This window comes from Sesamum indicum, linkage group LG6 (genome assembly GCF_000512975.1).
Source record: "Sesamum indicum cultivar Zhongzhi No. 13 linkage group LG6, S_indicum_v1.0, whole genome shotgun sequence".
In the NCBI taxonomy this organism is placed as follows: Eukaryota; Viridiplantae; Streptophyta; class Magnoliopsida; order Lamiales; family Pedaliaceae; genus Sesamum; species Sesamum indicum.
The window spans coordinates 10329131-10401219 of NC_026150.1; the positions used below are offsets into that span (position 1 = coordinate 10329131).

Below are 72089 nucleotides of genomic sequence, written 5' to 3' on the forward strand. Positions count from 1 at the left end.
AATAAATTAGCAAACTACCATCTAAGAGTCAAAATTTGCTTCATTTTTCAAAAGACTGAGAATGATTTACGATTTTATTGTTTATAAGAATTTTTTGTTGATTTATCCTATTACGTGAATAAATTGTATTTTTGTCCTATTTCTCATATTCGGACGCTCACCGCTTCCACGTTTTTGTGTTTCCAATTTCCTTTATGATCAGAAGAAGTTATCTTCCAAATCAGAGCAATAAGTTCACGTGATGACTTCGTGAAACGAAGGGATTGAACTTCTGCAAGAAAGCAGACAAAGAAGAAGCAGATGTGGTGTTCTCTCTCCGCTCCAGAACAGTACTGCAACAGGACAAACGAGTACTCATAATTCGCTGTAATTTCAGTATATTTTCTCAAAACTTACAAAATAAGATTTTTCCATTTCAGTTCACTGATTCCACTGACTTTTGCATGAATTTGGAAGCACCTGCAAAATTAGCCACGTACAAGATGAAGTGGAGAGAGAGATTCTAATTAGAGAGGTTGTTTTTTTATTTTTAAATGCTAATTATTGTGCTACGTAATTTCTGCATGTATATAAAAAATAATTTTTCATACTTTAAAATATTATAAATAAGAGTAAAAAATATAATCAATACATTACATTAATAAAATGAAAGAAAAAATATGTATGAGTTCTAGCATGGTCTATCCTAAGTGGTTATGTTTCCCCCCCTATGTTATCTCTTTACCTCATTATGTTAGAAGAAGACAAAGAAAGTTTACTTGAGATTCTAAGGCTTAAGTTCATTCTTGGTCTGTGATTATTTAGTTCTTTTGATGTTTTTGTTCTTTTTAACTTTTTAAATTAATACTTTATTCTATATCTTTTAAATTTTCGTGAAGGTCTAGAAAGAAAAAGATTAAAATTATAAAAATTAAAAATATAAATGACCAGAATGCTATCCTATAATGTTAAAGGACAAAAACTAGGCAAAATCTGCTAATAGGGATAGTAGTCTCAATTTTAAAACATCACGTGAAATTCATATGTATTTTTTCGGTGAGAAGAGAGAATTCCACAAAAAAATGACCGAAATCGCAAGAATTAAAAAGACAGGACCAAAACTACTATCTTAAAAAGTTAAAGGACAAAAAATAATAAGAACGTAGTTGACAATAACATACCTTCACCCAAAAATTACATAATTTCATCTAATATTAAAAGGTATTTATAATTTTCAAACAATGAAGGGTATTCATAATTATACTAAATCTCAGCAAAGATAGTTATAATTTACCTTTTTAACTTATAAATACATTTTATTACAATTTTAACCAACCCTTTCTGTAAAAGAGACTTCTATATCCACCACCTCCTCTCCTCCCAAAAAGAAAGAAAAAAAAAGTGCAAGTCTTTTGTTTCTTTATGCTACTATTTTTTCTCTTTCTTTTAAGGATCTTATATACATAACTATTTTAATATCTTCATAAATTGAATAATAATTTGATCAATAAATTTTATAATTTAAAAAAATAAAATAAATTACAATAAATAATATAAAATAAAACAAATATTCATACATTTAATATATATATATATATATATATATATATATATATATATCAACTTCATTGCATAATAAGGACGCGCAAAAGCACGTAAAATTTTAGGAAATCTTATGAACGTGGATAACGTTGGAACTTTAAGAAATCAACATCTCAATTGCTGGGTGCAAATTATAAGAAAATATTATAATATTAATGACTGAATATTAAATAAAAAAACTTTAAAGCATATTAGTAAATATATGACAATATATATTTCTTTTTGTCACAATATAATTATCGGTAACAAAATTTTTACATAAATTTGTCAATTAGGGATAATGAATATAGTAATTGTCACTATAAATATTATATATATATATATATTGCTAATTATTTTAATTGATCACTTTATGCATAACTTATATCATTAAGTTTTACTGATGATAAGTTAATAAGGTCTAACAAATTGGCGAATTGAGGCCCCATAATATTAAAAGTCATGAATTTAAACCCCTGCTATATACGTAAGATGTTATTCTACTGTATAATAGGTGTTATTTATATATCAAATTTATTTATATAATATTATTAATCAGCTATGATTATTACAATTATATTTGTTAGGTATCACAAAACAGTTTTTTATTCATGTAGATAAATAATAACAACATAAAAATTCCCACTTGAATTTTTTCTCATCTCTAATTTCTACTTTCTACTCTCTCTCTCTCTCTCTCTCTTACTTAATATACACCTCTCGAATAATGGATGAAAAGGTTTAGAAAAAATAGAAAAAGGAATAATTGCGCTCCCCTCTATTGAGGTTTAATATAATTATATGTAGATTCTTTGTAGTTTGGAAAATTTCAACTATCATATCTAAAATTTACTTCCGTCTAACAAACAAGATCCTCCATTAGTTAAAATTCACAAAATTTATTGATACTGACAAAAAAAATCGAAAAATAAAATTATGTTTACCCTTGATTGATTTACTACTAATTTATTGTAGGTTAAATAAAAATTTTTATGATCAATACTCCCATAGGTTTTCATGCGTTAATGCATATGAGAAGGTATATCTTCACTGTTATAATGATAGTTTAATTCAAAAAAAATTATTTAACATGCAATAAGTCAGTAATAAGTCAATTGATAAATAAAAATTTTCATTCAATCTTTTTATTAATATCAGTAAATTTAATGAATTTTGATCAACGATGGGACTTATTTGTTAAACGAAAGTGAATCTCAAAAGTGATAGATGTAATTTTCTAAATCACCAAAAATTTACATATAATTATACTAAATTTGAGGAAGAAAAGTATAATTATAAGTGATGGACAGATAATGAAAAACAAACATATATAATGTTGAAAGAAAGCATGAAAATTTTCACCCAAAAAAAAGAAAGAAAGCATGAAAATCCGTGCAAGCTGAAATTGTTCTGGGAATCGAAGACACAGAGAGAGAGAGAGTCATCACGGATTGAGAATTGGCAGTCACGGAGTCATATTGAAGTTTGCAAAGGCCCAACATCCTTACAAAATTCCCAGTTCAATTTCCCAGTTCACTGCCTTTGGTCTCTTCACAAATTCACGTTCTGTCCTTTTCTCGATTATCAGAGTTTCATTGCCTTCACTGAGTGACTAGGTTTTAGGTTATATGATTATACACCACAAGAAAATGATTTAATAATTACAAAAAAGAATTGATAATAAAAATTATAATCGTATTAATTCACAAATTAATTTTTATTGAATTAGTTGCTAATTTATTTAAGCAAAGAATTTTATTATTTTGTAAGGAATATATACAATTGCTTCAACGTTATTTTTCGTAACGAGACAAATTAATATAAGACTATAGTTTCAAATCCGGTTAAATATTTGGACGTTTTGTATTATTTTATGTAAGTTCGTTATAGTTTTTAATATATGAGTCATCTATATATTGATGATGATGTGAAATTATTTTTATGAAAAAGAATCTAGCTATCAAAAGTCCTGAATTTGGAATTTATATATTCAAGTATTCCTTTAATTTTTTTAATAATAATAATAATTTCTTTGATAATTTAATCAGTATGAGAAATGAAATTTAATTGATATTTTCTAGTCCTACTGATCATAGTGAAATTATTTCTGTTCTCTGTTTTTAATAATAATTATAATAATTTCTGGCCTGGAAAATCCTGATCATAGGGTTAAAATTAATTGTAATTAAGATTTGTGATAATTTTAATGGGTCTATATATAATTATGTAGAATTAAAAAATGGTACGCATAATTTTACCGTATTTTAAGAAATGTCAGTGTAATTATTTCTAAAATTTATGTATAGATCTTCTAACCAAAATCCGGCCTAGCAGTTATTAGTCTATTATTATTGAATAGTTATGCATATTTTATATTGGTAATTGATGTATATATATTAATTATTGAATTTCATTATATAGTTGATAATCGATTTACTAAAAAAACAATTATAATTACTTGTACTTGATTCATTTTTATCATCATATTCTAAAAAGAAGAATTTTTTCCATTAATTTGAAGCACATCATTCACGGGCCATCCGTAGAATTCTGCTATAAAAACTTGTACATAGAACCCTTGTCACCAAACTCAAGAAATAGTAGGAAAAATACGCCTTCTTTTCTGAACCCTAAGCCATGGGTTCAAAGACAATAGCAATGTTCTTTGTGTGCATGTTCTGGATGTTAATAACATTGCCACCAGCTTACGCTTGGCAACGGAACTGCCCACCACCTTATCCACCCTACCGACGCCCCTCCCCGCCCTCGACTCCCCGGTCCCCCCCCCCCCCCCCTCCCCCTGCCTCCCCGAACCCCCCGACCTTATCCACCTTCTCCACCACACCACGGCGGTAGGCCACCACATCACGGAGGTAGGCCACCACACCATGGCGGCGGACCGCCACCCAAGGTGTTGCCACCTATAAACAATCCACCAGTGATCGTGCCACCAATAATAATGCCACCGCCAGTAATTATCACACCGCCGATTACAAATCCTCCGGGCATCATCCCACCTATAATCAACCCGCCAGGGATAGTCCCCCCAATTATCAACCCTCCGGTGACAAGACCACCGCCGTCTTCTTCGTACCCACCTTACACCCCTCCAGGGGGCGGCGGTGGCGGACCGGGCATCATCAGCCCGCCTCCGAGAGTGACCTGCCCGATAGATGCGCTGAAACTGGGGCTTTGCCTGGACGTGCTGGGAGGATTAGTTCATGTTGGGATAGGAAACCCGATTGAAAATATATGCTGCCCGGTGATTCAAGGGCTGCTGGAGCTGGAAGCAGCCATTTGCTTGTGCACAACAATAAGGCTGAAACTTCTTAATCTCAATGTATTTCTTCCTCTGGCCCTTCAGGTACTGGCGACCTGTGGGTTAACACCTCCACCTGGTTTCGTCTGCCCGCCTCTTTAAATCTACTTACTTTGCTTGACGAAGACGAAACAGCAGCGCAGTAAATTCTATTTCTTCGTTTTTTAAGGTAGAGTTCTTGTTGTTTTCCGATCGTCCCTGTAATTTTGCTTTGTCTTAGTACAGATTCAGGTTCGTGCATGCATGGCTGTCGCGACTTCAATAATTAATGTGAAAATGAATATGAATTGTGCATTTTGTGTGCAACTTCTACTATTCTCATAAGAAATTTGATGGAATTAAGATTTAAAACAAAAGTGGCGAATTTGTTGGAAGTATGGGATGTAATATTGTGAATTAAAAAAATAATAGTATCATAATCGCAAAAAATTTAATTTATAGAATGTAAAATGTAATTTCTCGGTTTTATTAATACTCAAAGCAAACTCAAACCAGCGTTAGTTAAACGGACTCGAGTTGAGCTCTAGTAATTTGATGTTTTTTAAATATATTATTATTATTATTTATCATTATTATAATTGTGGTAGTTGAATAGATTTAAATTAAAATTAATCAAATGAAGATCTCAATAAATTTCTTGAAATTAATTAAAAATTTATCATTACCAACATCTTATAAGCTTATATTTTATTTTATTCAAACACTTTATTAACTTATTTTTAAATTAAGATATCTAATATTATATAAGCTTTTAAAACATTTTTTAGGGTGTTTGGCTAAGCTTATCTAGAAGATGTTATAAGCTCATATATCGATCTTATAAATTTTTTTTAGAGCTTATAAGATGTTAGATCTTATTTTAAAAATAAGTTTATTAAGTGGTCAGATAAAATAAAATTATGGAACTTATAACATGTTAGTAATGACAAAATTATAACAAATTCGAAGGTAACCTTCACCAACAAGGTGAACTTCGAGAAAAATACTGGCAAAAAATGAGTCAATAGAAATAACAGTCCAAATTTTGAAAGATCACATGAAATGCACATGTATCTTTCTGGAGAAAAGGTTAAACTCCAGCGAAAAAGAAATTTGAAAATATAAAAATTAAAAAGATATAAAATCAAAATACTGTTTTAAAAATTTTAAAAATAAAAATGCTAAAAAACCTAAATTACCATATCAAAAATACATTTAACCTTTACCTGTTCCATATTATGTTGTCCGTTCTCTTTTGTCATCCCTCTTGTGAATTGTCATAATCAATCCCATCTTTGACTACTGTAAGAGTTATTCATATTTGTTTCCTAAAGGTTAATGGATTGAATGAAAAAGCTGGATTTTTTCTTAAATTTGTGCAAGTAAACATAAATGGAAATATATGATTAAGTAAACAAACTGCATATCTCTACAACGCTGGATGTATATTCGTCTCATAATTTTTGTCTTAGTATTATTTCTCATTTTTCTTACTACATTAAATTATCACATGCTTTTATTTTCTTGTAGATCTAGACCCAATTAATTATATTTTTCAATATATTAAATATCAAAGACGAATAAGCTGTATCAATAACAAAAATATGTATACACAACAAACAAACAAAAAAATATAAATCATCAAAATACTTCAACACATCAAATATGGGGTTTAATGTAATTTACCCTTTTTGATATTATAAATTAGCAAATTACTTCCCATAAAAAAATATAGTAATTCAACTCCCAATATTTTTTAAAATGAAGCTATTAATCTTCCTCTCTAAAGAGGTAAATCGTTTTATTTTAAAAAAAATATGAGAAGATAAATTACTATTTGGATAACTTGATCAATTACAATATTACAGACAAGTTGCTTGCATTTTAAAAATATTATAATTTTTAGTCCTGTAACTTAGTGAGTGTGACCATTTTTGTCTTATATAAATTATTTTTCTAGAGGGTGCCTGCTCGGAGCAGAGCTTATGTGCCTCTACAAAAGAGGGCTTAGGTTCCTACTCAGAGGTAGGGAATATTTGCTTCTGCATATGAGGGCTTATTATGGGTGCATGAAGTAGAGCTTATGTGCCTGGACAGAGGATGGCTTTTGGCAAGAGGCTTAGAAAAGTTCCCATCTTCATAAAAAAAGGCATATATTAGCACATTAAAGGTAGCAAAGAGACCTCTAGGACCCCTAATTTAAATATTGGAGACATTCCTTGAGGAAGCTGAGTTAATTAATTTTTTATTATTAAAAAAAATTATATTATTATATTTTTTTTAAAATATATAATAAAAGTATGACGAGTCGCGATTTGTCAATAAAATATAGGGGAAAAATGCAAAACTGATGAAGTCGGGATTTTAAATCCCGACTTGGGTATTTTTGGTTTTTTTTTTTCGTTTAAATAAATTTATATAATTTAATTTATATATAATTAATTTTAACAACATACTAAAATCCAAAAAATAATAAAATTAATATTGCATTAACTTAAAAAATTACAATTAAGGGTACAAATGTAATAGTTATTTCTTTTGTACAATTATAAAAAATTACATTAAATATATAAATGTAAAAGTGTATAGTTTTGTACAATTGTAAAAAATACAAAAAGTATACATTTAATCCTGGCTACCCGGTACTGACACATCTGATTGTGTTGAAAAATTTCTTTGTTGTGCTTGTTGTCGTGCACGCGTTTGCGCCCAATCCATCTCGTTGTGAATACGTGTTGTTTGATTTCGACCAGGCCAATCCATCTCGTTGTGAATACGTGTTGTTTGATTTCGACCAGGGCGCGAAGAGATGCGAATAGTAGGATGGTGGACCAACTCAAATTCCGGTACATCCCAATAATCTTCAGAATGCACAGGTTCAAATGACTTAGAATATGTATTCTTATAAGCCATTATATCGTAATAATCCTTCACCATATTCTTATAAGCCATTATATCGTAATAATCCTTCACCATTGATGCAGCATTAATCATGTATGCAGCGCATATCTTTTCAGTGTGACTGCAAGGAACACCAAATTGAGTCCATTTGCCGCAAGAACATTCTCGGTTCGCAATTTTGACAACATGGGTGTTGACTCCATGTCCACTGTGACGTCTTGTAACAACCGAGGCGGACTGTTGGAACTGATGGTATTTGGTGACGGTATGTTCAATAGAATTTTGATGCCAACGTGTGAACATCTTATGTGCAAAATCCGTCCACAATTGGTTGTTGGCCAATATTACAGTACTTCTTGCTAACCTCTCACGGAAATAATGGACACTTCGCTGAAACGTTATCTCAGCAATTGCTGTCAACGGTAGGCGACGAGCCCTTTTCAATACTCCATTTATGCATTCCGACATATTTGTCGTCAGAATTTCGCATCGCCATCCACCGTCATGTGATGCTGTCCATTTTTCCTTGTCGATCCTATCTAACCACTGAAACGCCTCTAGTGACTGGCTCTTTATCTCCTCCATAATGTGATTGAATTTTCTGATCTGATATTCAGAGCCAGCTCTCCAACGAAGATCCTTCAATACAACATTTTTTTGTTTACTGTTGAAATTGGAACATACATGCCGCAAGCAATATCGGTGCACGCCGTTAGGTGGCACGAAATCCGGACATTCACGTACAACTCTTGTGATACCAGCATGGCGGTCAGAAATAAGGCAGATACCCTGCCGCCCCCGTATAATGTGTCTGCTCAATTGTCTAAGAAACCACTTTCAAGATAAATGTGATTATTCATCGACAGTTGCAAAAGCAAGAGGGAATACCTGTTGATTTCCATCCATGGCAGCAGCAATCAACATCTTGTGCTTGTACTTTGTATATAGATGGGTCCCATCTACACTGATAAGGTTGCGATAGTGTTGGAACCCTTCAATACACGGCTTGAACGCCCAGAATATGTACCATATCACATATGCACTGGTTGATGTGTCGCGGGCTTTGTGTTGCCATTCAACAAACGTTCTTGGATTATATTTTTTGGAGAGCTCCCAAGTATTTGGGTAGCTTTTGAACGGAGCTCTCCCATGTGCCATAAACCATCTCACGTGCCATCTTCAAACTGTACCATGCCTTTTGATATGGTATATCGTATCCGATATGGTCTTTCACAGTCTGGATGACATGCTTTATTCCGTACGACGGGTTGCATTTTACATGTCCTAACAATAAAGAAGCAACATATACTCTATCTAAATTACCATGTTCGAGGGACATTTGATTCAATATACATGTATGGTCCCCTCCGTATTTTGTTATTGTCCACCTTCCCATTTTTTGTTTGAAAATGCCTCGCAGCTCCCATCTACACCACATAGCTGAAAAAAATAAATACGAATCAGTCAAATAATTTTGTATGCTTATACATATACGATAAATATATATATATACCTTTGGTGCTATGCTTACACAATACTTTCCACTTGACCTTTGAACTCTCAGCTACCCAATACTCGTGTCGGGCATATCGTATTGAGTGATCTTTCACCGCCTCGATTAAAGCTTCTTTATTTTTGAAAAGCATTCCCACATCAAGTCTGCCTTCGTTTTTGTCATAAAATTTTGCATATCTTAAGTTCGGTATATCAATGGAATCCACTGGTACCTCCAGGAATGTTTACTCGAAAAATGGTATAGAGCGGTAAAATGTTTGCTGAGTAGTTCGAGTGGCGTAACCGGTTGAGAGGATGTTGACGTACCTTGTGCAAAATTTTCGGCCACAACATTTATGTCAACATCTTGTATTCCATCCTTCGGTGGAATTGGATAATCCACTTCATCCGGTTTGAAGCTGCATCTGATTCATTAGCCAAACTGTCTGCAATAGGGTCTTCTGGCTCGGCAGTGTCTTGTGCAGAACTTGGTATAAAATAGGAGGTGGATGGAGTATGTGAGTGGGTGGGCTCTGTGTAATTGAGTTTAATATTATCGAGCCCTTGCGTAACAGACACCACGTTGGGAGTATAACACTCTGTATCATAATTCGATCTGCCTGCACCAAAATCGGGGTTAGAAGCACCTGCATCGAAATTAGTGTTATACGTACCTGTGAAATTTTCGTAGTTGGAAGATGACGAAAATCCTTGGCTCGATAACATCGCCATGTATTCCCCCCACTATTGACTCATCTGTGAGTTGTCATCCACCCACTCTTGAGTCATATTTTGGGAATTGAAAGCTCCCCAACCTTGGCCAATTTGTGGAGCATCGCCGTGGTGGATTTGCACAGTTTCGACGAAAATTTCCATGAATGGAAATCCAGCTGTAGAATCAGTGAAAAATGACAACGTACTGTCATCCTTTATTGGTATGAGTGTTTTCTTAATTCGCCCGAGGTATTGGCATAAATGTTTTGCAGATACGTTTAACGAAAATTGGGAGCTATTAACACCAATTTTTTTGTAGATTTTTGATAGAAATTGATCGTAAGTGAATGAACGAGAGATCCTCATCGCTGCAATGGGCGTCTGATCATATGTAACAGACCATCCATCGCTCGATAATTCACTACCAAAATACAAAAAAATCTCAATGCGAGAAGATGAAGTAGACATTTTTGTGCAAATTTGTACGTAAAAATGAGGAATGTATTTGATATGGGAAGAACAAGGGATTCTGCTACTTGAAACACGTCGATTGAAACAAGCTTTTACTCATATTTATACATGTCGAAATGTATTTAATAAGGTAGGTCGCCTACCAGCCTTTATTAAAGGCTGGTACGTGCCAGCCGTCTCAATTAATATATATATTAAATGTATACATATGTATAATATATATATACATATACATATATATAATATATGTATATATATATACACAAAGGGCTGGCAGCGTGCCAGCCCTTGACCACGGTTGGGGCTGGCCGCCTTAATTTTTAGGCTGGCAAAATCTAATTTTTTTTAAATTTAAAAAAAAAATCACCCACCCCCATCAACCATTATAAATTTGACGGAGGAGGGGTGGTGAACATTCAATTCATTCAAAACTCTCGACTTTCAATTTTTCACTACATTCAAAATCATTTCTGTGATGTTATTTTCAATTTATTTTTCGTACAAATGGATAGACGTTCTGTGTATGGACCACGTGATGGGACTGTGTTATCTCAACAAGTCCAACATAGGTCCGACGATATTCCGGAAGGTGACCTAGATGCCGTACTAATTCCACGGCGTGTAGATGGTAGCTTTTGGAGTCATTTTCACCAAAATAATATGTCCGAACGTGTACAAGAAATCCTACACCAAATAGAATTTTATGGAATTTACAGGTGCGGACGCCTTCAATTAAATCAACACCTCATCACTGCATTAGTGGAGAGGTGGCGATCGGAGATGCATGTAGGGGAAGCAACAATTACCCTACAAGATATTCAAATAATATGAGCACTCCCAATAGACGGCGAGCCGATGACTGGAATTGATCTCGACCGCACAACACAACAATGGCAAGAATATTGTCTTACTTACATAGGTTTTCGCTTGGATGCAAATGTGTTGAAGGGCTCGAGACTATAGACATCCGCAATTACATCTCATTTGGCGGCGGTCGAAATCACTTATAAAACTCCCCAGGCTGTCGTCATCCAGTACGCACGTACCGTTGCATTACTTTTATTTAGGAGATTGATGTACCCAGATTTCTCAGATAAATGTCTCATTACTATATCTCTCAAAATTAGAAGATATAGAAACCGCGAGAAACTATAGTTGGGGGAGTGCTGTGCTAGCATTTTTATATCGCGAATTATGCAATGCCAGCATGAAAGGCAAAGCGGCAATTGGTGGGGCGCTGCAATTGCTACAGGTAAAATTGACTTAAAAACTCTTACACAGTTTTTTTGCTATTATATTCATTAATAACACATATTTGTATTGTTCGTGCAGATTTGGGCATGGTCACGGATTACGCCACTTTGTCATGAACTTGGTGCCCAACGGCTATTTATGTGCCAAGTCCAAATAGACAACAATCACTGGCTCCCAGCAGTTTGGAATTGTCAGCACACTTTCACCACTATAGTACGGAGAAATGTCCGAGTCACACGAGAAATATTGGATGAGATGCAGGCGGATCAGATATCTTATTTTTCATATTATTCATATATTTATACCGTGAATTAAATTCATATTAATTTACATCTTTGTATTTATTACAGTTCATATGGCAGCCGTATGACATCGTCCCAAATAGGTTGTTCGCCAATTCGGGATGAGACAGAATGTACCAGAATCGACGGATACCCGAGATATGAGCCTCCATCAGATTTCCCGTAAAAATCACGCGGGCGCAGATTGGTACCTACAACACATATAATATATCACTAGATGGCAAAGACGATATGACACGGTTGTACATAGGCCACTCATTTTCAATAGAAGGGAAACAGAACGAGGTTATTGGGAATGGTACTATAACATAACAAGAAATTTCGTGTCGTCATCTACTGATAGACGTGTGGAAAGCGGGTACCAACCTGGAGAAGCATGTATGTTGTAAGTTGTGGTACGTTGTTATATAATATTACATATTTTATTTTATATTTTTTTTTAACAACACAAGGCTCATTATTTTTCTACACTTTTCAAGCAAATGAGGTGAATGCCCTTGAAACTTTATGTCGATCTAGACCACCAAATATTGAAGGATATAGTCAATTGGTGGATAGATTTGAACATGAGTTACATATTATCAAGGAAGCTATAGCCCAACAGCCACAACAAATTGCTTCTCCATCCGATGATGCTCCCACAACATCCCACAGGCAAAGAAGAAGTTCTAGCCGAATGTCAACTGGTTCAGTTGAACGTCATGATATTGGGGTGGATATAGCTGGTCCTTCTACAGTATATACACCTCAAGATTATTACGTGCCTCAACTGCCTCAAGATTAATACATGCCTCAACCGTCTCAAGGTGATTGGTTTCAATCGACTCCATATATGTTAAACCAAACACAAGATTATTCTCTTGACCTTGGTCTTGGTATTAATCAATCATATACACAAGGATATAATATTTCACCAATTTCATTTCCATCATTTGGTGCATATTGTGATAATGTGGAGTCTAGTTCCGCAACAACATCAAGTCGGTTCGGTGGTGATGAAAATGAGGCGCAAAATGAGCCAGTTCAAAATATGGGCAAGGAAATAAGAAGACCTCGGTGTCAACGCCACAGACGGAATTGTGGAACGGGTGGACATTTTTTATATTTGTAATTGTATAGTTCATTGTAATTTTTTATAATTGTACAAAATACATAACTATTACATTTGTACCCTTAATTCTAATTTTTTAAGTTAATGCAATATTAATTTTATTATTTTTTAGATTTTAGTATGTTGTTAAAATTAATTATATAAATTTATTTAAACGAAAAAAAATTAAAAATACCCAAGTCGGGATTTTAAATCCCAACTTTATCAGTTTTGCATTTTTCCCCTATTATACTTTTATTATATATTTTAAAAAAATTATAATAATATAATTTTTTTTAATAATAAAAAATTAATTAACTCTGAGGAAGCTTGTATGTCAAAACTTCTTTAGTGAAAGGGCTGCTTTTTTGCTCTCAAAGGAGACCCTTATGACACGGCTCTGCAGGTCTAAGAGCCCCTACTGAAGCCTATTCATGTGCGTCCGCCATTCTTTGGGGGCGCCTTCTTGTAGGTCCGATGCTCTAGCCTTCCCCTAGGGGGATGTTTTTTCACAAGCTTCCTGCACATAAAAAGAAAAAATTATTTGTTTAGTTCTTTAAATTTGCTTGTTATTAATTTTACTTTTTTAAGTTCACATGTTTGGTTTTAGTCTTGTAATTTTAAGAAATGTGTAATTCTAGTCATTTTGACCCAATTTGGATAATTATACCCTTGCACAGTTTTTTAAAGAGCAAATCTAGTCCATCTTCATTCATTTTGCATTTCATAACTAATGTTCACATAAAAGGTATGAATTTATGCACGCTTAGTTTTATTTCAAAAGTATGTTGGGCCTTTAAGAGCATTAGGATGTACTATTAAGCTTTATCAGCAAACGGGCAAAAGAGTCCTTAATTAGACTAAAGAACCGAATCTATACAAAATTAATATATAAAGGACTAAATCTAATCAGGTTAAAGTTATAGAATGAAAATTTTCTTTTTTCTAATTAAAAAATTGAATTAATAGGGACACAACATTACGGAATGATACCGATGGTGCCTTAAAGTTTGGCCCTGAACAGCGACAGTGATCAACCCATAGAGGTCGTCCAACGAGAGGTGGACCATCCTCTTGGAAGACATATTCAAGGACCTGCCAGTCCTCATATTGGTAACTTCCATCATTTTCACGTCTTAGCTCTATGAACTCACAGACGACGCCAATTGATGGGAGCAAAATATGGTCCTTAGGTCCAGTTGAGGTACAAAGTAATGAGTTAAAGCAATAAGAATTAAGAGAGTTTAAATCGATCAATTTGAGAATGGAATTATTCTTTTCTTGTGTACAAATGAGAATTAACTTGAAGTTCAAATTGTGAAATTCCAAGTAAGACATTAAAGCTGTAATTCTAGCTAAAATTAGCTTTTCATGCAGGGGTAGCTCTAAATTTGTATGCAACACTCAGCTAGTTATAAAGTGAAACCCCCATTGATTCATTGGAGGGTTTCCATATATTTGGTGAAGGATTATCCCACACTATCGAAACAGATGGTTCATAGGTACTTGATTCTTTCAACAACAAATAATAATAAATGGGTGAAACATCTATAGTGCTTCGAGATTCGGGTAGAATACCAGCAATAAGAGATCTCGTCTATCTTTTGATTCAAGAATTCTATATGAATATATGGATTAACCTAATCTATAGTTTTGAACTATGTTTTGAATCTCCCTTAGATCTTGAGGAGAACTTTGAGATATGCGACTCGTGTTCTTTTCAATAGGTTCCTTTTATAATAATAATAAAAGTTGTAGTCTTTCATAAATTTACCCGATCAATATCTTTTTATTGGTATTCTATCCCCGAATCTTGGTGTATTATAAACATCTTACCGCATTTATTCTTGAAGGAGCCAAATACAAGCGGACTATCTATGTGGTTGGAAGAATTTCTAAAATCAAGGGCTTGGAACCAGTGGCAAGGTGGTCAAATCAATGTATGAAGTTTATAGAGTTTATTTTATTTTGGAAGTATGTTGGGTCTAATTAAGAGCATGTGATAGGACTATTAATTTTTATCATAAAAGGTCAAAATAGTCACTAATTGGGTTTAAGAATATAAATATTTACTATTTTGAAAGATAGAGGACTATAACCGCTACATCCAAAATTAGAGGACCAAAATTACCAATTCTTTACAGATATTGGACAAATATTGCAATAAAAAATTACAATTTAGACTGCTACATAATCAAATTCACGGAAAACCCCAATTTAGGTGTTGACATAATTGATCACATGGAATTTTTTGACCAAATTGGCTAAAAATGACTAAAATTGCCATAATTTTTAAAGTTACGGGACCAAAATTCCACTATTACTTTGAATATGATGTTGTTGGAATTGTTGTGTTTGTTGTTAGAATTGCTGTGTATTCTGTTGAAATTGTTGAGTATTAACGACAAGTGCTTTCATCATATCTTCGAGAGACGTACCTGGCTTGGAGTCGGATTGAGGTGATGGCCAGTTTTGAAATTGGGAAATATAGCTAAAACTGGGATAATCTGTTCATCTTGGATCTTACACATTGGAATGGGGATCATATTCTCTTTGTGGTGGTCCAAAAAGTCCTCTTACAACATTGGCATGCTCGATGGTTTCTTCTTGAAGCATAGGGCACATATCGGTGGGATGTGCCATGGAATTGCATATTCCACAAGCCTTCACTCGTTAGTATTCATCTTCGGCGACTCTTTCAACAAGAGATAAAAGTTTATCAAAACGATCATAAATAGAAGATACATTTACCTCATTCACCGGAGGATTGTCGTATCTAGTTTCAAACTGTTGAGTATTGGCCCACATGATTGCAATTGGGTTGTGTGCTATGGTTTACTCCAAGTGTCCAATATCTCTTGTGCTAACTATGGCTCGGAAGAAGTGGGCATCCTTTCAACTTGTTGCTTGGTTTCCTTTCGAAATCTCCATCCAGTCTTCTCAATCTAGAAATCAGATTCAAGTTCACCTGTATGAGAAGATTATAATATCAAACCAAGTAACAAAAAAAATCAAGTAACAAGAAAAGAAATCTTCTTAAAAACGTCAGTCTCGGCAACGGAGCCAAAATTTGGTGGGTGTCGAGATCACCAAAAATAATTCTTACAACACTTGTGAAAGGGGGAGTATGGTCGATTCAACAGAGACTGGTTTTAAGTTGATTTCTTTAAGAAAAAAAAATAATGGGGGGAGATTTGATGATAAAAAGAAATAATTAAAAACTAAATAAGCTAAAAAACAATTGAAATTACCTGATGAAGATATGAGAGAGAGATTTTTCGGTTAAGGCTAGGATCATGCTTGATTCTTGTGAGTTCATCATTGATGCAAAAATAACACATGTATAAACAAATAAATTAGTTATAGTGTTGGTACGACCTAACACCTTACCTTTTCGTCAGCCAAGGTACGACCGTTGGCTAGATCCCTAATTAACAGACAACCCTCGAAACGTCCACAAGATTTAATCTATTAACAATATTAAGATTAGAAAAGCCTAATTCTAATCAACAAATTTCTACGAGGATAATTCTTTTAAACTAGATCATGCGTTCCCCATAACATAACTAACTACTTTGACATAATTAATTATGCTATATTGCTACTAAGCATTGAACTAAACAAATAATTACACGGATTTGTAAAGTTCAATTAGCTAAGAAAACCTTCTTGATAATGAACAATTAGCCACATTATTCATAAATCAGACGTTTGTAATAAAAGCACAGAGAATAGTATGAATATTCATTTAACAAGTGTAGAAAGAGCAGATTAGATCTCACAATATGTTATGAATCAAGCAATTACCATAACCTTAACCAGAAAATAAAGAACTTAACCGGACATGTTAATGGAAGAGCACACTAAGAAGTGAAATTCCATTAACCCCGACAGTAAATTAAAACTAAAAGAGAGAGTATGAAAGTGAAGTAAGCTAATAAAAATAAAGTATTTTATTCAATTTAAGTTGTCCTACAAATGAAGGGAACCTACAAATCTAGATCTAGGAGGGAAATAAGTACATGATTGGTTTTAAAAATGTAAATAAATCATAAATAACATACTTAAAGGAGTCCATCCAAATTTAAGCACATCATTCCTTTTTTTCTCTTGCGGAAATAACGCATTTCCTTTTTTCATCCGTGTTGACCAAATCACTAAGCGTGGGCACGTTTAATCAATCCCATAAAATTGCCTTAAAATCTCCTTTTCCCTTTTTGATGTCCTCAATATCCGTTTTTGGCTTAATGTTTGCCATGTTCATCTCATATTATCACTTTTAGCTGAATAAGCAATAAATTCACAATATTAGGAGTATTCTGGCTCAAAAAGAAGAATTAAACTATTATAAAATCGTGACAATTTGTGTAGTATCATATGACAAAAACTGCAACTCCCTAACTTACACGTCAAAAATTACATTTTTTAACTTTATGTTCATATAGATATTTCAATTTGCAAACTGAAAATTTTATTATATATTTTTGTATTGTGATTTTTATTGAATATTTCAACATAAGTTATAAAATTTTCAAAATTTAAATACCTTTTTGATATTTCCATATTTAAATGAATATATTTAAAAACAAAATTATTTATTTCTTTAGGATGGAAGCTTAAAACAAGTTAATTTGTCTACGCCCCTTCTATAAACACAATAGGGGCAATTTAGCTAAAAATGACAAAAAAAAGGGGGTGCATGTCAAATCATACAAAAAATTAGGTCACAACGTACTTGAGGTGAGTACACTTACCTTCCATTGCTTTATAATGGAAGGATGGTTTCACACAGAATTTATTAAAATAGGGGTCACCTATTTTTAAAATATGGTTTCACACAGAATTTATTAAAATAGGGGTCACCTATTTAAAATAGGGGTCACCTATGGGTTTTTTTAAAATGGAATTATCTCAATGCCACCGTCCATTATAAAATGGAATTTAGTCGAAATTTAAACATAGAGTTCATATCTCAATGCCACCGTCCATCCAACGTGCATCAATCAGAGCCACCCATGTCATTGATTACTGCAAAAGTAACATTTGATTATATGTTTACTCTTAGATACCTATGAATATGTCTCATACAATGTTAGAAAAGAAATTTTATATAAATACTAGCCATCGCGACTTTCATAATTTAAAATATATTATAAATAAAAATAAAATATAAAAAAATAGATAATTACATTTAATAAATTAATTCATGTATATTATCAAAAAAAAAAAAAAAACTGGTATAGATGCTGTTACAAACTGCTATTTTATAAGTAAAAAATATCTTATATATATATATATATATATATATGTTCACGCCAAATAATTGGAAAATACTCATTAAAATTACGTGAAGTAGGGTTTGGTAAATTTTTTTAATGCATTGTTTGAGTTGGAGCGACCCATTGGTTGACTACTGGCGGAGCTAGTAACATCAAGATCATCATTTTCTCTAGTGGCACACGACTGCACACTTATGTATTTAAAAATATTTATAAATTATAAATACTTAATTTTTTATTGTTGGATTGATTATCAGTTTTAGGATTGGCTTTAACATATAAAATGTGTCAAAATTAAGGTACGTACAAATTTAAAGGTTTTTTAAAGTAAATTTATGTAAAAAATTTCAAATTATAATATAAGGACTAAATTTTATTCTAGGAATGAAATGAATTTAAAAAATAAGTTTGAATATTAAAAAATTGACACGAAATTTAATAGTATTGATTAATGTCAAGCTAGGTATTTAAAGTATACAAATAATAGCACATGTGCGTCCATTTGTACCATGACATTTAATCTGTGCTTTTAATTAAATAGGCTATAACTTTTGACATTTGTAATAGCTAGTTTTTATAGTATTATCATATTTTTGTCCAATAGATCATAACTATCGCAACTTGATTATTCCAATACTATTGTAATTAATTTAATTGTGTTGTAAAATATTCTTTAAGGGATATATAATTACACTATCCTTCTCCAAAATTTAGTATAATTATTACATGCAAATTATTTATGATTAGGAAAAGCATATTTATTGACCTTAACGTTTGTTCTCGTCCAACAAACAGATATATCCGTTAGTCAAGATTTATTGACGACAACAAAAAATTAAAAAAATATATTTGTTATGGTTTGACGTGTTACTGACTTATTGTAAGTGAACAAATCTCCTCACACTAATAAATATAGCAAAACTTTTATCATCATTTTTCTTTTAGTAGGGGTTAATTTAGTCATTTATTAAATGCACACCAAAATTTTAACCTCCCCACACTAATAAATATAAATACTATCAATTGCATCATACTTTATGCATATGCATACTTTAATTTTTTATTATATTTGTTCAATGAAATAAAAATAAATAAAGATATAATTAATAATTGATTGAAATCAATGAAGAAGCTTTATATGTGTATAAATAATTTCTTTTTTATAAAACTAAATATACAAAATAATGCTTTTTGTTGCAAGAAATAAGTATATTGAGGGTATTCTTCCAACCAAACTAGGTATATATTTATTTGAGTTATACTCTTTTCTCTTCCATTTCCAATTTCTCAATATTTTCCTTTTTAGAATTATTTTTTTATTTTTCTATCATATATATATTTTTAAAAAATTATATATTTCATTTTTATTTCTATAGAAAAATAATTTAATAGATAAATATAATAATTTATTTAGTTGAAGGTTTGGGCAGCGGAATTTTTTTCTTTATCTTTTAGGGGGAATTTTTATCCAACTATTTCACAATGTTATCCCGATTTACTATTTTTGACATTTATCTCTTAACTATTTTCTTTTACCTTTTTTTTTTCTAAATTTACTGATTTTATAATGGTATGAACGTTTACTCGAACTATTAAATGTTGGTTCGAATTTTTCGAAAAAATTCTTACTCAAATTAGGTTTAGTCGAATCAAATCAATTACGAAGTAAGTGTATGATCATATTTATTTGAGATCGTCACTTTTTCTGAATTGTATACTAATTAAAGAATAAATGTATTACACTTACCATATAATTAATTAATTAAAGTTTGATGAGTGGATTCAAACTAACATTTTCGAATTTTCTGTTATTCCTAGGTATATACATATTGTTTTACACAATGAGCGTGTAATACCAACTGAATTTGCCCAAGTTGTACTTGAAATCGTCACCTCAAACGTCATATGCTCCAACTCTTCTCGTCTTGCTATATAATACGCACATGCTCAACTCCTTTCCCACACAAAGTTGCATCCCTCCTTGAAGCATAGGAAATCATACTCACATAAACACAAACGTTTTGCAACAATGAGCCCCCGACATGTCCTCCTAGTGACATTTCCAGCACAAGGCCACATCAATCCATCCCTTCAATTTGCCAAAAGGCTCGTCAACATGGGCATTGAAGTCACCTTTGCCACCAGCGTATACGCACAGCGCCGCATGGAGGAAACTGCCGACGGGGACCTACCAAAGGGCCTAAAATTTACCCCATATTCTGATGGATATGATGATGGATTCACTTTCAGCGATGATGGCAAGAAATACATGATGGAGATAAGAAGTCGAGCCTCCAAGACTCTAAAAGATACTGTCATGGCTGCGGCCAAGCGGGGTCGTCCGATCTCGTGCTTCATTCATACTCTCTTGTTACCATGGGTGTCAAAGGTGGCGCGTGAAGTCCACATCCCGAGTGCTCTTCTCTGGATCCAATCAGCCACTGTCTTTAATGCATACTACTACTATTTCAATGGCTATGGAGATCAAATTAAAGCCCAATCCAATGACCCTACGTGGAAAATTCAGTTGCCTGGAATTCCAATATTGCTCTCCAAACATGACATTCCATCTTTCATGCTTGCTACAAGCTCGGAGAGGTATAGCTATGCTCTTACGTCTTTTAACGAACAGCTGGAGGTGTTGGATGTTGAAACAAAGCCGAAAGTGCTTGTCAACACATTTGATTCTTTGGAGCCTGATGTGCTCATGTCCATAGACAAGTATGAATTAATTGGAGTTGGACCCTTGATTCCTTCTGCTTTCTTGGATGGTAAAGATCCTTTGGATACGTCGTTTGGTGGAGATCTTTTTCAAAAATCTGATGACTACATAGAATGGCTGGAATCGAAGCCCAAATCCTCAGTTGTTTATGTGTCTTTTGGGAGTTTGCTTAGCCTCCCAAAGTCTCAGATGGAGGAGATTGCAAAAGGGTTACTAGACAGTGGTAGGCCGTTTCTGTGGGTTAGACGAGTTAATGAAAAAGCCAAGGAGGAGAAGAAAGAAGAGAATGAGAACTTAAGTTGCATGGAGGAATTGGAAAAAGTAGGGAGAATTGTGTCATGGTGCTCTCAACTTGAAGTTTTGACTCACCCATCGTTGGGGTGTTTCATGACACATTGCGGGTGGAATTCGACCCTTGAGAGCATATCTTGTGGTGTTCCAGTGGTTGCTTTTCCGCACTGGACGGATCAAGGGACCAACGCCAAGTTGATTGAAGATGTATGGAAGACGGGTGTTAGAGTGAGAGCCAACGAAGACGGGGTGGTCGAGTGCGCAGAGATAAGGAGGTGTATTGAGGAAGTGATGGATGGAGGGGAAAAGAGCATAGAACTGAGACATAATGCTGAGAAATGGAAGAGTTTGGCCGGAGAAGCAATGGAGGAGAATGGATCTTCTAATATGAATTTGAAGGCCTTTCTTGAAGAAGTTGGAGCTGGTTGTCACTCTTTCTTTTGATATTACATTAAGAAATTGGTTTATAGACTGGTTTGTTAACTTGGGGTTAATCCAAATTACCTCCTACATTCTCAAATACGTAAAACATAAATAAATAAATAAACTTGATACAATGTCTGCAAACCATTTTAATATTTTGAAAAATAAGCATCTAACTCAGTTCTTCTTAATGTGCTCTTAACTTGTACCTTTTTGTAACTTTTATATATTTTAGTCTAAATATTGTCTATTTGGATTTATAGGGATAAAGGCTAAATTGCATTTATTGTCCCGTACATTAGGAGTAGCAAATCAGGGACTGTAGTTAAGGATGTAGCAAATAACATCCCAAAATTAATTTTTTTTTTGGCTATTTAAGTACTCCGGCAACCGGAGGCAGAGCTAGTAACATCAAGATCATCATTTTCCCTAGCGGCACACGACTGCACACTTATGTATTTAAAAATATTTATAAATTATAAATACTTAATTTTTTTATTGGTCGATTGATTATCAGTTTTGCTTTAAAATATAAAATGTGTCAAAATTAAGGTACGTACAAATTTAAAGGTTTTTTTAAGTAAATTTATGTAAAAAATTTCAAATTATAATATAAGGACTAAATTTTATTCTAGGAATGAAATGAATTTAAAAAATAAGTTTGAATATTCAAAAATTGACACGAGATTTAATAGTATTGATTAATGTCAAGCTAGGTATTTAAAGTATACAAATAATAGCACATGTGCGTCCATTTGTACCATGACATTTAATCTGTGCTTTTAATTAAATAGGCTATAACTTTTGACATTTGTAATAGCTAACTTTTATAGTATTATCATATTTTTGTCGAATAGATCATAACTATTGCAACTTGATTATTCCAATACTATTGTAATTAATTTAATTGTATTGTAAAATATTCTTTAAGGGATATATAATTACACTATCCTTCTCTAAAATTTAGTATAATTATTACATGCAAATTATTTATGATTAGGCAAATCATATTTATTGACCTTGACGTTTGGTCTCATCCAACAAACAGATATATCCGTTAGTCAAGATTTACTGACGACAACAAAAAATTAAAAAAATATATTTGTCATGATTTGACGTATTACTGACTTATTGTAAGTGAACAAATATTTTTCACGTTAATGCATGTGAGGAGGTAAATGTAAATACTTACAAAGGTAGTTTAGTCATAAAAGATTTGTTTGACCTACGATAAGTCTCTAGTGAATCATGAATAAATATGATTTTTTATTTAATATTTTTTTTATTTTAAGAAATTTTGTGATTTTGCTAACAGATTAATCTATTTGTTAAACGTAAACAAACGTTAAGAGTATTAAGTGTAATTTTTTAGATTATAAAAAATTTATGTGTGATTATACTAAATTTAAGAGGAGATTGGAAAATGTAATTGTCTCCAAAGAAGATTCCAACAAAACATGTTCGATTGTCTCCGACTCCGCTGCACAAACCAAACAACACGTTTCTATCCCCTCCTTCATTTATATGTGTGCTTCAATTTATTTTATAAAATATTTATGTATCTTTATATGATAATTACTCACTGAAAAAAAAATAATGATAAAAGAAATCAAGTGACAATTTTAATATTAACACTAATTATTTATATTTAGTGATGATAAATTTTATTTTATTACAATGATAAATTTTATAATTTTAATAATTATTATTATTTTGTAAAAATTACTATCCACAAAAATTAATGACAAAAAATAGTGTATAAGATTATCAATAAATACAATTAGTAACACATATATAGTGACGATCTAGTGATAATAATTATTTGTTGCCACTAGATATACGTCATTAATTAATTATATAAAGTGATAATTTATACACAATTATTGTTACTAATAATTATATAGTGATAAAATAAAAATTCTTATCACTTAATACATATTTTAAGTGATTATTCTAAAATTATCACTTGGGATTTCGTCATTAATATCGTATTTTCTTATAGTGACTTTTTCATTATTGAAATTGTTTATCATTATTTGTACGAGAAACATAATCAAAAAAGTTTGAATGAAAAAGTTAGAGAAAAGGATCAAGAACAAATTATACATTCCGAAAAAAAAAAAAATGAAGGGATAAAAAGTATAGCACATATAGAAGAGACCAAAAAAAACAAAGGAAAAGAAAAAATATAGCAAAAATTTTATCGTCATTTTTCTTTTAGTAGGGGTTAATTTAGTCATTTATTAAATGCACACCAAAATTTTAACCTCCCCACACTAATAAATATAAATACTATCAATTGCATCATACTTTAAGCATATGCATACTTTAATTTTTTATTATATTTGTTTAATGAAATGAAAATAAATAAAGATATAATTAATAATTGATTGGAATCAATGAAGAAGCTTTAAATGTGTATAAATAATTTATTTTTTTATAAAACTAAATATACAAAATAATGCTTTTTGTTGCAAGAAATAAGTATATTGAGGGTATTCTTCCAACCAAACTAGTTATATATTTATTTGAGTTATACTCTTTTCTCTTCCATTTCCAATTTCTCAATATTTTATTTTTTAGAATTATTCTTTTATTTTTCTGTCATATATATATTTTTAAAAAATTATATATTTCGTTTTATTATTTCTATAAAAAATAATTTAATAGATAAATATAATAATTTATTTAGTTGAAGGTTTGGGGAGCGGAACATTTTTTTTTTATCTTTTAAGGGGGATTTTTTTGGGCAAAATCTTGTTTTGGTACCATTAAAAAAGGTCATTTTTGTTTTTGGTACCACACATTTTGCAAGTTCGGGTTTTGGTACCATTAAACCAAGAAATGAACATTTTTGGTACCAACTTAACAGCAGAGCCCATGTGCCGTGCACATGGGCCTTAACGGCAGTTAAATCCCGTTAAATCACGTGCCAATTCTGTTGACCTCTAAAGACCAAAAAATGGGCAAAATACAGAACCCTCTTTCACTCCTCCAAAGAAGAAATTTTCCCCTTTTGAAAAAAATCCTAACCTCAAAATAGAAGATAAATTCGAAGTTGAGAATCTGAATTCGAGAGCGAGGAGGCTAGTGTTCGTGGTTGATTTGAAGAAATGGCGTTGACGCCCATCCTTCGACCCGATTCATTGGTGTCAGATGGTGTGCCCGATTATGGTGAGTTTTTTTTCTTCTTCTAAACTTTTGTAGTTAGATTAGATAATAGTTTCTTTTGTCTCTAAAGTAGGATTTGGAGTCCAACAAAAAACAATTGTACCATTGGCTTTAGAAGAAGAGTTATTTTTAGGTAACTCAAAGTCTTCAGACGAACTGAAACAAAAGGTTTATTGCAAAATGTCAAGAAATTGGAAACTGTATATGTACATATCGTGTTCTGCTTTTAGGGGAGTTGATGTGGAAGATGAGATTGGAAAGTGTATATTTACCTATAGTGTTATGCTTTTACTCCATTTGCTCCTACAAGAAATTGAAATCCTGTTTCGTTAAAAATTGCGATTCAATGTATTAATTGTTTTTCTATTGGCATTACAATTGTAAGAAACAACACTTAAGTACAATTATAACATTGGTTGTTCTGGATTATCCATCATAAGTTATCATATGACAAATGCTTTTGTCTGTTATGGACTCTGTAGAATTACATTCTATAGCATAATAGTAAATCATGAATCAGAGTGCAGTAGTGAGTGCTGTGAATTGTTATTGTTGTCTCTATTCTATGATTGATAAACTTTTTCTGATTTAATTGGAACTTCATTAGCTCTGTATTGTAAGTTTTGCAAGTCATTCCAGTTTTGCAATTACTTGTTTGGAATTTTTCATCTTATGTTTAAGTATTTCAATTTGTTATATTATTTCTGAAATGGGTTATAATTATAGTGCTTCATCCCCAGTATAAATCATATTTGCTTTAATGCAATTTTAGCTATACAACTATTGGATTCTCCTAATTGGTGATGTTACCAAGTTTCATTCGTTTATAGTAGCATGTTAGGCGAGATGTTTTCACTAATATTTAAACATGAGAAGTTGAGAATTGTTTAATTTATTTATTTGTGACTGGTGCTATTATTTATATTTGCAGGTAAATATAAATTTCTTATCAGCTTACGAATTTATCATGGAGGTAAATTGATATTCCATCCTGAAGCTGAGTATAGAGGGGGTATGGAAAGTGTGTTTGACTTTGTTGATAAGGACACTTTTTCAATGCAAGTACTTGACAAATGTTGTGAACAGCTGGGCTATTTGGATAGGAAAAAATACTTTAGAATCGATCTGTTAAAAAAATTTAGAGCATTATACTTTGAAACAGACCTTTTTCAACTTATAGTTGGCCATGGGGATGAGATTAGGGCATACCTTGAAGCAGTTAGAAGCCCCATTGTTGCTGCTGAAATTCAGGGGGGTGATAAGGGTAAGAATATTGCGACTGAGGGTGATAAGGGCAAGAACATTGTGATCGAGGGTAATAAGGGAAAAAATACTATGACTGAGGGTGATAAGGGAAAAAAAACTGTGATTGATGGTGATAAGAAAAAAAATACTATGACTGAGGAAGAATTTGTGCCATATAATAGAGACAAAGGGAAAGGTGTGATAATAGAAGAGAGTGGGGATGGTGAGAGGGCTAATTGGGTTGATTGGGATAGGGATGACGAAGATATGAGAGAAACTGAAGAATGGTTGGCTGATTCTGAAGATGACTTGTTCGATGGAGATGAAAGTGTTGATTATGATGAGGATGACGAGTGTTTTGATGAGAATGTAGACAAGGATGCAGAATGGGCTGGTATATTGCAAGATGCCTTTGAAGATGAGATGCGGTTTGACAGTGATGATCATACCGATGGTGATAGCCCAGATGAATTCAATAATCAAAAGAACAGTGATGAAGATGATGTTGGGTAGGCATCAGTTTTCTGTACCGATGACCAATTTGATCCTAGATTTGCATTGGGAATGAAATTTAGTAATAAAAAGGAATTTCGGGAGACCATTCATTCTCATGCCATTATGACAAGAAGAAATCTTGTGATAACAAAAAATGACAAAAGGAGGATTTATGCAAGATGTAAGGTCGACGGGTGTTCATGGCATTAATGCAATGAAGATATGAGATGAATTGGGATTTCAAATCAGGGAGTACAATCATGTGCACAATTGTGGGGCTAGTTTCAATTGTGGGTACAAGAAGGCTTTATGGAAGGCAGCAAAGACTACTATAGTCAGTCAATTTCAAAGAGCAATGCAAGACATAGCTGATTTGGATGTAAGATTCCTTGAGTGGTTACAAGACAAGCCAACCTCACAACGGTCAAAGAGTCATTTCAGTACATACCCGAAGTGTGATTTTCTACTTAACAACTTGTGTGAATCCTTCAACAATTGTATCCTCGAGGCAAGAGAGAAGCCTATATTGACAATGTTGGAGTGGATAAGGGAGTATGTAATGACCAGAATGCAACAACTTAGGGATAGGGCTGAGAGGTTGTGGGAAGGCAGAAAATTATGCCCAAAGATAAAGAAGATTGTGGATAATAATCTGAAATAAGCCGTTGATTGCATCCCAATGAAGTCTGACGACATATATTATGAAGTACAATGTTTTGATGATGCAAGATACACAATTGACTTGAAGGAAAAAAACTTGTTCTTGTAGATCATGGGATTTGACATGTATCCCATGCAACCATACAATGAGTGCAATATCTGTACAAGTTTTGGATCCTGATGACTTTGTGCACGAGTGTTATCATGTTGGCACTTTCTGCAAGGTATATGCACCAGCAATCATGCCTCTTGATGGACTAGAAATGTGGGAAAAAGCTGGTTACATTCCACCTGTGCCTCCAAATTTTGGGAGGAAAAAGGAGAGGCCTGCAAGGGCAAGGAGATTGGAACCTGACAAGATTCAGAAGGGCAAGAAACCTACAACAATAATCGACAAATTGCCAAGGCAAAGAGCAAAACGGATATGCAAATTCTATCATCAAGTAGGACACACGACAAAAGATTGCAAGTGGAAGAAATTTGTTGAAGAATTCCCAGTCGATGATGGGTTTGAGCAGACTGCAGCAACTGAACATGTAACAGCACCTGTACAACAAGATGAGGTGATTGTCAATGAAGATTGCCCCCCAATAAGCCAACCTGAAGTAGTTAGTCAACCTGAAACTGATGGTTCTGTAAGTTTTCATTATTTTCATTTATTTACTATTAATATAAAGTTATGATGTTTTATTTTTTGTATTCTAGTGTTGGTATTAAGTTTTTATAATTAAGTAGTTACTATTAATGTTGTTATTCATGCTATTCTAATATTGGTGTTGGTGTTCATGCTACTATACTGGTGTTGGTGTTAGTGTTGTTGTTCATGTTTCTATACTGGTGTGGTGTTGGTGTTAGTGTTGTTGTTCATATTTCGGTACTGGTGTTAGTGTTGTTGTTCATGTTTCTATACTGGTGTGGTGTTGGTGTTAGTGTTGTTGTTCCTATTTCGGTACTGGTGTTGGTGTTAGTGTTGTTGTTCATGTTTCTATACTGGTGTTGGTGTTAGTGTCATTGTTGTTGTTTCTATTCTAGTGTTGATGTTAATATTGTTGTTTCATATTACAGGGACAAGATCAAATTAATGCCCCTGTATTATTACCAACACCACGTTTCATGCATGCAAAAGTCAACATTAGGGCACCACCACCTATGGTAGGACACCTTCCTGGTTTTGTTTCTCGTCCCACACAAGGTAAACAATTCCACATTAAATTTTATCTTGCTATCATAATTCTGTTTCGTATCTAATCAGCCTTAACTTGAATATGACAGGTCCTATTGGAGATATCATTATACAGGATGGTAAAAAATATGTCACTTTATCAAATTTGCGCAGTGTAATGATATCTCAGAAGGCACAACCTAAGGATAAAGGAAAGAGAAAGATGTAGACAAAAAAGTAGAGACTTTTTGTATAGGTTGAAGTCTTTTGGCAGGTTATTAGTGAAAACTTGTGCATTGCAATGCATCTCTTTTTGTCAAGTGAGTTTTGTCAAATCAGGTTTAATGAGCTCAAATCGTGCATTTATAATCAATATATTTTGCTTTATATTTATGGATTTTATCTTTTCTTTTCAAATGTGTTGTATTACTTATGGGACCAAAAAAGTTTATTTTTAGGTTTAATGGTACCAAAACACAAAGGAATGTTGGAAGACCATTTTTTCCTCTTTTTTCTCAGCCTCACGTGACTTTTCCGCCAAAATTGTGGGGTTGACGGCCGTTAAGGTGCACATGGGCTGTGCTGTTAAGTTGGTAAAAAAATGTTCATTTTTTGGTTTAATGTTACCAAAACCCGAACTTGCAAAATGTGTGCTACCAAAAATAAAACTGACCTTTTTTAATGGTACCAAAATAAGATTTTGCCCGGGATTTTTTTATCCAACTATTTCACAATGTTATCCCGATTAACGTTCAATAATTCTAACAAAAACTATATTTTTAAATCATTTTTAACATTTATCTCTTAACTATTTTCTTTTACCATTTTCTTTTCTTTTTCTAAATTTACTGATTTTATAAAGGTATGAACGTTTACTCGCACTATTAATTGTTGGTTTGGATTTTTCGAAAAAATTCTTACCAAAATTAGGTTTAGTCAAATCAAATCAATTATAAACTAAGTGTATGATAACATTTACTTGTGATTCGTCACTTTTTCTGAATTGTATACTAATCAAATAATAAATATATTACACTTATTATATAATTAATTAATTAAAGTTTGATCAGCGGATTCAAACTAACATTTTCCAATTTCCTGTTATTCCTAGGTTTCATACATATTGTTTTACCCAATGAGCGTGTAATACCAACTAAATTTGCCCACGTTGTACTTGAAATCGTCACCTCAAACGTCATATGCTCCAACTCTTCTCGTCTTGCTACATCATACGTACATGCTCAACTCTTTTGCCCACACAAAGTTGCATCTCTCCTTTAAGCATAAGAATCATACTCACATAAACAGAAACGTTTTCGCAATAATGAGCCCCCGACATGTCCTCCTAGTGACATTTCCAGAACAAGGCCACATCAATCAATCCCTTCAGTTTGCCAAAAGGCTTGTCAACATGGGCATTGAAGTCACCTTTGCCACCAGTGTATACGCACAGCGCCGCATGGAGGAAACCGCCGCCGGGGACCTACCAAAGGGCCTAAAGTTCACCCCATATTCTGATGGATATGACGATAGATTCAGTTTCAGCAAAGATTGCAAGAAATACATGATGGAGATAAGAAGTCGAGCCTCCAAGACTCTAAAATATACTGTCATGGCTGCGGCCAAGCGGGGTCGTTCGATCTCGTGCTTCATTGATACACTCCTGCTACCATGGGTGTCAAAAGTAGCGCGTGAAGTCCACATCCCGAGTGCTCTTCTCTGGATCCAATCGGCCACTGTCTTTAATGCATATTACTACTATTTCAATGGCTATGGAGATCAAATTAAACAATGACCCTTCGTGGAAAATTCAGTTGCCTGGAATTCCACTATTGCTCTCCAAACATAATATTCCATCTTTCATGCTTGCTACAAGCTCGGAGAGGTATAGCTATGCTCTTACATCTTTTAACGAACAGCTGGAGGTGTTGGATGTTGAAACAAAGCCGAAAGTGCTTGTCAACACATTTGATTCGTTGGAGCCTGATGTGCTCATATCCATAGACAAGTATGAATTAATTGGAGTTGGACCCTTAATTCCTTCTGCTTTCTTGGATGGTAAAGATCCTTTGGATACGTCGTTTGGTGGAGATCTTTTTCAGAAATCTGATGACTACATAGAATGGCTGAAATCGAAGCCCAAATCCTCAGTTGTTTATGTGTCTTTTGGGAGTTTGCTTAGCCTCCCAAAGGCTCAGATGGAGGAGATTGCAAAAGGGTTACTAGACAGTGGTAGGCCGTTTATGTGGGTTACACGAGTTAATGAAAAAGCCGAGGAAGAGAAGAAAGAAGAGGATGAGAAGTTAAGGTTCATGGAGGAATTGGAAGACGTGGGGAGAATATTGTCATGGTGCTCTCAACTTGAGGTTCTGACTCACCCATCGTTGGGGTGTTTCATGACACATTGTGGGTGGAATTCGACCCTTGAGAGAATATCTTGTGGTGTTCCAGTAGTGGCTTTTCCGCACTGGACGGATCAAGGGACCAATGCCAAGTTGATTGAAGATGTATGGAGGACGGGTGTTAGAGTGAGGGCCAATGAAGATGGGGTGGTCGAGAGTGGAGAGATAAGGAGGTGTATTGAGGAAGCGATGGATAGAGGGGAAAAGAGCATAGAACTGAGACATAATGCTGAGAAATGGAAGGGTTTGGCTAGAGAAGCAATGGAGGAGAATGGATCTTCTAATACGAATTTGAAGGCCTTTCTTGAAGAAGTTGGAGCTGGTTGTTACTCTTTCTTTTGATATTACATTAAGAAATTGGTTCATAGACTGGTTTGTTAACTTTGGGGTTAATCCAAATAACCTCCTACATTCTCAAATAGGTAAAACATAAATAAAGAAATAAACTTGATAAAATGTCTGCAAACCATTTTAATATTCTGAAAAATAAGCATCTAACTCAATTCTTCTTAATGTTCTCTTAACTTGTACATTTTTGTAACTTTTATATATTTTAGTCTAAACATTGTCTATTTTGCATTTAGTTAGTTATAGGGATAAAGGCTAAATTGCATTTACTGTCCCGTATATTAAGGGGTAGCAAATCAGGAACTGTAGTTAAGGGTGTAGCAAATAACATCCTAGAATTAATTTTTATTTTTTGGCTATTTAAGGACTCCGACAACCAGAGTTTTCAAATGCGCCGGAAACTGCTTACCTAGACACAAATTAGGGTTCCAATTTGGGGGTTTTGCTAATGTGGCCTGGGGGTAATTTGTGTCCAGGTAAGCAGTTTTCGGCTCATTTAAAAACTCCGGTTGCCGGAGTCTTTAAATAGCCAAAAAAAAAGTAATTCTGGGATGTTATTTGCTACACCCTTAACTACAGTCCCTGATTTGCTACCCTCCCTAATATACGGGTCAGTAAATGCAATTTAGCCTAGGAAAAAATACCCTCCCCTTCCATGAGATCTGGTATAATACACGTAGACCTCCTGTAGTTTGGAAACTTACATCTAGTACTCATGATTTCCTTGCGTATAACAAATAAGTTCATCCGTTAGCTAAAATTCACTGAATTTGTTGATATTAACAAAAAAAGTTGAATGAGATTTACCTTGACTGACTAACTACTTACTTGTTGCACGTCAAATAATTTTTTTCGAACTAAACTACCTTTATAACGGTGAAGATATACCTCTTCATATGCATTCATGCGTGAAGATGTATGAGGGTAATTTGTTCATAAAAAGATTTATTTGACCTGCAATAAGTTAATATAAAGTTAATCGGGGGTTGATATAGATTTTTTGTTAATACGAGCAAATTTGATGAATTTTGAATATAGAATGATTTATTTGTTATACAGAAACAAACCTTAAAAGTGTTAGATGTAATTTTCCAGACTACAAGAGGGTCTATATACAATTACAATAAATTTTAAAGGAGGGAAGTGTAATTAATTATCCCTTACTTATAACTATTAGAGCCAAAATATTAAATTAGCTCATTGTTTTTATTTCTTTCTTGCCTAAATAAATGTTATTGTTTGGCTAATTATTGGAACCAAAGAGAAAACAAGAGTTCGTGCTAATGGAATATTTACACTCTTATAGATACCAATTTACTTTTTCAATGGAAATATAACACTCCTCGACCTAGGGCACAACAACCAATATTTATCATGTCAATAGGGGGAAATTGTATTTTTAATCTCATATGTTAGGATGGTTTTATTTTTGGTCAAATTTATTATGAAATTAGTACTTTTAGTACTGTAATTTATATAAATTAGCAACTTTAGTCCTCGTTAACCTTTTCATTTACAATTTAACTGCATTGTAGGACATGTGCACACTCTGCGGCCGTTAAGTATTTTTTGCCAGAGAAAAATTTGGCGCAATTTTCATCTTGGGACCACTTTTTGGAGAAAATATATATAACTACATTTGAGTAGGGGTGGGCGAACGGGTTGGGTAGTTCGGGTCCCGACCCGATCAGATTGCAATAAATCGGATCGGGTATATCGGGTTTTTGCACGGATTAGGATTAACCCGTAACCCGACTAAGAGTAGTCAGCTTCGGGTTCTGGTTGTAGAACCCTACCCGAAGAACCCGATCGGGATAAAGCAATAAGTCACAGTCTGTGTCTTCACTCTTCACAACGGGTTCTCAGTTATTTCTCTTCTTTGTCTCTTTCTTCCCCACAATCTTCTTCCTCCATTGCCGTCGGTGCCAAGCCTATTCTCACTGCTGCCGCCGACGACCGACCCACCACCGCGATTTCTCCTTCTTCTCCGATAGAGTTCGTTGTCCCTATTTTGCTAGGTAATTTTTTAGTAATGGACTAATGGAGTTGTAAACTTGTAATCATGTAATGGACCTAATGGTGATGCATAGTTTGTGAAATTAGATTAGATTTTTGGTTAGTTGTTGGGTTTGTTTTGCATTTTTATTTGAAGTTACATTTCTATCTTTCTATGCATGTTAAGTGTTTGTTGAAATGCCAAATTGAAGTGTTTGTTGATTATACTTGAAATGCTCTAAATTGAAGTGTTCGCCCTTTTGATCTCCTGTTTCTTCTCAGTTGCCCCTCTTCTGTTTACTTTTCATTCTTCTTTCGTCTTCTCTGATGAAAATTTTTGAGTATATGTGTGTTTTGATCATTTATACTGCGGCCTGTAGACTGAGTGTGGATGTGTCTTCAATAAAGAACAAATTTCTGAATGAGGGCTAAGGTACTTCATGCCATTAACAAAAGCAAGGTAACAGAATTAGTGTGAAATAATAAAAAATTGAGACAAGCTTACATGTGAAGTTCTTATCTTTAACTGAAGTAGATCATATAAATCCTGCAAAAGATTATAAGAGCATAACTAATAATTGCAAAAACTTGGGCATAGGCTTCATTAAGAAATTTTTACCACCGAACAGGGTGATGTGGGGACAAATAAATTTGTAGAGAAAGGGGGGATAAGACCAAAGATATAGATTTTATCCGCTTATTGAATAAATATGAATCTAATGTACAGAAAGAATAATACAACAATCATAACCACGGTTCATTTTCATTGCGCCAGACACCACATTCAAGCAAATATAATCACATTTATTTCAGCACCCTTAGCAAAGGTCAAAGTTCGGCCAAACTAGAAGAACTTCTAGTATGAAATGCAAATTTCATTGAACAAAATGATAACACTGAAACATAAAAGATTAGCTTACACCCTATTGAATTAGAAATCTGATAAAATATGGCAAAGCAGCAGACGATGCACAAATTTGTTTCCTTTACTATTCTGTAGCAAATTGAAAAATTAACCTTATGTACAAGTTATGAAAAGATAACACCAGTGAAACATATTTAAGAGCAATCAGTCTTTACTTTTGATGTTTTTCTTCTTGTCTTTATGTGAGCATAGGAATTAAGTGATAAGAATAAAAAGTAATATATTGGACGAAGCTTTAATTTTTTTGTTCTTATAATTTGCAGATTGGAAATATTGATTTCTCAATGGATGGAATTAGAAGTCACTCTCAATCTCAGTCTAACTCATCACCGAATGCCCAAACTGTAAATATGGATGGATTAAAAATTAGGTTAGTGGTGATCATCTTGAACATTATATAGATGATAATATTGATAAGGAGTTGGAGGGAGAGGATGAGGAGGAAGATCTTTAAGGTGCTTCTAAAAAAAGAAAAAAGAGGGTAGTGACTTCTAAATCACCGTGGTGGGATCATTTCATTAAATTTCATTGTGAAAAGGATAATGTCCAAAAGGTTAGGTGCAAATATTGTAGTAGAGAGATCAAAGCCGATCCAAAAGCACATGGAACTAGACCTTTGAAGAATCATTATGAATCTTGCAAGAAAAAACCCCCAAGAAATCAGCAGAAATCAAAATAAATTGTCTTTACAACCAACTTGCATTGGTGATAGAGATGTCCCTCTTGTTAATTGGAGATTTGAGTAAGACAAAACTAGAGAAGCTTTATGTCACATGCTGGTTGTGGATGAACTTTCATTTAAGTTAGTCGAACATCCTGGATTTAGGCATTTCTTGTCTGTTGCATGCCCGATGTTTGTTATTCCATCAAAAAGAACAATAGCGAAAGATATTTTCAATATATATGTGCATGAAAGAGCAAGATTGAAGTCGTTTATTAAAAATCATGCTCAATGGGTTTGCATCACTATAGACACTTGGACATCTATTCAAAAAGTCAATTATATGTATCTCACTGCTCACTTTATTGATGATGATTGAAACTTGCACAAAAGAATTTTCAACTTTTGTCCAATTATCGGGCATAAAAGTGAAGAAATAGGTAAAGGAGTAGAAAAATGCTTGCTTGATGGGGTGTTGACAGGGTTTTCTCTATCACTGTTGATAATGCATCTTCTAATGATGAGGCTATCATTTACTTGAAAAGGAAGTTCGAAAATAGGGGACAAAACATCTTAGATGGGAGATATGTGCATGTATGGCACATATAGTTAACCTCGTTGTGCAGGTTGGTTTAAAGAGTGAACATGAAACTATCTCTCGTATTAGAGGGGCCATCAAGTATATTAGGAATTCTCCAGTTAGGTACAAGAAATTTCAAGAGTGTGTTGAATTTGAAAAATTGGATACGAAAAAATTGTTATCTCTTGATATACCTACTAGATGGAACTCCACCTACTTGATGTTGGAGATGGCTATAAGCCTTAAGATTGCATTTGATGCTTATGAAGATGTAGATCTTGCCTATAAGATTGATCTTTCGAGACAACCATTTAATGGGATACCGACTGATTATGATTGGAGAGGGCAAAGGTATTAGTGAAATTTTTAAGGTATTTTTACAGTCTCACTTTGTGCATTTCTGGTGCCTTGTATGTAACATCTAATCTGATTTTTCGTGAAATAGGTGAAGCGAACTTGCTTCTCAGATAATGGTTAAGTAGTAATGATGTTGAATTAAATGAGATGGCAAGAAAGATTAAAGAAAAGTATGACAAATATTGGGGATCAATTGAGAAGATGAATATGATTTTATATTATGCCGTGATCCTTGATCCACGTCATAAGTTGGAGTTCATTGAATTTAACTTTGATAAATTGTATGGTGGTATCGAACAAAGCAATGTGATGAAAGAACAAGTGAGAGATGGACTTTACGAGTTGTTTAATGATTATAAGTTGAGATACAGTCATAGTCTTCAAGAAACACTAGGAAGCCCGGGATCATCATTTAGTCGTGTTTCTTCATCATTTTCCTCTTCAGTTGGGACATCTACGCAATACACTGGTTATGAAGCGACTCGTACGTTCACCATAGAATAAGAGTTCAATATGTACAAATCAGGTGGAAAAGGGATCTTGTGAAATTAGAGTTAGAGAAATATCTTGGTGAGGATGTTGAAATGCATAGAGACAAATTTAACATACTAAATTGGTGGAGAGTAAACGCCCAAAGGTTTCCCATTCTTTTCAAAATGGCTCGAGATATATTAGCAGTTCAAGTCTCAACTGTTGCCACGGAATCTGCATTTAGTACCGATGGTCATGTTCTTGACACTTTTAGGAGCTCTTTGTCTCCTAAAATAGTGCAAGCGCTTATTTGTACTCAAGATTGGATACGAAAAGACTCCAAACCAATTAGCATTGAGGAGGAATTGAGTGAACTTGAAGTGGTTGAGAAAGGTACTTATTTATTTTTTTTCTTGTATTTTGATTATTGTTCAATTCTATATATTCTATTTATATATTTTACTTGTCTAGCTCTATTTTGTTGTAGAGTTGACTAGGTTGAGGGTTGATTCAACAATTATTGACATTTAATGGTGCTAACTGGTATTTGTAAATTTTTGACAAGGTATTAGAACGGTATAACCTCATTGTGTAATATTAAATTTTTAATCTGTTTGACTTTCTCTAATAGTTCTTCCACTTTGTATGTTTTAATATTAAATTTTTAATCTGTTTGACTTTCTCTAATAGTTCTTCCACTTTGTATGTTTAATGCTTGACAGATCGAGGACTCGAGGCTGAAAATGTGATTTGAGCTAGTTGCTTTTTCAGTCTGTAGGCATTAGGATTTAGGAGGCCTTGACTTTATTGTTGTTACTGAAATAATTTACAAAAACCTATGATAATTTATGGATGTGATTGAACTCTTTTGTTTTTGTATTTATGTAAAGCTTTAAGTATTTGTATCCATAACTTATATTTTAGATTTACATGGAGTGAATTACTTTCATTTTGAAAAATGGACCACCTACATTTCTTGAAGCTAAAGAACCCGAACCCGACTGTCGGGTACCCGATTGGTCGCGTATCCGACTTAGTCGGGTTCGGGTTCGGGCTCATTTTTCCCAAACCCGACGTGTCGGGTACACGAACCCGAACTACACGACCCGACGCCCACCCCTACATTTGAGTGAAAAAAAAATCTCGAAGCAAATTGGGTGGAAAAAAGGAGGGATTTCTCTCTTCTCTATTTCCTCTTAAAAATTAAATCTCATCCTTCTCTTATTTCTATAAATTGAAGCCAAGTAAAATCAATATAAAGAATCATGTATTTTACAAGTGAATTACGTACCAAATGGAGCATTCATATGCTATTATAGGAAGGACAATTTTCTTCCAACAAAAAATACTTAACTCCCACGTGCGCCTACAACATTAAAATTACAAATGAAAAAGTGGATGAGGACAAAAAATGATAATTTTTATAAATTATGAACTAAAAATACTAATTTTATAATGAATGGGACTAAAAATACTATTTCACTTGTTAATAGATGTACATGTCCAAAAGCTTACAAATTTTCGATCCAAATATAAAGAAGAAAAAAATATTCTAGATAATTTAGTGATAATTTAATATGTAAAATATTTTTAGACAAGGTAGAAAAAAATATTTTTAGTTATAAAATAATTTAGTGATGATTTAATATGTAAAATATTAAAATATATTAAATATATATAACTATTCAAGGTATGATTTGGCAATTTTGTCCGACTAGAGAGTAAGTGTAATATTTATTAGTTTAGAAGGATAAATATTATATCAATGATAGTTTAGGCGGCCAAAGTGTACTTACCCTTTTTGTAAACGATGAAGGTTTTATTACATTATTTATTACTTTTTAAAGATAGGGTAAAATACATTTTGTCCTTCTGAATAATTCTTGATGTAAATTTACCCTCCAAAATTAACAAATGTAAAACTTACCTCTTAGTTGAACAAAAATACCCCTCATGCCTTGACCAATTATATTATTCTCAATATATTCTAATATTTTGCAAATTAAGTCATCACCATATTAATCTTTTTTAATAAGTAAAAATTTTAAATTAAAATTGGGGTACAAATTAATATATATATATATAGGAGATACACAATAAATATAATATCACCAACAACTCATATATGCTTTTCAAAAAAAAAAATGACAAATACATATGTTTACCCAAAAGTTAAACATTTTATAAAAAAAATTAATAAATATATTCTATCATATTTTTAAAGAAAATATATTCAAAACATTGATATGTAATTACTAATTTTATCTAAAAGAATAAATAGTTAATAACTTAATTTTATTATCAAACTATTAAAAAGTTTTCACGAAAATATGTTCTATGTATTTATTGTACTCATTCATTAATTAACTTTGAGTGTGTAAAACATAACAAAAATTCAAATTATTTAACTCACTAATTATATTTTATACTATTATAATTAAAAGATGTGTTTTTCAATGAAGAAAATTTTAATTAAACTTAAAATGAAAAATTATTAAAAAAATAAACTATATATATATATAATATAAGAACAATATTATCCAAAAATTTAATCGTAGGGGATAAGTTTACATTTGTTAGTTTAAAAATATAAATATTACATCAAAAATATTTTAGGTTGCAAATTGTATTTTACCCTTAAAACTATACAGTAATCATATAAATTTAGTATACATGACTTTATATGTGGTTGATTTCATTTTGACTTGATGACGAATGGATTTTCCAAAAATAGTTACTAATTACACTTCTTAAATAAAATAAAATAAGCACTCTAAGTAAATTACAACATATGCATCCAATTTTGCCATGTTTTAATACATAGAAACGTAATAATCCTCGACGTAGGGCACTGCGACCAATAATTTGGTCGTTTCAATAGAATGTTGTACACGGCCGAAGCATATAATTTTTAATCCAATTATTGCAAAACCCATATATAAAGAACAGAAAAATATTCTAGATCCAAAGTAGATAAGATTACAAGAACTGGAAACTACCGTAAAGGAAAAAGTCACGAGAAATTACTTTCACACAGTGAGCGTACATTCTCTCTATCGTTCACCCTTTTCAGTTTTCCCCCCTTTATTTGGTAAATAGGAGCAAAAATTCCAAAAGCAATTTAGAAACGAAAATCTGAAGAAATCCAGAGCGAAAAATCCCATCAATGGCAAAGAAAATTTGTTTGGTTTAGGCACACTGGAAGCCTGGAGGGACCTTCTTGGAGCAAACATTGAGTAGCAAGCTGAGGGACAGGGGAACGTTCAGGTTGATGCCCAACACATTGGCTTTGATGGCGGTGCAGAGGCAGACGGCAGCCTCAACATCGGCCAAGCCTTCGATCAGAGTGCAGCATGGGGTTTTCGGAGGAGTTCCAATGGTGAGATCAATCAACCCACCAAGCAAATTAGCACATACACCTAGTTTTAGGGCATCTCTAGGGCAGGTGGCCTTGCCGGGGCTCGCCGGTGGAGGAGGACAGTTTGGCTTAGGCTTGGGCTTCGGCTTTGGTTTTGGAGTAGGGCAAGTCCCACATGCACTAGAAAGAGTGAAGAATACAAGGTTTAGTACCAGGAAAAGGGCTATGGATGTTTGTTTCTTGGTAGCCATTTTTGTCGAGGAAACCCTAGTAGGTTGTGGGGAAGACACAAAAGGGTTTCTGAGGATGTAAGGATTTGTGGTGCGAATTGGGGTTTTTATAGGGGAAGAGGTAAGATGGGATGTTTTAGGGATATAATAAAGAAATAGTGGTAACATATGGGTGCACTAAGATTTTAGCTGGCAAAAACCAGCATAGGTTGGGCAAATTTTGGATGCATGCGAGCAAATTGCCATGTTCTTTGCTCGATTCCATGTCTATGTATCTCTGGATTTGTCTAACTTATCTTGTAGTAAATCGTACTATTCCATGCATGTTCCACAAGTTGTATTGTATACTACTGCAATACGTACATATTTGCTTTCATTGATTGATTGATTGATATTGAATTCCTTTCAAAGTAACTAATCTGCGTAAACTTCCTTTATCGTGCTACTATGTTCATAAACATTTTCGTCTAAATTGCCACATGGATTAGGAACTGAAAGATATGTTACTTACGAGATTTTACCAAAAACATTAAAGTGTGTCACTGAACATCCCTGTTCGATAAAATTGTCATAGTCGAATTTCAGAATTTACTATATATATGGGTTTAAAAGTAATTCTTCGTGAGTCCAATCAACGGGCCTGGATGCAACATACCTACCAAATTACTTGACGTAATTTTTATTTATGTGCATTGTGTTTGGATTAGGTGATATATATATATATATATATATATATGTGTATAATTTAAAAGATTTCTCTCCCATATGGATGATCACAGGTTGCAATACATAAACGCAGGACATAATTTTCTTAAAATTTTAAGATGCACACAAAATAATTTTAAGCCTGCTTATATATAACTCGGACCCATTACCATCTCTATTTTTATGCACATATGTTATTGATAATGGATTGACAAATATATTGATGTGAATATAAGAAGGAAAAGCTCTATGGAGCTAAGGTCGCAAAATACTTGGACGGCCGGTAGATAGCGATTTTCTTAAAAAAAATTATAATTTTAGTCCTGTAATATAAAAAGTAGTACATTACATGAAAAAGAGAAAAATTAACATTGAAATAATTAGTAAGTGAAATTCTCATTGTTAATTTATATGATTTACTTGCTAATATATTTAGCAATAAAAAGTTATTTGTTAACAACTTTAACAATGCATTATTTAAAGTATATATTAGATAATTCAAATTAGTAACAAAAATTTACTTGTTAATTAGCTCGACATAGATTTAGCGTCAAATTCTTTTATAACTATTGGGTCATTTACTTATAATCGTTTTTTTGTGCTGCATGATTTGATTTTTACAATTTAGTCCTGTAATTTTAAAATGTGGCAATTTCAATCATTTTTTCAGCCAAATCCTCAATTTAATTGGATCATATGCAAGCCACGTGCAATTTTTTATCCAATTGCTAAAATTTTAAAGTACACTACTAAATTATAAATTAATTCGTATATGACTAAAATCTCATTTTATCAAATATTTTCAAAGGGAAAACATAAATCAAAAAATAAATCTAATTCGATAAATCAAATTGCAGTCGCCTACAAGAAATTATATATATATATATATATATATATATATATGTAAATATATTCCTATTCTCGCCGTTAAATGAAACAAGATACTCTAGCCTATACTTAAATTAGTTTTTTAAAATAAATGCATCAACCTAATTATTATTTGTCACAATTTTATTTATAAACGATTTTTTATTGGTAATATCATCACATTAAATAATCACTATAAACAAATTGATACAAATTAAAAATTAAATTTTAATCATGATTAATAAATATTTATCATAGTTTTAATTATAACCAAAATACTTGTTATAATTATTAGTTATGGTTAAACATTTTTTTCTCATTGCAGAAGCAACGACTAATAAACATTGTACAATTATAATTAATTATTATTCACTAAACTTGTACGCTTTTAATGTTGTAATTGTCCTATATTTTCAATGAAACTATAAGTTATAATTCTTAGAATTATTGAGATGAGAGTAATCAATACAACTCTATATATAGTAATGGAATTAATAATTTTGAGGAATTTCATATATATATATATATATTTATCATTGTTCTTTGAATATAAGTACATATCCGGTGGAGGGTTCACGGGTAGTCTTACAACCTGCAGCAATGGGCTCCACGCAGGTCAGTCTTATTCAATAATTCTCTGATCAATCCCCAAACGAATTTTGATAATTGGTTGAATTATGATTTTGTTTTATTTGGTATAAATTTCTGACAATTGGGCAGTCAGATCTAGTGGGAAATGCATGCAATCACGTTGATTAGTAGGAAATTAATATCGGTTCAGATTCTTGGAAATGGCTGACAAGACTCATGACTATTTTTCATTTTTAAGAAGTTATTTTCCCTAGAATAAGCTATAACATCGTTTTATAACATTAAGATGAAAGTAATTAATTAATAAAAAATTGCTGTATTATAATTATTAGATATATAAATATTGGTATTCTGGATTTGTCAATGGATAAACTACAAGCTCATTCTCATTGATCTTAATTCTAAATACCCTTCATTGTTTAAAAAATTATAAATACCCCTTAAAATTACGAATATTCTAACAGATACCCTCGTACAATAAACTGTCACAAAAGAATATTTGTTTAGGGTACTTGTGATTTTTCAAATAATGAGGAGTATTTATAATTATCATAAATCTCAGAAAACCCTTTGTAATTTACCTATATTTATTAAATTAATATTAAAAATATTATTTATTGATATTTGATGCAATTATATTGATGGGGAGTAAAAAAGAAAAATATTCTTAAGATCAAGTACCAACAATTTCCATTAAAAAGGAAAGGAAAAACCAAAAGAAAAAAAAATGGCCACTGTCTATGTACATGAATAAAATACATCATTTATTTTTATATATACTTTATATTGAGTGTGAGGGTATTATAGTAACTAGCTCAATATATGTTAGCCCTCTATATCTAATAAGTAAATACCAAAGTACGTAGTCTTTTCTTATTTATTTATGGGATAATTACAGTCTTTTCTCTTTAGGTTTGGTATAATTATGAGTAGATTTCTTATAATTTGAAAAATTACGTTTAGCACCCCTGAGGTTTGCTTTCGTTTACCAAATAAGTCTTTCTATTAGTCAAAATTATCTGAATTTGCTGATATTAACAAAAACAACTGAATGAAAATTGATGTCTGCCCTTGATTGACTTAAAACTGACTTATTACAGATCAAATAATTTTTTTTGGACTAAACTACCCTTATAATTGTGAAAATATACCTCCTCACATATATTAACACTTGAGGACGTATGAGGATAATTTAGTTGTAAAAAGATTTATTTGACCTACTGTTAGTCGTCAATAAGTCAATCGGGGGTAAATACAGATTTGTCTTCAATTTTCTTTTTGTTAATATCAACAAATTTGGTAAATTTTGACTAACGAAGGAACTTATTTGTTAAGCGAAAACAAACATCAGGAGTGCGAGATTCAATTTCTCAAACCACAAGAGATATAATTACACCAAATTTTAGCATTTACATCAAGTTTGTCCCAATCCGCATCCAGGAACATGACACACTAAGCATAACTACTCAATAACATGAAGTCATCAATACAGAGCAATAAAATCCTAATAATTCCAAAAACAAAAAAAAAATTAGAATCAGTGTTCGCAGAGGAATATATGATGCTAAAAATTTAAGTTAAGCAAACGCATATGAATGAACTCCAATTAATATCACAACAGATTAGGGTTATCCTAAGTGAACTTGCATCAATTTCAACTTATAACTATATCATAACAAAAATAGTTCGAATTCAGACAGCTCTTTCTAGTGGGAAATTAACGACTAATCGATATAGATGGCAACGGGTCTGAATTGTACCAGGGCGAGGTCTTAGTGTTGTGGACCTGGATGTGATCCGAACTTGATTCTTCTTAATATTTTTTTATTTTTATTATAGCTTATGATTAATGAAGTATATTTATACACATGCAAGAAATGTTCATAATTCTTTTCAACTTACATATGATACATAAAATTAATATTTTTATAATTAAAACAATAATATAAAATAATTTGAAATTCTAATGTATATATAAGTGGTATATTTTAAAAATTTTAATATTTATAGCGCAAAATATGCACATATAAAGTTATAAGACAATTAACATCTTTCAATAATATTTATGATATTATTATTTTTTCTAAATAAACAGGTAATCAATATTTTGAAAATTTTAAACTGAGTCCACTCAATCTAACCTATTGTATCTCAAGTCAGGGACGGGATATAGATCCAAAAATTTCTTGACAGATTGGATCCCAAATTTTTGCGGACCCTAGTCAGATCCAACCGTCAATCATAATTCCTATGAACCACTTACTAAATACAAGCATGTTACATTGTAGGTGTAAAAGTGCTCATTGTCTAGTTAGATTTTTGCAAACCCTTAGGCAGATTGCTTACAAGTAAAACAACATTGAAAGAAACATGTAATATATGTTTCACTGGCGAAAGCAAAACTCATTTCAGACTTTTAAACAGTGGATGTTTTTTCGAGCAAGCTCTTATTCACTATCAATAAGTAAGACATATTGTACTTATTTATGACTATTATTATTATAACCATATTAATTTTGCCCTTAAATTTTAATACCGACTGATAGAATTTTAAACATAAAACAACACTAAAATTTTAAAGTTACAAGACTAGTTTGCGAAAATCAATTCCTATAGGATAAAAATTGCCACCCTCATAAGTTACAGTACTAAAATTGCATTTTCCCCAAATTTACAATGAATTTTCGATAGAATCCATTCCAAATTTTTTTTACAATCAGGCAATATTTCTATAGTTGCGGGACATTAATTCAAATATTACAGCAGGGAATGCATCATATATGACAAACAAAAATGTAAAATATATAGAATGGAATTTTTGATCGAAGACATTCCTAATAATCCAAACACTCCAAGAACATGAAGGCATATTGGGTACTTTAGATCTGTGCTAGTAAAATGTTAGACACGAATCATGTGCTTTTCTGATAATCGAAGAGCATCCCTCCATCTTAGCAGAAAGTAGTCAAAATCTTGAATTAATTAATAAAGATCAACGTGGTTAATATTTAAATTTTTGCATTGATTTTGTCTGATCATAATAGATAATATTAATTTACTATGATTCTTAAGTCGTACTGATTTATAACGTAGGGAATAATCAATCTTTTTATAGTGTTTGATGTTATATATAAGCCAAAAATTTGTTTTTAATATGAATTGTTTTTTATTAGAAAAAACAATTAATTTTCACGATTAGAAAGTACTTTCATAAACTATTTTCTTCGCCTTATTCTTCTTTCTTTTAATGTGTTAAGAAAATTCCTAAATATTCGAACAAAAACAAGAAAAAAGAAAATAATTAAGAAAAGGAATAAAAGTTTTACCGTTCTTAGGGCTCATGACCACAGTTCACTAGAATTCGATTTTTTACTTCAATCCTTCCCTAAATAAGATACATAATGTTATCTTTATATTCTTTGTGTTTATATATTAAATGTGCGTAATAAAGATATGCAATAAAATAATGAAAAATTGAATTTGCAATTCACATGCCCCATTAGAATTTCAACACCGATTAGCATGTGATTTTTGACAAAGAAGGAATCTGTTGTTAAGTCCGTGAAGAAAAATTAATGTCCGATGGAATTTTTCTAATTATCAACTGGATGATATTTCATATATTTTCAGAACCTTCTGATGTTGTATTTAGATATTAATTAATATAGGAAAAAATACATTTTTCATCCTACGACTTTTGTGGTGTGGTACTTTTTGTTCACTTCGACTCTAATTTTGCAATTGAGATAATAATTTTAAAAATTAGCACACTTAGTTCAATTTCTATTGGAAAAAAGGAATTGTGTCAAGCATGTGCCTTTTTTCAAAGCAAAATTGACAATTATATGCAGAAATTGGATCAAATGTACAATAATTTTTTTTTAAAAAAAAGAAACTATTGTCTTCGAATATGAAATTGAAGTGGACAAAAAGTACCATCCCGCTATAGTTATTTGATGAAAAATATTTTTTTTTCTTTTAATATAAAGTTATAAGTGTTAGTATTATTAAAGCTTAAATATATTTTTAGCCCTATAATTATTTATATTTTGGCATTTTTACTCTTTATCTTTCTAGTATTGTAAAATAGTTGGGTAACTTTTTAACATTTCTCAATTTTGCTATTTTCGATGCCAGATTTGCAAAAGTGTCAAAATAAATCATTTGCGCCTAGCTGTTTCATTTAAATTGGAGCTTTTGTTTTGACTGGTTCGTTTTTGCCAACATAGACGAAAAATTTTAAAAAAAAGTGACGCGGTACACATGATTTATTCCAACAACTTTTACAAAACAGGCACTGGAAAGACCAAAATTACGAAATGTAAAAAAGTTAAAAGACTCTTGCAATCCCATAAAGGATAAAATGCCAAAATTAGATGTAAACAAACCTCAGAATTAATAGATGTAATTTTTCAAACCATAAAGGATTAACGTGTAATTACATCAAATATAAAGGGAGGGGAGTGTAATTATCCCAAAACATAATCACATGTGTGAATTTATGGCAATTTTTTCACAAGGAATTTTCTTGCAAAGCTTTCGTAGTTTGATCACATGTAAGGAAGTTATGGCTTTTCCTTAATTTGTGTTGGACATGGATGACTTAGTCGAGATCTACTTGAATTTGAACTCAGATACAGCTTCATCTCAATAGAAAGAAACTTAATAATAGATAAAGATTGAAGATCAATTACATCTAGTTTAAAATTGAAGAAAAATAAATGACAAGTCCTCAATTCAGATGACTCCAATTGTATGGACTTTATCTGTGGATCTGGAAATGCATGGCCAGCTTGTCTTTGCATATTCTACATTTCATCAACCACTTGTACCCTCACAATATTATTAACCAAGAAATGGTTAAAATATTCATATTGTTCATCTATAAAACCCCAACACTCTTCTCTCCATTTTCCCATCACACAGCCTTGAAGCAAAACACATAGCATTCCATAGTCAAGAAATGGCTTCAAGAGCTGCCACATCCACTGCCCTTCTGCTTCTCTTCAACCTTCTCTTCTTCACAATGGTGACCTCAACTTCTGTTCCCTGCCCACCAACACCCAAAACCCCCAGCCACGGCCACGGCCACAAGCACTCCAAGGCCAAGTGCCCAAAAGACACCCTCAAGTTGGGAGTTTGCGCCAACTTGCTCAACGACTTGGTGCACCTCGTCGTGGGAACCCCACCCAAGACTCCATGCTGCACACTCATTGAAGGCTTGGCAGATCTTGAGGCTGCCGTATGCCTTTGCACAGCCATCAAAGCCAATGTCTTGGGCATTAACCTCAATGTTCCAGTCTCCCTTAGCTTGCTTCTCAACTACTGCGGCAAGAAGGCCCCCTCTGGCTTCCAGTGTGCATAAGCCAACCAAGTTTAATTATGCTCTCTACTGTTTATTTTCTAAGTATTTTTTCTGTATGGTCTTTCTCAATATTGTTTCTTTGTGTAATGTCAGTTTTCTGCTTAATTATTGGTCCATTTTATTGACTAATAGAAGGTTTCTGACCTTCTATTAATTGTCAATATAGCCTTCTATTGCAGTAATGATTTATTTATGGATTTAGCAATAAAATGAAATTATTCAAAGCTTTTCAAATTAATGCTCCATGCTCGACAGCTTCATCAATGAGGTCCAAGGTTGCAACACTATTGACTCCTGTTTGACTTAGAATTGTTGAGTGTTCGATCACTGAAACAAAATGATACGAAAATTCAAGTTTTAACAAAGATTAATATGCAATCTTCATGGTTAATTTTTACTTATGTCCAAAATATTTATAATTTTTAAAAAAAAATCAATATTAATCTACGTATAATCGCCTTAAATAAATTTACTATAACTAATGTTTTGACTTCTTTTATGGAAGAAATCAATAATGCTAATGTTTTGACTTATTGACAGAAACAATGGCTAATAATTATTGTGCAGCCATAATTAAATAATTTTCACCATGGCTTCACCATGATTAGTATTATCTAATATAACATGAGATTGAGTTAAACTTAACAATTTCAGAATACACAGAAATTTATTTTTGAGGAAGTAACATTTTTTATATCTTATAAATTAGGCTCGTTTTACTTTTGGTCCCATTCATTATGGGATTAGCACTTTAGTCCCATAACTTACAAAAATTAGCATTTTTTGTCCTCATCCACTTTTTTGTCTATAAATTTAATGGTGTAATGCACGTGCCTAGCATATGATTGTTAAGTATTTTTTAATCTTGAAGGAAATTAGGGCAAAAACATAGCGATTTCTATTTTCTCTCACAAAAATTGAATGTTATCCTTCCCATATTTCTAATAAATCAATAATAAGTCAATAGAGTGTGAATATCAATTTTCATGTATTGTTGTTTTGTTAATATCAGCAAATTCAGTGAATTTTGACTAGCGAAGGGATTTATGTGTTAGATGGAAACAAACTTCAGGAGTAATAGATGTAATCTTTCAAACTACAAGAAATTTATGTGTAATCATACCAAATCTCATATAAAAGTGTAATTATCCCTAATTGTTATGTTGATTTCATATTAGTAATAACTATGCCTTAACGCATTTGTCATGTGATTGTTAGAGTTTCATCAATTTCTCTTTAATTACAGTAGAAAGTGATGAATTAATAAATTGCTTTTCAAGCTTACGTGATACCTTTTGGCGTGGGCCTAGTTGCACTTTCTTGTTTTTACATTCACTAGGAAATATTATTTTTTGTTATAGTTAATTACTATGATGAAAAAAAAAAATCATAGTGAATATTAGTACTGATTTTTATAATTTTTAAATCGTAGTTATAGCAATGGATTATTATTCATTTGTGAACAAGTCGATTACAATCATTAATATCAAATACACGCTATAAATTATTGTATCTTGTGAAATGGACACTTGCCGAACTTTCAATGAGCCTCATGTCTCCATTCATCTGTAACTATCAAAATCTCGAACATGTCCTCTACAATCAAAAAATTTAAATTATAAAACGACCCCCTCATTTATTTGATTTAGCATATATATATAGCAGTGTATGGAACTATTTATGTGGTGGATCTTCCAACGAATGGACCACATACAAATATTAGATGTATATGTATATTGCAAACAAATGAAAATGTCGTGTTAGTGTTCGTGCCACGTTCGAGGTGCACCCACTAGGCTAACTAGGTAGATTTTTATAGGTTTTGTATTGAGTGGCTGTTTGTTCGTGCTGTAAAGATACATCATAAATGCATCCTGGACATTTACTTGGGCATCTAGGGGCAAATTGTATATTTTTGTCCTATATTATAGGTCAGTATACTTTACATTTTATTAATTGTGAAGTTTTTGTTAATGATCCCATGATTTACAAATATTTTCATTTTTAGTCATTTTTATCAAATTCCGTGCGTATTTTGACGAAAATGAGCGTGTTAGCACGTAACTGTTATTTAGATTATGAAGTAATATGACGAAAGGAATAAAATTAAGATTTTGTTTTTGTGATTTTTGGGACTATTAATGATAATCCCGTATTCAATGGTAAAAATACTAATCACGTGACTAAAACTGGTCAAAAAGTTAACGACCACGTGCTTAGCGTGTACATTTTTTTTAAAATACTAACGAAATCTGATGAAAAGACTGAAAGTGAGATTTTTTCTGTAGCTAATTGTGAAACTATTAATGAAAATTCCATAACCAATGGGATGAAACGCGTATTGACCCTAAAATATGGGACGAGAAATGCTATTTTCTCTTTATCTATATTAGAAAAATACATATTGTCACTAGAAAATTTGTTATGAGCAAAAAATAGGGGCAAAAGTTGTCACTATAGATAATTAATAACAACCACCTAACTACTATCAATAAATAATTATTGTCACTATATTAGGTTATTATTGTAGAATATAGATAATAATATAAATTTACCAAAAATACCCTTAACCACTACTTTTAAAGAGAAAAGCCACAACACCCCAACATTGTTGCACATCAAGAAACTGACCCCATCACACAACTTTGCTAAAAACCCAAGAGACCAAGATTAGAAATTTTACTAATTTCTTGAATGTAAAATTTTGCTAAACTAAGAGTCAATTACTATTAGTCTTTTACTTTACAAAATTTTTAAAATAGTTTTAAAATTAAAAAAATACGACACATATAATCCTCTATTTTACAGGATTTATGAGACTAATTATATTGATTTTTTTTAAAATTTTAAATTATTTTTTAAAAAATATGTAACTAAACATGTCGAGTTTTTCTAATTCTAAAATCATTTTAAAAATTCTATAAAATAAAAAACTAAAAATATTGAATCTCATAACCCATACAACTAAAAGTGTAATGCTTCTCTTGCTCGTAAATTAATTCGAGCAAACCACCACATTTGGTTGATTCTGATTGCTTGGTAAAAGAGGAGAAATCTTGAATTTTCATCGGCTATAAGGAGCAGCTATGTACAGGGCGTATATATATATATATATAGGAGGAAGATAGGAGGCAGATACGTCTGTGAATGGATTTGCACAAATTCAAATTCATTATAATAGTTAATACTCAAATTCAAATTCAATATTTTTATATTAGACGTGGATTCAAATTTACATTTATTGATGTGGTTTATGACTCGATCAATACTCCATTGCGTGAGGTACGGTTAATTCTAGCTTTATAGAAGCCTCATGATTTTATTCTAAAAACGCATCTCACTAAAAAAATAAGGCCTTAGAGCTTGTAAACCACTGAAGTTTCTCGTCCGTCACCAATGTAAGACATTTAGTTTGTACTGAAAGAGTACCTTGCTAGAGACAAAGCCGTGGAGTTTATAAACCACTCAAATTCCTCGTTTGCGCTCAATGTGAGACGTTGCCTATATCACCATTGGAATAACAATTTTGGTTATGAGTTGGGTCTAGATCCTAAAATGCCCTTGATATTGATACCAAATGAGTTATACTCTAAAAATTCATATTTGTTCATTAACATAAATCACCAAGTTTGTAATTTTTCTTTTCAAAATTCATAGTCTAGATTTACTTGTCGTTTAAAATTCTTAAATTTTGTATATATATATGTAGTTTATTACTTTTTTACTTATTGATATTCGAAAATTGCCAGAGTTTTTCATTTTTATATTTGATAAGTTTAGTTTGAACGTTAAGTTTCTAATAAGATTAATTTGAATATAATATGGTTAAAAATTTAAGATAAAATTATATTTTTAGTTCTACAAGACCAATGTTGCATTTTGGTCTTATATGCATTTCAATAGATTGATATTATTATTAATGAAATATTGGTATTATTTTTGTAAAAACTAAATTTCATTTATTTATAATATATGGTCAAAATTTATTAAAATATTTTCAAAAACCAAATAAACAAGTCAAATGAAAAGTAGTTATAAAAATAGGTTAAAATGTCTCAAATACAAATAAGTATATTTTAAACTAATATATTATTTATATAAAATTCAAATTTATCTAATTGTTTAGTTTAAAAAATTAAATTTTATAAATTATGATTTGTAGACAAAGTTTATTACAATATTTCAAATCAAAAACTAATTCAAATTCAAAAATAAAAAAATAGGTTAAAACTTAAATACAAAAAATTACAATTTAAATAATAAATTATTATATAAAAATAAAATTTATCTTTTTTTAAAAAAATATAATTATTTGTATTTGAGATAATTTGAATATGTTTATATTATTTTTTAATTCGACTTACTTTTTCTTTAAAAATATAATTTCCACCACAAATTATAGTCGATAAAATATAGTTTTTAGAGAAATAATACCAACATTTCATCAAAAATAATATCAAGCCATTAAATCAACCTAATAAACTCAAGCCATTAAAATACATATGTGACAAAAAATGCAATATTCATTGTGTTATGGGACTAAAAGCAGAAATTTTGTCAGAATTTCAAAATAGTAAAACATCCAAAATTTTCAAATATTGGACCATTCTAAATCTAAGGTATGGGACTAAAGTTGAAATTTCAGAATAGTGCGGCCAAACTTCTCCTTCTGGTGTGATGAACTTACACGTTAAAACAATAATAATAAGGCAACTAGGTTTCTGGAGCGTTTTAAAAAGTTTCATAAAGAGTTGGACGAGATTCGACTGCCCCTAGTTTACCAGATTAACAATGTATTTCCCCACCTTTTGCTTTATGAATTTTCATCCTTAAAAAAAAAAAGACAAAATGATAAAATTTTCTGTATTTTAAAAAAGTCGGCTAATTTTTTTTTTTATTTTAAAAATAGGTTAAAAACTCCCTTGTATTTTGTAAAACTAAGTAACAAACGCCCCTTTCGTTAGTAATTAACGAAATGTGCATTACACGTGCTCTTTGTGCATGTGAGGTATTTTTTAACTGTTTTGTGCATGTGAGGTATTTTTTAACTGTTTTTTATCTTTTTCTTAAGTGTTTTTTACTAAAATGTCCTTTTTTGTTTTTGTATTTCTTTTATAATTTAAATTGAAATATTAAATTATATTTGATTTATTTAATATTAAATACTAGATTAAATTATATTTAAATTCAAATAATTTTATAATTATTAATTGTTAAATCTAAAATTATTAATTAATTAAAATATATATTTAATTACAATAATTATTATTATAATTATTCTTAATTAGTTAAAATATTTTAGTATTATAATTATTTAAAATATTCTTAATTAACTAAAATATATTTTAATTAATATAACTAAAATTAATTAAAAAATTAAAAAGAAAAAAGAAAAAACTGAACAGAAAACGAGTTCGTGGCCCTGGAAACTTGTCTCTAAATTTCCGGCACCATCTAGACGATATTATGGCCGTTAGTGGTACCATTCGAATCCTCTCTTCAAGAGAAACATTTACCTTCAATTTGAGTTTTTGCAACTAGAGAGACTGAGCTCAAGCCACGACCTTCAAACATGTTTGCCTTTGATTCGTCACCGTCCGATCGTCTTGGCCGCAGACCACCACCATCAAACTCGTCTCTTCAAGACGATTCTAACGAGATCAGCCTCACTTATTTTGGTAAAGTATTTGTGGAGATCCAACGATTTGAAAATTCACCACCGATTCTCGCGACGGAGATGGTGGTGGGGTTAGGTTGGGGTAGGGTAGTTAGTTTTTTTTATATATATAATAATAATATATTTTTTAAGTTTAAATTATTTATATATAATATAAGTTAAATAATTTGTTAAATCTAAACTTTTTATTTTTTTTTTTAAAATGTAACGGTTGAGATTAATGGATTAGATCTAACGATCAATATTTGATCAAAAATGATCTAACGGTCATTAAAATAAGAAATAACATATATTAAGTAAGGGTATAACAGTTATTTCCTAAAAAAATTAACACCATTAGTTAGATCTAACGGAGAGGGACGATTGAGCTATGTTTAATAAACACAAAGGGGTTTTAGCCTAGTTTTAAAATAAAAAGGGGGTTTTAGTCAACTTTTTAAAACGCAGGGGGAAGGGGGCGGGGTTATATATTCTGTCCTCAAAAAAATACGAGTTTTTTTTTGTTATAGTTAATTATTATAGTTAAAAGGTAAAGAATTATAGTTAATACTAATCATCTATAGCTACGCAATGATGTTTTGCAAATGAAATTAAAACATTAACTAAAGCTAAAATTGATGGTAAATATTTTGGACATATGTACAACATAGTCTGTTGTTGATTAATCTTGGTAAAAACTTAAATATTCGTATTAATTTTATTTTAATCGTGATGATAGTATTGATTTGTTATATTTTAAATTGTAATAATTATTGTATAGGAAATAATTTATTTTGTTTTACTGATCTACCATTCACATGCCTTACTCCAATAGGAGTCATAATAGTGTTGCAACTTTGGGACCTCACTTTAGAAAAAATTTAACATTTAACTATAGTTAATTGTTATGTTAAAAGTAAATAGTCGTAATAAATTGTTATCGATCACGACCAACAATTGTTGTTGGCTATTGTCTCTAAGTTATTTGTCATGGCAAAAAATCAATATAAAAATAATTTTCATAGTGGATAATTTAAGTTTTTGAATTGATTTTTTTATCATGATTAATAATAATTATCTACGATAATTTTAGTTCATAACCAATAAAAATATAATCAATATATAGTAAATTTTCGTTTAGTGTCACCAATTAAATTGTCGAGCATGGAGCATTTGAAAAGCTTTGAATAATTTCATTTTATTGCTAAATCCATAAAAAAATCAGTACTGCAATAGAAGCTATATTGACAATTAATAGAAGGTCAGACCTTCTATTAGCCAATCAAATGGACCAATAATTAAGCAGAAAACTGATATAACACAAAGAAACAATATTGAGAAAGACCATACAGAAAAAATACTTAGAAAATAAACAGTAGAGAGGATAATTAAACTTGGTTGGCTTATGCACACTGGAAGCCAGATGGGGCCTTCTTGCCGCAGTAGTTGAGAAGCAAGCTGAGGGAGACTGGAACATTGAGGTTAATGCCCAAGACATTGGCTTTGATGGCTGTGCAAAGGCATACGGCAGCCTCAAGATCTGCCAAGCCTTCAATGAGTGTGCAGCATGGAGTCTTGGGTGGGGTTCCCACGACGAGGTGCACCAAGTCGTTGAGCAAGTTGGCGCAAACTCCCAACTTGAGGGTGTCTTTTGGGCACTTGGCCTTGGAGGGCTTGTGGCCGTGGCCGTGGCTGGGGGTTTTGGGTGTTGGTGGGCAGGGAACAGAAGTTGAGGTCACCATGGTGGCCGTGGGGTTTTGGGTGTTGGTGGGCAGGGAACAGAAGTTGAGGTCACCATTGTGAAGAAGAGAAGGTTGAAGAGAAGCAGAAGGGCAGTGGATGTGGCAGCTCTTGAAGCCATTTCTTGATTATGGAATGCTATGTGGCAGCTTTTGCTTCAAGGCTGTGTGATGGGAAAATGGAGAGAAGAGTGCTGGGGTTTTATAGATGAACAATATGAATATTTTAACCATTTCTTGGTTAATAATATTGTGAGGGTACAAGTGGTTGATGAAATGTAGAATATGCAAAGACAAGCTGGCCATGCATTTCCAGATCCAAAGATAAGTCTATAGAATTGGAGTTATCTGAATTTGAGGAGTCGTTATTTATTTTTCTTACTTCAATTTTAAATAAGATGTAATTGATCTTATTTAAATAGATCTCAATAACTCATCCACGTCCAACCAACACAAATTAAGGAAAAGCCATAAATTCCTTACATGTGATCAAACTACGAAAACTTTGCAAGAAAATTCCTTTGTGAAAAAAATGGACATATGTACAACATGAGGCAGCCATATATTCCTCATCACACGAGACAGCAGTCAAGATCTTAATACAGAATTACAGGCGTCAATTATTAAGATTAAACAGTGATTAGTGTTGATCTTTATTAATTAATTATTCAAGATTTGGACTCATTTGTGATAAGATGGACAGATGCTCTTCGATGGATAAGCAAAGCACATGATCATGTGCATACGGAAAAAAATGGAATTTTGATCCTGTAATTTATTAACATAGTATTTTTTGTCCTGCACGAATTAATTTTCATGTCGTAGCAAGAAAATTACTTGTGACTTACACATGACCCGTTTAAATTACAATTTTAATTCTGTAATTTAGGGGATGTTAGCATTTTTAGTCCTTTAATTTTGGCGAGTTGGCATTTTTTGTCCTGTATGAATTTATAAGACTAAAATTATAATTTAATCAAGTCATGATGCACAAGTCACATGCAATTTTCTGATCAAATTGACTGAAAAATTACTAAAATTGCAAAAAATATGAGGTTGAAAGATTAAATTACAAAATTAATTTATACAAAATCAAAAATACCACCCACTAAATTACAAAACTAAAATTGCTTTTCTTCTTCCAGATTCGTGTTTAACATATTTTACTAGCACTGGTCTAAACTACCCGATGTGCCTTCATGTTCTTGGAGTCCTTTGGATTATTAGGAATGTTGTTTGATCAAAATGCCAATATTCTGCCTTTTCTATATTTATTTGTCGCATATGATTTATTCCCTCCTGTAATATTTGTATGTCCCTCCCTACAGAAAAACTGTCTGATTGTCAAAGAAATTGCGACGGATTCTACCAAAAAACCGTTGCAGAAATTTTTGCCACAAAATGAAAGTCCGTGGCACCACAATTAGTCACAAAAAGAATCATAACATTTAATCACGGTTAGTTGCCATGGTTAATATTGAATAACTGTAGCAAATAGTTATTGACTATGGCTATGCAACGGTTGTTAGTTGTGGTTTTGTGAGGGTGACTAAAACATTTTTCATAGCTCATATGTTTCGACCATGACAAATAACTCTTTCATGGTGGAAACGTTAGTTTGTTGTATTGGTTTAATTTAATCGCAATTAATAGTAGTCATTTACCATTGTTTTTAGCCATAACCACTAATATTGTAGCTAATGGTAATTTGTTTTCTAGTGAGTGTTATAGGGGCGACACAGATTTTGTAGTCATGGAAAATTTTGTCATGAATGTCCGTCTGTGGCAAACAGTCATAGTAAATTTCGTTGGTAAGAACTTTGACTTTGCTGGAAAAATTGTATTTTTAATTCTATAAGTTAGGCCCATTTTTAACTTAATCCCGCTAATTACGATTTTCTGGTATTGCATCCCATAAATTTCTCATTTTCAGTCTTCACGTGATATTTCAATCTAATAATTAAAAAAAAAAAGTCACTGGACCATTAGTCCAACATGTGAGGGTTGTTTCCCGTCCAATAAAAGAAATATTGCACTTTCTCTCTAGAGAAATGGGCGATATCGCAATTTTCTAATTTTTTTTTTTTTCTACAGCCCCTTTCACCGCAAACTTCCTCTGTCAGCAACTTCGTCACCCTCCAATGTGCTTGATTTCTTCGTTTTGAAACCCTGTTCCTCTCTTCGCGGTTGCTCCTTCTCAAACTCATTTAGCTCCTCCACACCAGTCTTTCAAGAGGCACACATTTCGTACATGATTTTGTCGTTAATTATTAAATGAAAAGTCATGTGAAAACAAAAATTAATTTATGAGATGCAATATAAGAAAAGAACAACAAATAAATTAAACTAAAAAAATTCCAATATATGGGACTAAAAATGTGATTTTCCTACTTTGCAATTAGCAGCAAATTATGGTTAACTACTATAGTTAAAAGTAAAAAATCATAATTAATGTTAATTATTTATTACTATGTAATAATTATTAGTCGTTGTTTTTAGAGACAATGCCAAAATATTGCTCTTTGCTAAAAATCATAAAAATTATTTAATTGTGATAAATAATATTTATGGTGGTGATTTATAATGTAGAGAATATTAGTCCCATGTTTTTTGTAGTGTCCTATTAAAAACAGAGGTCAGGAATTTTTATCGAGACATATGTAGTTAAAGCAACTCATGTCATTAATTAGGGCCTAATCATTCTTAATTCCTGTAATTAATTAATGAACATGATTAGAGTCACGGGTTTTGGTTTCAAATTCAGTTGATTTATTATTATTTGTACAATCCATTAATATATTGTTGTTTCTATCAAATTCGCACATTTGTCTACATTGACGCGTGTTGTTGCATTAGTAAATTGTTTGTTGTTTTTGTCTATTTTCCGATAATTGATGGACACCACATCTAATCATGTCGACGGATTTAATTGTAGTTAATATTTGTTATTTATAGATTTATTAGATTATTATAATATCATAATTTTATTGATATAATACAAATTAGCTGCAAAACACATATATAATATTTGGATCCGTTTTTTGAGTGTTTTGTGGAGATAGAGAGAGAAAAACAAAGATAAATAAGTGTATGTTAGAGATAATATGTATGTTTGAATTTATTTTTGGACATAATTTAAAATAAGTATTTTATATGTTTAATATTGCATTTTGGGAGATAAAAATTACTGTTCACTGTCAAATCATGTCTTTTTTACTACCCCTAATAAGATCTCCTGAAGCTGCTCCCATTTTGACTCATCGAAGTAGTAATACACCTTAGCGAAGGAGTTTTCCTGCATATTTTAGTGGTTTTTGAGGGTGCAAATGCACCTGCGTACATAAAAAGTGGGTACAAAATGCAAGGAAAAGTGTCATACTCGTATGATTCTGCGCCAATCTTCTTTAGTTCCAGACATCCGGTTGGATTCTTCGTTCCACCTGATATTAGGTTCCTGAAACAGTTTCCCGAAAGTGTCATATCGCAAACCTAACAACTTGAGTCTGGATCTGAAGAAATCGTAAGACCAGGAGCGCCGGGCATACTCGTTCACGGCATTCACCGTGTTTCGGAACACAGAGTTTAGCGTGCGTAGTGGGTTTGTCTGTGGGCTGCCCATTATGGCATGGATGTGCAGGTAGGTACAGAATGCATTGTCCACCTGCTTCGTCCAGGTACGAGTATAAAAATAGCGCGACTGACCCATTGGATATTTCCGACAAGGCATTTTGGCAACTTCATCGTAGGCTGCCGGTGGTTGAAGTGGAAAGACAAATAAGGATGCTGAATAGGGTTTGGGAATAGATGTTCACGGCTTTTCAGCTTCCAGCGAGCTGTCCATTTATATAGATACGGACTTGAAGCATTTTGTATGCCGCAAAAAATCTCCAGCTTCTCATCATTGCCTGCAGTGATTCTTGAAGGGTGTTTTGGAAATGAGCATTATTTATTGCTAGTTAGTGATGTGTTTTAGGATAATGCACAATTAACAATGAATACATGACTTCAAATTTCAGATACAGCATTAACTCTGTATGTGAAAATGTTTTTATACTAAATTACAAATTAAGTTCAACAGTTAAAACACCCAATAAATAATTGGGCTGCTATGTGCACGTTATGCAATAAAAAATAATGATATTTGGCCAATAATAAAAAAAATGACAAAATAAATTACATATAAATACAATGAAGTTACAATAGCTGACAAATAGTTAAAAAAAACTTTCCGTTAGTTCATTCATTAAAATAAAAGTGTACAGCAGTACAGCCGCAACGAATAATACATGCAGGTGGTCCACATAACCTATATAACCCATGCAATCATATAGAAAAAAACAATACCACCTCCAACTGTCATGAACAAACATTCCTTGCCTGATACACATTAATGCATTATAGGCATACTAAAAAAGAAAGTAAAATAACCTTCGACGGAATGAGAAAATATTGCAAAATACAATATTATTCCCGATAAAATTCCGCAAAATTTTTAATACATAATTAGATATAAATACCTATATATATATATAAGTATATATACATAATATAAAAGATCCCATGCAAGCAAGTACCTTAGACGACCTTCTTCCTCAAACTTAGACAACCACCTTAGACGACCTTTCACCTTAGATCCCACAAACTTTTGCTACCTCAATCTTCCTTCTTTACCAAAGTGCGATTTGATGCCAAGGAGCTCGCTTGTTCTTCGGACTTTGTAGCAACTGGGCTCTCACATGGCTTAATTCTGCTTTTCTGTTCAGCTCTTGGAACACCCGGGAGTGGCTGCAAGGAATCCGCGTCATCCTCGCAACCATAGAAATCGTCAACGAAATTCCATAGGGAAGAGCTAGAGGTCAGGCTATCAGAGATATACCCATAAGGACATGGGTCTTTTTGTGGATCACCCAGAAATTCGGTTGCTTCGACGATGGCATGACGAGCAGGCTGTTCCTTGGACTCCCCTTCATTGCCTTACAGAGCTTCATCATCAACAGAAACAGTATTTGAGTCCACCGGTAGAGCAAACAGCTTACATAAGTCATCCCACATGTCTTCGTACACATGGACATAGCATTTGCCTATGCGAGAATCCTATAACGAAGAAGTCATACAGCATCAACAACAAAAGTACAAATTGTCAGTGTTATACGTAATGTACTAATATAAAATCATGTACATACAAACATCAAAACGAACAAATGACCTTGCAGAATTCCTTCCATGTTGAGTTGACCGCAGTTACGAATCATAGCCTACTGTTATGGACAACATCCCAGCAGGCAATCAGCTTCCTGAACACCTCGTGTCTCTCGCGAAGGAAGTTAATGATATATTTTCCCCAATCGAAATCAATCTTGCCTTCGTGACATTTTTGCACCTCCTCCAAAGCATCAGTTATTACAAATTTGTTCTCACGATCAGGGTGAAATCATCCTTTCTTGGCATGATACAACAATTTACTAACAAAAGTTTTTTCCATATCTTTGGTCCACTTGGTACAATAAAACATGTACCTTTGATAGTAGAATCCATCAGGCCACATCATTAACTATCTTTGGCAAAAGTAAGATGCTTGGGCATAAAAGGGAAGGATGTTGCAATGAGATGGATTCAGCAATTCGCTCACATTTATAGTGGGAAAGAGGGTATTGTGATATGATGTGTTAGCCATTGACTTGCAAAAACTGTACATATAGTATTGATGACAAGTAGTAGGTCCACATACATTAATTCATGTGTCTGTTGCATTAAATAATGGTAGATGGGTTTAATTAATCCCACATTCTGACACAATCTCTGGGTTTGGAGGGGCCTTAGTGGTAAATGCATATGAAGCGGATGGAAACAATGGGATCCCCCTGCCACTTTGTAACATCCGCATCAAATTAAAGACCCTGATCAGGTCCCCAATTAATGTTGAAAGTTCTGTCAAGATAAGAAGTAGTTGGGCAATGGGCAATTGGATAAATGAATGCCTGTGCAGCATTTAAATTCGGATTTGAGGGAATAGTCAGGCTAATTGGGAAAAGTTAAGGGGCAGCTAGTTTCATATATATGACGTTAAGTAATGTAGCGTTCACCATACAATGGAAGTTCGTAGTATTAACTAGCAAATCAACTAATATAATTGTACAATGTACTCATAAGAACTTATTTAAAACGGAAAATTAAAGCGTACGAATACTGAGCGACATTTATGCTTAAATGTAATAAGTTACAGAATGCATTTGAGATGTAAATATCTGTATGTTGCAAATAAGGTAAACCAACGGCCAAAGCAGATTATTAATCTTCTGTGAAGTGATAATAATGAGAAATGGAAAACAGTACACACGTGATAAAATAATTTGAGAGAATGTACAGTACAACATCAAGTAGGCAAAATAATTTTAACCTGGCAAAGTTAGGAGCACTTGTCAGTTCTGCGCAAGCCATAATGAATATTGCATAAATGAAAGCGTGGATGCATACTGTAGTTAACAAAGAAAATATACACAGTACGAGGAATTAAGCAAGGTTAGACATGAAACGCAATACAAATAGTCATCAGCCAAACAAATATTAAGACAAGTAAATAATTTGTTAATATAGAACGGCGCGTCTCCTCTACTTGTAGACGTTCATTTAAACGTTTCATCCGACTTTCATACTCGGAAATTCTGTTCAACAATCTAGGAATAATCTCCTTAGACCTGCGGAACATTCGAGGGTCAACCCATTGGAATGTACCGCAGTAATGCCCCTGAGAAAAAAGAACGGTATCTGATGTATATGTAGCTATCCTCGATAATGGAAGATATACAAATGTAGGGATAATTCGTCTACGGTTGAGAGTATCGTATACGAATTATCCCCAAAACATTATTTGCACAATTTAAATATTTATTTTATTGATTAACGTACCTCATTGCCCGGGCACCCGCGAAATCTTCTACTTGGGTTTAGGGTGGTCCATGAAGTGCGTACGACCACATCCTTACCACAATAGCAAAAACGCACAACTTGGTCGTTTGAGGCAGAAGAATGGTGCCAAACTACCCGTTCTAACATCGGAATCGTTACTACTAAAATCGTGTTTTGAAGAATAGGTCTACATGTACGTTGCCCTATGGAAGCAAAGTGAAAGGATGCAACAGGATGATCCAAGGAAACCAATTGTAAGATAAGCCTACGGACAGAAAGGCGGACAAAACTTTTTGCATATCAGAACAACGGACAGAAAGGCGGGTAAACAAATTGAAAAAAGGGGAACAAGTTGCTTTGGGAATAAATGTTAACCTCACAGTATTATGTTCGGAAGCGGTTAGGAACCCACGGAATTAGCCTGCTGCACGAAGATCATCGGACACTTGACAAATCCTAGAATACCAAAATACGGCTTCCTCAAAACATTTTAAGCGGTACCAATACTAGGTACCAGCTTGCGGATAATGTGTGGGTGACGGTTAACTTACCCAAAATATGGTGGTCCGTGTCGTAGTTTCGAAGGAATCGGTCGGAATATCGAGCTTTGCTGCAAAACGTCGATAAATCAGATGTAGGGGAAAAGGGGGGAAAGAGAAATGAAGAACAGATAAGCGGACTATGTAATTTCATTTTTTGAAGGGGGCAAAAAGGTAAAGGTACTAGCAAGTGTTGTATATAATCCCTGTGAGTAAGCAGATGCATAAGGATATGTTGTCATTAATGTCCTGGGTAGTAAACGTAGCATTACACTGCCCCATACTGTGCAATCCCATTATAAATCCCAAATGAATCCCGCTGCTGAATAGGGAATCCGATTGGGTAAACATGGCCATAGTAAACATAGCCTATGTATAAAAAATTAACCCCTAAGGTTAAAAATACTGATCCTAACACATTTAGAAAGCATATACATGATAAATATGATTAAGAACGTAAATCACTCAATCTAAAGAAGACAATACATACTAACTGATGGACACATTTGGTAAGCATGCATGGCAAAGAGGCGTTTCTCATAGCCAAACAAGTCAATGCTTTGTTCCGATGAGATGAGGTAGGATTATTTCCACAAGCAAGCTCACTATAATCTACTACATCTCAAAATGTTCCATTCATTCAATTTGAAGTTAGTTTTCTCGTAAAACATGGCTCTAATACCACTCAATATCGCGCACCATGTCAGGATCAAGACACGACCATGTCACCAAGTACTATGCCTTAGTTACATGATGCCCTCAAGAGCAATAAACCCAAATTTAATAGTACTAACCTCGACTAAGAAGGTCTTAATTTATTTCTTAATTTTTAATCCGAATTGAGAACGTCCTGATTCGTATTCTCAATTTTTAACCCCAATCGTAAAGATCCTGACATATGTTATCAGTCTTTAACCACTATTGAAAGGGTTTATAACAAGTTTAACAACTCTAATTTTCTTTATTACCAAGGGATTTTGTTAACGGTTGAGCATGTCGTCTCTCAATTAGTTGTATGAATTTAAGCATGCATTCTCATTGCTCAAAATTAAAACAACTCACACACACATTTCGATTTTGTAAAATGAACTAAACAGATAAAATAACCTTGTGTCCAAATATTATAAAAGTTTCACTTAAAATATGTTAAATAATAGTTAATTAAGATAGTTTTTTTTAAGAAGGGCGTATTTATATAAGAATTAATATACACGTGTACTACGCAATATATTTATATATACATATATATATATATAGTTACATGTAAATAATACTATATTTCAACAGTAAGTCATATTTATGAGTATAATAAATTTTTACCACTTTCTTGGTAATTTTTTTTCATAGGAATTTTAGTTTTTTTTTTTAACCACACCTACTTTACCTTACTCTTAATCATTTTTAATTTATCTCATTATCATTATTTATTCAAAAACTAACTAAAAAAAATTATCTTATATATTATTATTATTATATTTAACTTGCAACAATAAATGAATTATAATTAAACTATGATAAGCTCTAATTTAAATTATAGTCATAGTTGAACCATTTGTTAACTGTAATTAATAACTCTTTTGAGGTATGTTAATTAGGTCTTTCTCTCTGATATGGGAAGATTACAAACTAATATAAATCACATTATCAAGCATAATTAGACAACACAAATCACGTCACAGTCATGAATAAGGAGCTTGATCCTCAGCAATCAACTTTAATATGAACGATGTTGATCGAGGAAGGCATTGATGGAAAAATTACAAAAGTACCACTCATGAACTTACTAGATTTAGTAGCTCCAGCGAATGAAATATAGGAAATGATGGACGATGAAGACTACTTTCCAAAATTAGTTGAATAGTATGAAGGCCCCCCTTTAGATCATTTGGACAAGTTTGGATTTTAGTGATAGGGCAAGAAATCAGCATTCTAGGTTGTCTGTACATATTGAGGACTATAATTGTACCTCACTGTAATGTTTTTGCCCCAAATCTTGTCCAAAAAAAAAAAGGGAAAGAAAAAATGGAGCAAAAAGTGTGTCCAGAGTGCTTGTTGGACTTGCTACTCGACCAGTGCTCCATTGCAAGAGGTATTGCCCATTCAAGCCTAGTATGAGCCTAACCGTTTTGGCCTGAAAAGGTGCCTCGCTAGGAAGAGAAACTTTGGAGCTTATATGCTACTCAAACTCCTCGTTTGCAACCAATATGAAATGTTTGCCTACATCATCAGCCTTCGAGACGAGGGCCTTGGAAGGGGCACATGGCCTTGCTTCCACAGATGGCGCCAAATAATGCAGCCTGCAACTCGATCGGTTCTCCGTTGCAAGAGGTATTATCCACTCTCGTCTCGTATGAGCCTCAAGGTTTTGTAATGAAAAGGCACCTCGCTAGGGAGAGGAGGCCTTGGGGCTTATAAACCACGCAAGTTTCTCGTCTGCAACTGATGTGGGATACATGCCTACATTAATTATGAACTAAAATCATGGTAAATAACTACTATTATTTATCATGAGTAAATTAAAACGAATTGATATACTTAGATTATCCACCATGAAAATTATTTTTGCAATGACTATGAACCATATCAAATGTTTAATCATGATAAATATTTCATCCACACTTGCAAAATCACAGTCAACAATTTTTGCATGACTATGATGAATAACTATTTACATAATTATTTATTTTTAATCATAATTAAATATTTTCTTCTAGTGATGTGTTAGGCACATTCATACCTTCACTCTATTGCAGTAAATTGACAGACATAAGGCATGCATATGCGACTTTCTTACTTTCTTAATGGAATATTTGAAAAAAGGACAAAAAGTGCATGATAATTTTAATTTTGCAACTAAGTACAGTAAACCCGTAAAATTTGGAACTATATATTAACACCCCCTTAATTACAATGCAATATTTCCCATCTCGTTTAATGCCCACAGGAGAAATGCGTGCTAGTTGCATGCCATAAAAAATTTAACGAAATTCCAATTTTAGACCAACTTTGTGAATACGTTTAAATTTGGTACCAAAATAAATCCCCAAAAAGCGTGGGATCCCCTAATTTATTATACGGGACAAAAAGAGAAAAAAACAATTTTGCTGAAAATTAAAGTACTATGAAAAGAATGAATAAGTCTTTCCCAAATAATTGATCGAAAAAAATATATTTTTAGTCATAAGATTTATGGGAGACGGTATTTTTTATTCTGTATTAATTGTTTTTTAATTTAGTTTTATAATTTTAAAATTTTTCGAATTGGTCTTTTTTTAGTCAATTTAATCGAAAAAATTACATGTAATTTTCACATGATCAAATTAAATTGTAATTAGTCATGTACTTAAGGAGGGATTGGCATTTTTAGTTTTGTAACTTAGAAGGTTGATATTTTTGGTCCTGCAGTAATTGATTTATAGAATTAAAATTACAATTTAATTGGATCATGTGCAACTCTCATGCAATTTTCACCGAATTGGCCCAAAAAAAACTAAAATTATCAAAATTTTTAGAATTACAAAACTAAATTACAAAAATCAATTCGTACACAATAAAAATTACAAAACTAAAATTGCAATTTTCCAAACCATAGCAGCATAATTGAGCATCGAACATTTGAATGTTGTACACAATTTCACTTTAATGCAAAATCCACAAATATATTATTCCAGCTATAGAAGCTATATATATAATGACAGAAGGTGAGAAACCTTCTATATTAACCGATTAGATACACCAACTTATTTCCGTACGAATACATAATCTCCCTTATCTAGCATGAACGTCAACAAATGAGCAGAAGACTAAAACACAAAGGAAACAATGAGAAGGACGACCATATCGAGAAAAGACTTCAAAAACACTAGACAGCATGAACTAATTGGTTGGCTTATGCACACTGGAAGCCAGTGGGGACCTTCTTGCCGCAATAGTTGAGAAGCAAGCTGAGGGAGAGTGGGATATTGAGGTCATTGCCCAAGACATTGGCTTTGATGGCTGTGCAAAGGCATACGGCAGCCTCAAGATCGGCCAAGCCTTTAATGAGTGTGCAGCATGGGGTCTTGGGCGGGGTTCCCACGACGAGGTGCACCAAGTCGTTGAGCAAGTTGGCGCAAACTCCCAACTTGAGGGTGTCTTTTGGGCACTTGGCCTTGGAGTGCTTGTGGCCGTGGCCGTGGCTGGGGGTTTTGGGTGTTGGTGGGCAGGGAACAGAAGTTGAGGTCACCATTGTGAAGAAGAGAAGGTTGAAGAGAAGCAGAAGGGCAGTGGATGTGGCAGCTCTTGAAGCCATTTCTTGATTATGGATTGCTATGTGAATACAATGTGTCTTGCTTCAAGGCTGTGTGATGGGAAAATGGAGAGAAGAGAGTTGGGGTTTTATAGGTGCAGAATATCAATAGTTTTTTCATTTCATAAAAATATTTTGAGGATATAAGTGGTTGATGATGGGACTTAAAATCTAGAATATGCAAGACAAGCTGGCCATGCATTTGCAGATCGAAAGATAAGGCTGTAGAATTGGAGTTATCTGAATTTGAGGAGTTGTCAAATTTTGTCAATTCGAATTAAAATTAAGATTTAAATTATCTTGCATCTCGGCTAATTATTCAAAAACATATATGTTCTGTCCGTGATGAATGTGTTGATGTGTGGGAACATGTCGAATGAAACAATATCTAATCCTTTTTGCTTCCAATTGCATAAGCTAAAGGGGGTGGATGTTATATGAACAAAACCAAAAAGAGGGAAAAATTGCATTTTTCGTCCCATAATCCATATCTTCAATAGTAGTAAGAAATAAACAAATGTCCTTTTTTTCCTTTTATTTTGTTGCAGATTGTACCGCTTAACTACTTATTATCTCTTAACTTGGTGACTCGTACGGCTCGACTAACAAATAACTTACTTGATTGTTAGGCTAATTCCCAGTAGTTTGATTGTCAATTAGACTTATTTGCAGGATTAGTTTATTCAATTTTTTGGATGATTTTATAACTTGACTTGAATTAATATTAATGTTGGGTGTGTAAATAACTTGCTATGGTCTTACGACTTAGTTTGTTCGTTGATGATTATTTTTGCAGGTTTTGAAAATAGCTTGTTGAATGATTATCTTAGTAATATACGTATATAGTTTATGAGTGTTTAGTATGTGATGCATTTAGGCGTTGTATTTTTTTGTTGTGTTTTGATGTTATAATAAGCAGGTAACTGTTTGGATTTCTAAATTTGAAATAACTCAACAAATTCATGAAATTATTAGAACTTCAATGCATGCCAAATAGAGACGGATTTAGAGATGAACTGCAATATTCACATTAGAATTAGAGACATAAATTTAGGGGTCACTTTGGAGATAGTATTTGAGACGGACATAAAGACGGAACCAACTTTGATATTATGTCAGATTTAGAGACAGAGTACTTGAAAAAATCAGAGGCGAATAACTTTTAAAATTGTGACGGTCAAAACGAGAGAGTCTCAATTAATTATTCCACCTTGTAATCCATAGTTAATTAGAAGAAATTCCGTTGAAAATTACTTCAATAAATTGCTTCTATGTTAAAAATAAAAAAATAAAAAAAAAATCACAAAGTATTGGTGGCTGAAATACTGAAGCTGCAATTGGTCCCCTCTTGAGCTAATATATGAAATGTAAAACGTTCTATTCATTTGCTTAACTCTTTCTCTTTTGTCTTTTATCCAATGGTTGAGGAATTTCTTATACACATCAAAAATAAAAGAAGAAAAACAAAAATAATGCTTAATATCTTCCACAACAAACATGGATATATCTTTCTAATAACTATAGTCAATGTGGTAAGTTTTGAGGATCAAAATGTTATTATATATAGTTAGGGGACCAAACAGTAAATTAGTTGTATACATATTAACGAATGTTAAAGGTATTAAGATAATTAATTAGGTAAGTGTCACAAATAGCTCTACGTCGGACCTAATTGTCATTTTTAAAGTTAATATTTTATTTCATCGTTTAAGTCCCTTCAGTCAACTTTTTCAGCGCAAAAATTACTAGAATCTCATCATGTGACCTACACATGTTGTATTTCCAGGAGTCAATATATTGTTATGTAGTTTTTCCAGACAAAAATGAATCTCTTTTATATAAATTTTTTTTAGAGAAGATATATGTACTATAACATATTTACCTCCAAAAATAATTGGGGAAGTTAAATGAAAAAAAAAATCTAAACTTTAGGAATTATAAGATCAGAAAATAAATATTAAAGTTATATCATGATTGTTCCAAATCGAATGATATGTATTCATATAAAGTAAGCGTAGATGTCCAGAATAAATCTACTGCTAATATGGTGTTATAGTTCATGTGACTTGTGACTCGATCGATGCATTCATTGTGTATATTGTTTGCTCTGATTTTATACGAACCTTATGGATTTCTCTTGAAAAGGTGTTTCGCTAGAGAGAAGAGGTCTTAGGGCTTATAAACAGTCCAAGCTCCTCGTTCGGAACTAATGTGGGACGTTTGTCTACATCATCAGTCCCCAGATAAGAGGCTTTTGGAAGACAATTGAAAGAACCATTTTTCTAGTTCATGACATGTGAAGTGTATTTAGATTGCAACTCTCCGATTTATTCCCCCTCAATAGCCTTACTATTTGGTGCAAATGTATATATTTTCTCAAATACTTTGTACCTTCATTTTCACTCAACAAAAATTAAACTAGACGTTCTATTTTAGCAATGTTATCCTGAAAATATTTGTGACAATATGTAAAATAAGTACCAAGAAGCATTAACTAGTAACAATCCGCAACGAGGCCTATAGTTTAATTGGTGAAGTTGAGCCCCCATGACTAAAAGGTTATGAGTTTTGAGCCCACCAATATGTGGGCATTCAATAGTAGCTTCTGGCCTACTGTAGTAGTAATTATTGGTTAGTTAACATATTTAATATTAATAATCAACGTACATTAATTATTAATGATTGAAATTTATAATATAATTATAATTGATTTATTTAAAAAAAATAGTGAAGCCACCAAATCAATTTACTAAAACTTATAATTTGTACAATTTTGAAGGTAAAAGCACAGCTCATGGTTTGGCATTTAATACGACAAACAAATATCGAGATATGCAAAATGACATGCAGGTAGAGCCAAAAATTAATTATTTAGGTTACCTGGAAACATGAGGCAGCCAGATATCTGATATTCCTTCCTCGCACTCGCACGAGGCTGCAGTCAAGATCTTAATACCCAATTACACGCCTCAATCATTACAGTTAAACAGTGATTAGTGTTGGACGAACCCTTGCTTCAGTGGATTGACGGAGGACTTACAGTTAAAAGATTATGAGTTTAATTTTGGGAGACGTGGATTTTATTGTCTGTTTTATATAGCAGCTCACGAGGAAAAAGAATCAATATTGTCTATATTTTAATAATAATGGACTAAAAATCGTGATAAATAATTATAATTAAAGGTGGCAAATGGACAAGTTGAGTTTGGGTCGGGTCCTAACAGGTTAAGTTCAATATGATTTGGGTTTATAATGAATTTGAATTAACAGATTGAAAATGAATTGAGTTGCAAATAGATCAGATTGGGTTGATGATACCCATATTTTATATTTAATATCTACAAAATTATTAAAATTACGGCCACTCAACGGTGGTTAGAGTCATATCCAATCACCATTGAGTGGCCGTGATCAATATAATTATTTACTACGGCTACTTGTTTGTAGTTAAGCATGGTTAAACACTAAAATTCTTATAGTTTATCTTATTTCTTTATTTACTTTGAGTATGTTTGTTAATATATATGTTTATTGATTTTAAGATATCGATTTATTGAATTAATATTTTAATTTAAATATAATGAATGATGTAATAATCAATCAAATTTGAAAGAGAGAGAGAGAGAGAGAGAGAGAGAGAGAGAGAGAGAGAGAGAGAGAGAGAGAGTGTTGTTGATCCAAGACTTTGATTATTTCTGCTAAGACGGACGGATGCTCCCTGCTTGAGTTTATTATACTGATTTTCTTCTTCTTTATTTTTTGAAAAAAATAGTAAATAGGGTTTGTAAACAAATTGAATCGAATCGAATCCAACGTATCATTGTTGGAGCTTATTTTTATTATTATCAAACTTGAAAATTTGTTTTTGAGCTTGATTTGACTAATAATCAAATGGAGCTCAGACGAACTTTAGTTAAATCAGAAACTCGAGCTCGAGTAATTTGATTTTTAAATATATTTAATCTATTATTAATTTTAATAATTGAATCAAGTTCAAATCGAGCTTGCAATTTATTAAACAAAAAATTAAATTTAAATTTTGTCTTTTAAATTAACAAATTGAGCTCAAACGAGCTTCTACTAATTAATTTAAAATCGAATATTACACATTATATTATTCTTTCTTTACCATAAGTATTTAGATCTGTATATCTCCAAGTACTACTTCATCTGATTTATAGCTAGTATTTTGACATTCTCTAATATTAATTTATAAAAAAATTATGACAAAAAAATTGCACGAAAATTAAAAAATATATAATTAATTGACCACGACTGTGTAACGAGTATTAGCCATTGTTTATGGAGGTGAGACCAAGACATTAGCCACACCTCAAAACCGTGATAAATGTTTTGGTCATAGTTAAAATCATAGTAAATGTTAATTAACTGTGGTCAAAACTTATAATTTTGCATTGATTCCGTATGACTTTGATAGATAGTATTGATTTATCATGATTTTTAAACTGCAGTCATTAAAATATAGGGAATAATCCATATTTTCGTACTATGAAATAGACCAGATCGACTTAATTGGTTGACGGTATCCACTGTGTTTTTTTTTTTTTTTTTTTTTTTTTTGCAGTAGGACGATGAATTTGTTGCTGATTAATTGGCTAATTAAGACTTACTTTAGCCCGATGGTTACATAATCAATTATGAGAAAATTAATTTTGAAATGTTTAATTCTTAAAAACAAATTATTATAACATTTGAATTCATAATTTTATAATTTATTATGAAAATGCATTATAGTTAAATCCCAAAACTAGCTAGTCTCATTCTTAATTTTCATGAACAAATTAAAAAATATTTAATTGGTATAATAAATAATTAAACAAAAGGTATGAGATTAAAGTTAAATTATAACTTTTATCAAAACATATTGTTGGTGGAATCTAATCCCAAAAATATTATTGAAAAAATATTCAAACAATAAAAAAAAATGAAATAATTAGCACTCGGAACACAAATTTAAACTACTCAATTTCAAGGCGGAACGGAAGCTGAGAATGATCAAATAAGAATTAGAGTTGGAAAAGAAAATACCAAAAAAGATTTTACTAGCCAACTTTCCCTTCTTTGTTCTTGTCTTTCTTTCCTTCTTTTTAATAGCCAATTACAAATATGTCATGAATTTCATTTATCAACAATTATTATACGACACTTATCAATTATAATTATATCATAAATTTCATATATTAATAATTATTAAACGTCAATTATCAGTATTAAATATATACAATTAACTAATAATAAATAAGGATAATTACACTCCCATTCCCTAAGGTTTGGTGTAATTAGACGTGGAAACCCCCGAATTTGAAAAATTACATCTAGCACTCCTGAAGTTTGCTACAATCTAATAAATAAGTCCCTCTATTAGTCAAAATTTACCAAATTTGCTTATATTAACAAAAAACTTGGATAAAAATTTATATTTACCTGCAATTGACTTATTATTGGTTTATTACAAGCCAGATAAACATTTTTATAACTAAATTACCCTCATAAGTCTTCACATATTAATGCATATGAGGAGGTATATCTTCATCGTTATAAGGGTAGTTTAGT

The 72089-nt window shown here is 32.3% G+C and overlaps 5 protein-coding genes and 2 pseudogenes across 5 annotated transcripts; 4 read left to right on the forward strand and 3 right to left on the reverse strand.

The window, feature by feature from the left end:
• LOC105164302 (36.4 kDa proline-rich protein) lies at nucleotides 4253-5173 on the forward strand (the record flags this gene model as incomplete). The annotated part of the gene is made up of 1 exon (XM_011082924.2): nucleotides 4253-5173. A coding segment is annotated over one exon (729 nt), but the record flags the coding sequence as incomplete, so codon positions are not given.
• On the forward strand, nucleotides 20344-21859 carry LOC105164431 (crocetin glucosyltransferase, chloroplastic-like). The gene has a single exon (XM_011083084.2). The coding sequence runs from the start codon at nucleotides 20393-20395 to the stop codon at nucleotides 21818-21820; it is 1428 nt and encodes a 475-aa protein (XP_011081386.1). The 5' UTR covers nucleotides 20344-20392; the 3' UTR covers nucleotides 21821-21859.
• LOC105164432 lies at nucleotides 29857-31276 on the forward strand (annotated as a pseudogene).
• On the reverse strand, nucleotides 39155-39956 carry LOC105164304 (pEARLI1-like lipid transfer protein 1). The gene has a single exon (XM_011082925.2). It carries the CDS (start codon nucleotides 39878-39880, stop codon nucleotides 39461-39463), a length of 420 nt encoding a protein of 139 aa, XP_011081227.1. The 5' UTR covers nucleotides 39881-39956; the 3' UTR covers nucleotides 39155-39460.
• LOC105164305 (14 kDa proline-rich protein DC2.15-like) lies at nucleotides 46919-47614 on the forward strand. Its single transcript, XM_011082926.2, has one exon. The coding sequence runs from the start codon at nucleotides 46986-46988 to the stop codon at nucleotides 47385-47387; it is 402 nt and encodes a 133-aa protein (XP_011081228.1). The 5' UTR covers nucleotides 46919-46985; the 3' UTR covers nucleotides 47388-47614.
• Nucleotides 54223-66597, reverse strand: LOC105164307 (annotated as a pseudogene).
• On the reverse strand, nucleotides 65842-66586 carry LOC105164306 (14 kDa proline-rich protein DC2.15-like). Its single transcript, XM_011082927.2, has one exon. The coding sequence runs from the start codon at nucleotides 66516-66518 to the stop codon at nucleotides 66117-66119; it is 402 nt and encodes a 133-aa protein (XP_011081229.1). The 5' UTR covers nucleotides 66519-66586; the 3' UTR covers nucleotides 65842-66116.

Bases quoted from the DNA above. Each gene is read 5' to 3' on its own strand.
- LOC105164304 (XM_011082925.2), bottom strand. From the start codon at position 39,880: ATGGCTACCAAGAAACAAACATCCATAGCCCTTTTCCTGGTACTAAAC.
- LOC105164305 (XM_011082926.2), top strand. From the start codon at position 46,986: ATGGCTTCAAGAGCTGCCACATCCACTGCCCTTCTGCTTCTCTTCAAC.
- LOC105164431 (XM_011083084.2), top strand. From the start codon at position 20,393: ATGAGCCCCCGACATGTCCTCCTAGTGACATTTCCAGCACAAGGCCAC.
- LOC105164306 (XM_011082927.2), bottom strand. From the start codon at position 66,518: ATGGCTTCAAGAGCTGCCACATCCACTGCCCTTCTGCTTCTCTTCAAC.